Raw genomic sequence first — 72,089 nt, forward strand, 5'->3', positions numbered from 1 at the left:
ACTTTCTGAACAGAGCGAGGATAGGAAAGGTAACTTTGCGGTCAACAAAAAACCCTACAAAAACCACGCAAAGGGGGCAAAAAGACCCTCCGTACCGAACTAACGGCACGGAGGTACACCCTCTGCATCCCAGAGCTTCCAGCAAGCAGGAACAAACAAATAGACAAGCTGGACAGAAAAAAACAGCAAACAAAATAGCAAAGCGGAACTTAGCTATGCAGAGCAGCAGGCCACAGGAACGATCCAGGAGGAAACAGGTCCAATACTAGAACATTGACTGGAGGCCAGGATCAAAGCACTAGGTGGAGTTAAATAGAGCAGCACCTAACGACTTCACCACATCACCTGAGGAAGGAAACTCAGAAGCCGCAGTACCACTTTCCTCCACCAACGGAAGCTCACAGAGAGAATCAGCCGAAGTACCACTTGTGACCACAGGAGGGAGCTCTGCCACAGAATTCACAACAGGTGGGAATATAAGGGTGCCGTCATGTCTCATGAAAAAAACACATTACCAGGTATGTAATACCTGTGTTTTTCCATCATGCATGATGGCACCACGAGAGAGTTAGAGATTTGTATTCTCTTTTAGGGAGGGATCACTGCTTGTAACAATCTTCACCCAAATGTGAGATCAGAGGTAGCAGATAGGTCTAGCCTATAATGTTTAAAAAATGTAGACAGAGAGGACCAAGTGGCCTTTTACAGATTTGGTCGATGGTAGCAGCTGCTCTCTCTGTCCACGTCACCATGGCCCTCGTGGAGTGGGCTTTCAGACCCTGTGGAACAACCCTGCCTGCACTACTATACGCTAGAATAATGGCCTCTCTTACCCATCTAGCGATAGTGTGTTTTGAGGCTTTAAGGCCCTTCCTTGATCCCTGGAATGGAATGAACAAATAAAGCCCTGTTTCCTCCAGGATTTTGTCCTCTCTGAATACTGTAGGATACATCTGCTGACATCTGGGCAATGGAGTCTCTCTTTCTTGTTGCTAGGATTGGGACAGAAAGAGGGTAGGGTCTTGAAGTCTTTCTTCCTTTCTGTAGCTTCACCTTTCTCTAGCTCCCTCTCCCTGGGAGCTCCTTTCTGCATGTCTCACTCCATCTACTTCCTCTCACTGATTCTCTAACTCACCCTCCAGCTGACACTACTCTTCTTGCCTGAGTGAGATCCCGCCCATTTCTCTAGGGTCTGCCCATCTTTCCAGGCTAAAGTGATATGATGTTGGATGCAAGCCGCCTCACCGCCAGAGCCGCCGCCTCACCCCTACCTTCTGTCTCTTCCCCACTATCCCATAGAATGTAAGTCCGCAAGGACAGGGTCCTCTCCCCTCTTTACCAGTCTGTCACTATAAACCTGTTTACTGTAAACGATATCTATAACCCTGTATGTAACCCCTTTCTCATGTACAGCACCATGGAATTAATGGTGCTATATAAATAAATAATAATAATAAATAATATCCTGAGCCCTATGGAATCTCGATACCACTTTGGGGAGATATGCCAGATCTAATTTTAATACAACTCTATTGTCCATAATTTGCGTGTAAGGGGGGTCAGCTGACAACGCGTGTAAATCCCCAACCCTACGGGCCGATGTAAGTGCCACTAACAAAGCTGTTTTTAATGTTAGTACTTTATCTGATGTTGTATTTAACGGCTCAGAGGCTTTCTGTCAAAGCTGTCAATACTAAATTTAGATCCCATGGTGGAGGAGTAGGGGATGGAACAGTCAGCTCTACTACAGGCTTGGATAAACCTCACCACCCACCTATTGCTTGCCAGGTCACAGTTGAATAAGGCTGCTAAAGCTGAAATGTGTACTTTGAGGGTACTAACAGCTAATCCTAGATCTAAGCCCTTTTGCAAGAACTCCAGTATTGCCACTATGGGGACCTCCCCTTCCCATATTGACCCTGAGCTGGACAAGAATTTCTTCCATATTCTCCCATAAATCTTGGTCGTTACTGGTTTTCTGCTACTCTAAGCAAAGTGGGTATTAAACCAGCTGTGAACCCTTCTATCTCTAACAACGACCGTTCAAATGCCAGGCTGTCAAATGTAGCCCGGAATTCTGCGGGTGGTTGAAGGGACCCTGTGTTAGAAGGTCCTCGTCTTCCGGGAGTACCCACGGGTCCGTCGCTGACATCACTCTCAGCCAGTAAAACCATGGTCTTTTCAGCCAAAAGGGAGTTATTACAATTACCCTGGCATTGTCCTCCCTGATCTTCAGAACTGCTGGGATTAGACATATCGGTGGGAAGGCATACAAGAGTCCTGACGTTCATTCTATGCTGAAGGCATCTACTGCCAACGGCCTGTCTGCTGGCTTCAGGGAGCAGAACTTCTGAACTTTTTTGATGGCTATTGAGGCAAAGAGGTCTACACTGGGTCTTCCACATGTGTATTATCCAATGCAAAATGGACTTTTTTTAGGGACCATTCCCCTTGCCTTAAGTGGTTTCTGCTTAAAAAGTCTGCCTTTATATTGTCCACACCTCAAATACGCAGGGGCCATAATGAGAGGAAATGCCTTTCGGCTAGTCATGAGTCTATTGGTTATGTGCATCAATGACTGAGAACGGGTGCCTCCCTGTTGGTTTATGTATGCAACCGCTGTTCGGTTATCTGATAGGACTCTCACATGATGCCCTGTTAAGTGTGGAAGTAACCTCCTTAGCACTTTTCAACTGCTAGGAGTTCCCACTCGTTTGAGGATAGATATTTTTCCTCCTGAGTCCAGGGGTCTTGGACCCATAGTGTGTCTGAGTGAGCTCCCCACCCCCATGGACTGGCGTCTGTTGTGATTATTTTGGAAGCGGTGTATGTCCAGGGAACTCCTCTCGGAGATTACTCTATCTGTAACCACCATGTGAGTGACTGGAGTACAGAGAGCGGGAGAATGAGCTTCTGCTCTAGCTGCCCCTGAAGTTCCAGATCGTTCTGCAGCACACACCATTGCAGGTCTCTTGCATGGAACTGGGCCCATTTTTACTGCCGGTATGCAGGAGGTTAGGGACCCCAACACCGACATGGCTCTTCTTAAAGTCATCTGTTTTTTTTTTTTAATGTCGTCAATCATTTGTTTGATTTTTTTTTCCTCTTTTTCCTCTGGGAGGCGACACTCCTGTGTCACGGAGTCTACTGTGATCCCTAGGAAATTCTGGACCATTGCTGGCTCTAGTTTGGGTTTTTTGAGGTTCAGTTGCCATCCTAGTGTCTGTAGAGTGTCCATCACTATTCTGACCTGCTCCTTACAGTGAGAAAAGTTTTTCCCCACTATCAGGAAGTCGTCTAAGTAGGGTATTATCAGAGTGTCTTTTTCTCTGAGATGTGCTGTGACCTCTGCAATCAGTTTTGTAAATACCCGTTGGTCTGTTGCTATCCCAAAAGGCAGAGCCCTGTACTGAAAGTGACGCAACTGGGACCCCATCTGAACTGCCACTCTGAGAAACTGACGATCTTGTTGTCTGATTGGGACGTGATAGTAAGTGTCCTTTAGGTCTAGGACTGACATGTAACACTGAGGATATAGACGTTTCACCGCTGATTTTATTGTTTCCATTTTAAAAGATGGAATTATTAGATATTTGTTGAGGCCTTCTAAATTTATTATTGTCCTCCAAGAATTGTTAGTTTTTTTTTTATGAGAAAAGGGGAGAATAAAATCCTTCCATCCTTTCCTCTATAGGAACTTCTTCCAAGACGTGCTTGTCTAGGAGTGATACTTCCCCTTCCAGACTGTCTTGTTTATCTTGGGAGGACTGTACCGGGGTCTGCATGTATCTTCTTGGAGGCCAGTGGTGGAATTTTAATTTTAGGCCTGATCCTATAATCTGACGGATCCATACGCTGGAGGAGATCCTCTCCCAGGCTGGAAGTGAGAGCCTCCCTCCCACCTGAGAAGGACCGTCACTGGGAGGGTTTCTTGGTGTCCCTGGGGGACTTGCCAAAATAGAAACCTTTTCCTCCCCTGGATCGCTTGTCCAAGTTGCTCCTGTCTCGGTCTCTAAACTGCTGCCTTCGGAATTTTCTGCCTCTCTGAAAGGAGCGCCGAAAGGGCTGAAATGGCTGCGTAGGAAAATTTTTCTTTTTGTCACCGGCTTTTTACAACACCTCGTCTAATGCCGGACCAAACAAGAAGTTCCCCTCACAAGTTTCATCTTTGCCTGTGTATCTCCAGGCCAGCATTTAAGCCATACTGCACGCCGTCCTGTGTTGGCTAAAGCTCCTGCCTTTGCTGCCAGTCTAGCAGAGTCTGCTGATGCTTCAGCTAGAAACACTGCCGCTGCTCTCATGGTTGGTATTGCCTCTAGGATAGTTTCTCTGGGAACTTTTTGTTCTACCTGTTCCTCCAGGTTGTCTATCCAGATTTTTAGGGATCTAGCTACACAAGTGGCCGCGATAGCTGGCCTTAGTGCCCCTGCTGAGGCTTCCCATGCTGTTTTCAGGAAACCGTCCACTTTTCTATCCAGAGGTTCTTTTAGAGAACCTAAATCCTCGAATGGCAGGGAGGATTTTCTGGCAACTTTTGAAATTGCCACATCAATTTTTGGGGCTCTATCCCAAGATGAGGATGCCTCCTCTTCAAAAGAATATCTTCTCTTTAGGGAGTTGGTTATTTGGGACCTTTTTTCCGTTTTTTGCCATTCCCTTTTAATTAGTTCTTGTAGTTGTTCATTAATAGGGAATGACCTCCGTTTTTTCTTTTGTAGACCACTGAACATAAGTTCTTGGGCTGTCTTTTTTGCCTTCTCGTCTACCAGCCCCATGGTAGAGCGAACAGCTTTTATAAGCTTATCTGTAGCCTCTGCTGGAAATGTATCCTCCTCCTCTGAGCTACTATCTGAGCAGCGAGCTGTGTCTGAGTCCTCCTCTGACTCCAAGGAATCCCTCTTGGGATGCTATAGAGGGGCTGGATCTGACCCTAGATCTGGTATCTGTGTCAGCTGTAATACTTTTACAGACCTAGAGACCTCTGACTGGATCAGTGATCTTAGGCTCTCCGTAAAGGAGGGTGTTTCTTCCGCCACTGTCTTGTTGATACACTCCTGACAGTCTTTTACTCCAGGTTGTTTTTAAAGGCTTTTTACACGAGGGACATTCCTTATTTTTAATTTTTGCCTTGTACTTTTTGGGGACCTCCTACACCCCCCAATGTATATAAGAGGGAAGAGACGGAGATAAGAGAAGAGACATTAGTGTGCTGGACTTTCTTGAAGTTCACTCACCACTCGGACGCTTTGAAAGTACGGGTACCGAATCCGGAGGTTGGCTGGTTTTCTCAGTGTCTCCCAATGAGACCAGGGACCGCTCCTTGGTATGGCGATCCGTCCGTACGCTGTCCGAGCGGCTTCTGCCATGGCAGATATGGCTTTTTTCACTTGAGCAAGACCGCCTCTCCTGCACCTCTTGCTGTGGCAATAAATGTTCTGGCGAAAAGCTCTCGATCTTACACACTACCACGTAACAAGAGCAGTCACAATCAACCTGGCCTGGTTTAGTGACACAGGGCAGCACTTCTGGTTCGTTTAAATAGACTCACTTCCTCTCTTTTTTTTTATTTTTTATAATGCATCACCTGGTTGATCCTGCCTTTACTGGCTGATCAGCACCCTGGTGTGTGCTATCATTCATTTTTTATAGCGCCATTTATTCCATGGTGCTTTACATGTGAATGGGGCAGATATAGACAAGTACCATAAACATGAGTAAAACAAGGCCCACACAAGTACAGGAGGAGAGAGGACCCTGCCCGCGAGGGCTCACAGTCTACAGGGTAACCAGATGTATGTCTTAATCCTATAATTACCTGGCTGATCTTGCCTGCACCACTCTTCCGGTGCATGTAAATGCAATCAATCACCTGGTTGATCCTGCATCTGCTGTCGCTAGCGCAACGCCTTCGCTGTATAATGATATCTAAGTGCGTCTCCGGCGACCACTTCTGGGGTGCGCTACTTAATTAACCATTCACCTGGTTGATCCAGCCTCTGCTCCGAGTGCCACCGCTGGGTCTTGCACACACACCCGGCACTTCCTTCCGATGCGCGCTGCTCTGCAGTCTTCCAGCACCCATGTGCACTCTACTTCCAGGTGCGCACCCAGCACCTGCCCAAATCCACCCAACCCAGGCATCCTCTTCTGTCTTCATCTTGAGGGTTCCCCGTCAAGGACAGGTAACCAACTGAAGTGGAGAGAGGAGCTGCCCTTTTATCTTGAAGGTTTCCTGTCCTTGATGGGCGGATCCCCTCTCTCGTGGTGCCATCATGTATGAAGGAAAAATAGATTTTTATGTACTCACCCGTAAAATCCTTTTCCCTGACCCACTCATTGGGTCACCTGTTGGCCTGACAGCTTGAGTATGTTCTTCGGTTTGACGTTTTATACCTTTGTATGATGTTCATGTTGTCCTACTGCTTTATCACAGAACTGGTTTGGCTGGGGCCAGTGTGTGGGTATACTGCAGAGGAGATAATTTTTTTTGCATCTACTTAGTGTCAGCAGCATAACACCCATGGTCATGTTTCCCCCAATGAGTGGTTCGGAGAAAAGGATTTTAATGAGAGTAAACAAAAATCCGTTTTTATTCTTGCACCAATTATCTATAGCTTGTGCAGCATAAAAGAAAAGCTACAAGATATTTACCCAATGGTATCGTTGCCCTACAACTCTTCATGCCATTTTCCTCTCTGTTTAAGAGGCTGGCATTGTGGTGGAGAAAGAGGTACCAGGTTACATTCTGAGGGGTTGCAACAATCCACTGACAAGTGTAACATTTTGGGTGAAGAATCATAGAGGGCCGTAGAGCAGGTTTATTAACACAGTTTAAACAACAGATCACTTGAATGCTTTATGTAGCTGAAAGTTGCGGCACTTTACTTATTCTTGTGCGCAAAAAAAAAAAAGCGAATACTAACAAGAAATAAAATATTTTAATAGAAAAAACAAACAATATCTACATATACAAATAGCCATTAATCTTCAGCCTCAGTCACATCTTCCAGCTTTTCAGTGGAGGGCTCATTCTGAGATATAGAAACTTCTTCTCCAAATACAGGGCTGCGTGAAGGCTCGTCTGACTGGGATCTGATCTCAACTGCTTTCTCTACCTCCTCCAACAAATCTGCATCGAAATCCTCAGGAATATCATCTGGATCAATGCATTGCGACTGAGATACATCTTGAGAAGAAGCCATAGCTAAAAGAAATCGAAAAAAGAAGGATAAAACAAATATTTCTTATCACGCACATTTACTGCAGAATTCCAAAGCAAATTTGCGGGCAACAGAAGCCAAGATCTGATTGCCTACGATGAAGTCTTTGTACAGACCACTAAAGGGGATGCAGTAAAAAAAGAAATTGTCCATGGTGGCATTAACCAATCTGACAGTAATTCAACATTGTGATTAAAATATAAATTCCCAATACTGCAAGTTATAACATCAATATAGGTGATAACTTGCTGATCAATGGAGGTCAAGAAGTTGGGACTTTCATTAATCCCAAAAATGGACCTTAGAAAGCCATGATGGAATTCAGCGGTGACCAGAAAACCAAAGTTTATACGGTTATTGTAACCATTTATACTTCCTTTTTCCATAGCCCAGGCCCCTCGAGGCTGATAACACTGTACAGTCACTTATTGCTATCAACCAACATAAATTTCATATAATAAAGTAATATATGTGCACGAGTCGTACCTTGACTGTCTGCTTGGGCTTGAATTTTCTGCATTCTCTTCTCCATAGCCAAGCGCCTGTTCCTTTCTATCCTCTGAAGAGTCTCTTCACTCAGTTCAACTACACTGGATTGAGAAAGTGATGGTGGAGATGGCTGTGGCAGGGCAGAAAATACTTCAGAGGCAAAGTCCGGGCCATCCTCCTCCTTCTGTATAACAACTAAAGCAAATGGTAATTAGAGGTGTCCTTAGCCAGAAACTTTGTCACTACCAAACTAAATATACCCTTAGGGTATGTGTACACGTTGCGGATTCGCAGCGTTTTTTGAGGTGCAGAAATGCTGCAGATCCGCAGTTGATTTACAGTACAATGTAAATCAATGAGAAAAAAAAATGCTGTGCACATGGTGCAGAAAATCTGCTGCGGAAACGCTGCGGTTTAAAAGTAGCAGCATGTCACTTTTTTGTGAATCTGCAGCGTTTTTGTACCCATTCCATTATAGAGAACCGCACAAAAAAGTGACAAATCCGCAGGTGCGTTTTCTGCCAGGAGAGGCAAAATCCGCACCATAAATTCCTAAGCCTAATCCACAATTTGTGCACATAGCCTTAATTAAAAAAAATTTTAAAAAAATGTACGCAGCTGTAATGCAACGCCTTTAGCACTCTACACGTCCATATTATAATGTATGTATGAGACAAAGCTGGGTGACACACTTTTCTTTGCAGATCCCATCAATAACCACAACTCCCAAAAAGTTTGGACGCTGTGTAAAATGTAAAGGAAAAAAAAAAAAAGAATGCAATGATTTGGAAACCTTTCATAGCCATATTTTAAACTTCAACTACTGCGGTGAATAGACATTTTTCCATTTCATTTGAAAAAATTAAATCCTTTAGGCTGTGTGCACATGATGCAGAATTTTCTGCATAAAATCTGCACTAAATCTGCATCTCCTGGCAGAATCCGCAGGTGCCTTTTTTGTGCACAAATCTGCACAAAAAAACGCACCAAAAACGCACAAAGTGGATTTCTATTATGGAGGGGTGCAGAAACGCTGCAGAACTGCACAAAAGAAGTGACATGCACTTCTTTGAAATCTGCAGCGTTTCTGCGCAGATTTTTCTGCACCATGTGCACAGCTTTTTTTTTTCACATTGATTTACATTGTACTGTAAATCACAGTGCAGTTCTGCAGCGTTTCTGCTGCAGAAAAATCTGCTGCAGTTCTGCACTAAATCTGCATCATGTGCACATACCCTTAGAAATTGACAGCAGCAACACATCTCAAAAGAGTTGGGACATGGTTAACAGACGCCTGGAAAAGTGTGACACTAAAGAAAAACAGCTGGAGGGTCATATTCCAACAAACTACTTGTATTAGAAAGGTAACTTCAAGTCTCAGAGAGACAGAAGGGTTTGGGAGTAGGGTTGAGCGAAACGGGTCGTTCATTTTCAAAAGTCGCCGACTTTTGGCAAAGTCGGGTTTCATGAAACCCGACCCGACCCCTGTGCGGGGTCGGCCATGCGGTACGCGACTTTCGCGCCAAAGTCGCGTTTCAATGACGCGAAAAGCGCCATTTCTCAGCCAATGAAGGTAAACGCAGAGTGTGGGCAGCGTGATGACATAGGTCCTGGTCCCCACCATCTTAGAGAAGGGCATTGCAGTGATTGGCTTGCTGTCTGCGGCGTCACAGGGGCTATAAAGGGGCATGACCGCCATCTTACTGCTGCTGATCTGAGCTTAGGGAGAGGTTGCTGCCGCTTCGTCAGAAGCAGGGATAGCGTTAGGCAGGGTCCATTAACCCCCAAACCGCTTGTGCTGTAGCGATTTGCACTGTCCAACACCACCTTCGGCGTGCAGGGATAGTGGAAGCTACATTTTTTTTTTTTTTTCTCAGCGCTGTAGCTCATTGGGCTGCCCTAGAAGGCTCCCTGATAGCTGCATTGCTGTGTGTACGCCGCTGTGCAAACCAACTGCTTTTTTCAAAGCACAAATCCTGTTGTTCCTTCCTTTCTGCACAGCTATCTTGTTTGTTTGTCCACACTTTTTATTTAATTTGTGCATCAGTCCACTCCTTATTGCTGCCTGCCATACCTGGCTGAGATTACTGCAGGGAGATAGTAATTGTAGGACAGTCCCTGTTTTTTTTTTTTTGTGGGAGATTAAGATTGGCATTTCTGCTAGAGTGCCATCCCTGTGTGTGCCATCTCTCACTCAGTGGGCCATAGAAAGCCTATTTTTTTGGTTGATTTGGGTTCTAAATTCTACCTGAAAAAAAATCAATAAATCAATCAGTGGGAGATAAATATTGGCCTCTGGGCTTGTGTGCCACTCCTGACTCCTGTGTGTGCCATCTCTCACTCAGTGGGCCATAAAAAGCCTATTTTTTTTTTATTTTGTTTCTAAAGTCTCCCTGAAAAAAAAAAAAAAAATGGGAGATTAATATTGACATTTGTGCTTGAGTGACAGTCCTGCTTGTGTGGCATCTCTGTGATTTGGTGCCACAGAAAACAGAGTGTGTAACATTGTGCCTGATTTTCCTTGCGGTCTCACCAACCTGTAAAGGGATATCGAAATCATACTGAAGTTATAGCTCACCGTGTAAGTTGTTTGACAGCAACAAATAAAGTTACTTTGGTTAAGTTTTTAAAACAATGAGGAAGTCTGGTGCAAGAGGTCGTGGCCGTGGGCGTTCATTGTCAGCTGGTAATGATGGTAGTGGTAGTGGAGCATCAGGTGGTCGTGGGAAAAAAAATATTCCACCTAAGTCTGGAGCTGTGGAGCCAGGTTCGTCGTCTGGCTACACAAGGCCTCGAACGCTCTCTTTTCTGGGAGTAGGAAAACCGCTTTTAAAGCCGGAGCAGCAACAGCAAGTTTTGGCTTACCTTGCTGACTCAGCCTCTAGCTCTTTTGCCTCCTCTTCTGAAACTGGTAAATGTAAAAGCAGCGCGTCGTTTGTGGATGTTCACGGTCAGGGACAAGTCGCTTCCTTGTCCTCTTCAGCAAAAACAACAACAAGAGAGAAGGATGCAGCAGGCGACACAACGGGTTACTCCATGGAGCTCTTTACACATACCGTCCCTGGCTTAGAAAGTGAAACAGTTAACAGGCCATGCCCATTACAAGTAGATTCTGACATGGAGTGCACTGATGCACAGCCACAGCCAGACTACTATGCTGGTCCTTTGACTCAGACCACAACATAGTCTCATCAGGGTCTGATTGTGGATCAGTACCCTGAGAGGGCAATGTTGCCCCGTCACAAACGCTATACCACCGACCGACACGGTGACACAGACGAAGTTGCACACGAGCTAGAAGAGGAGGTTATAGATGACCCAGTTGTTGACCCCGATTGTCAGCCATTGGGGGAACAGGGTGCAGGCGGCAGTAGTTCTGAAGCGGAGGTGGAGGAGGGGCCGCAGCAGGCATCAACATCGCAACAGGTTCCATCTGCCGGGCCCGTATCTGGCCCAAAACGCGTGGCAAAGCCAAAACCTGTTGGAGGACAGCGTGGCCATCGGGTTAAAGCTCAGTCTGCAATTCCTGAAAAGGGATCCGATGCTAGGAAGAGTGCAGTCTGGCATTTTTTTTAAACATCCAATTGATCAGCGCAAAGTCATCTGTCAAAAATGTGCAACTAGCTTAAGCAGAGGTCAGAATCTGAAAAGTCTCAATACAAGTTGCATGCATAGACATTTAACCACCATGCATTTGCAAGCCTGGACTAACTACCAAACGTCCCTTAAGGTTGTAGCACCCTCGGCCAATGAAGCTAGTCAGCAACGCAACATCCCTTCCGTCACTGTAAGGCCACCATTTTCCGCACCACCGGCAGTATCTGTGCAGGTTTATTTGCCAGCCCAAAGCAGTCAGGGTCAGGGAATCACCAGTTTTGTAGGAGGAAATACTGCATCTAGGGCACCGGCGGAAACAATACCGTCTCCAACCGTCTCTCAGTCTGCCATGTCCACCGGCACACCCGCTAGTTCCACGATCTCCAGTCCAGCTCACCCTACATGAGAGACTGGTTAGAAAAAGGAAGTACTTATCCTCGCATCCGCGTACACAGGGTTTTAACGCCCACATAGCTAGACTAATCTCGTTAGAGATGATGCCCTACCAGTTAGTTGAAAGCGAAGCTTTCAAAGCCCTGATGGAGTACGCTGAACCACGCTACGAGCTACCCAGTCGACACTTTTTTTTCAGAAAAGCCATCCCAGCCCTGCACCAGCATGTTAAACAGCGCATCGTCCATGCACTCAGGCAATCTGTGAGTACAAAGGTGCACCTGACTACAGATGCATGGACCAGTAGGCATGGCCAGGGACATTACGTGTCCATCACGGCACACTGGGTGAATGTGGTGGATGCAGGGTCCACAGGGGACATCAATTTCGGGACAGTTGTGCCTAGCCCACGGTCTAGGAAACAGTTGGCTGTAGGCGTTCGCACCCCCTCCTCCTCATCCTCCTGCAGAAGCGAGAGCTCTTCCACAGACCGCAGTCGCCCAACCACTCCATCGGCAGCTGAGACTGTTGCACACCAGTTGTCCCATTATAGGCCAGCTACTGGCAAGCGTCAGCAGGCTGTATTGGCTATGAAGTGTTTGGGCGACAACAGACACCGTGGAAGTTCTGTCCGAGTTCTTGCAGCAAGAAACGCAGTCGTGGCTGGGCACAGTAGATCTTGAGGCAGGCAAGGTAGTGAGTGATAACGGAAGGAATTTCATGGCTGCCATCTCCCTTTCCCAACTAAAACAAATTCCTTGCCTGGCTCACACCTTAAACCTGGTGGTGCAGTGCTTATTGAAAACTTACCCTGGGTTCTCCGACCTGCTCCTCAAAGTGCGTGGACTTTGCTCACATATCCGCCGTTCGCCTGTACACTCCAGCCGTATGCAGACCTATCAGCGGTCTTTGAACCTTCCCCAGCATCGCCTAATCATAGACGTTGCAACAAGGTGGAACTCAACACTGCACATGCTTCAGAGACTGTGCCAACAGAGGCGGGCTGTTATGTTTTTGTGGGAGGATACACATACACGGGCAGGCAGTAGGATGGCAGACATGGAGTTGTCAGGTGTGCAGTGGTCGAAGATTCAAGACATGTGTCAAGTCCTTCAGTGTTTTGAGGAATGCACACGGCTGGTTAGTGCAGACAACGCCATAATAAGCATGAGCATCCCCCTAATGTGTCTGCTGATGCAAAGTTTGACGCACATAAAGGATCAGGCGTCTGCACCAGAGGAAGAGGAAAGCCTTGATGACAGTCAGCCATTGTCTGGTCAGGGCAGTGTACAGGACGAGTTAGCGGGCGAAGAGGAGGTGGAGGACGAGGCGGATGATGGGGATGAGTATATTTTTAATGAGGAAGCTTTCCCGGGGGCACTGGAAATTGGTTGCGTGGCAAGGCCGGGTTCTGTTTTTTTGAGGGACACAAGTGACGTACATTTGCCTGAAACTGCCCCTCAACCAATCACAACCGCAGATTTGACAACTGGAACTTTGGCCCACATGGCGGATTATGCCTTACGTATCCTCAAAAGGGACACACGCATTACTAAAATGATGAACGATGACGATTACTGGTTGGCCTGCCTCCTTGATCCTCGCTATAAAGGCAAAATGCAAAATATTATGCCGCATGAGAACTTGGAACTAATATTAGCAACCAAACAATCAACTCTTGTTGACCGTTTGCTTCAGGCATTCCCAGCACACAGCGCCCGTGATCGTTCTCACACGAGCTCCAGGGGCCAGCAGACCAGGAGTGTTAGGGGTGCACACATCAGAAGTGGCGTTGGACAGAGGGGTTTTCTGACCAGGTTGTGGAGTGATTTTGCTATGACCGCAGACAGGACAGGTACTGCTGCATCAATTGAATGTGACAGGAGACAACATTTGTCCAGTATGGTTACAAACTATTTTTCATCCCTTATCGATGTTCTCCCTCAACCGTCATTCCCATTTGATTACTGGGCATCCAAATTAGACACCTGGCCAGAATTGGCAGAATATGCATTGCAGGAGCTTGCTTGCCCGGCAGCTAGTGTCCTATCAGAAAGAGTATTCAGTGCTGCAGGTTCAATATTAACCGAAAAAAAGGACTCGTCTGGCTACCCAAAATGTTGATGATCTAATATTCATTAAAATGAACCACAACTGGATTTCGAATTCTTTTGCCCCACCTTGCCCGGCCGACACCTAGCTTTCCTATGAAAAGCTCTTGCCTGTGGACTACTGTGAATTACTTTTCAAATGTCTTAATTTGCTGCAGCTGATTGTCCAGCATACGACATGTTTACACCTCCCTAAATGGCCAAACTCCCCACACGGGGCCGTGGTATCGCGACTTGGCGCAAGCACCCGTGAGAGTGCTGTTTGTCTGAAGAGGTGGGTGTGCCCGCTTTTGGTCGACAGCACTGCCACTGGGTCCCTCATAGTACAATAGTGTCTCTGGCGGTGGTGGTGCGCACCCAACGTCAGACACACTGTTGTAACATGAGGGGCCCTGGGCCTGTACCGCCGGCCACAAGAGAGTTCACCCACCCCCAGGTCAAACATTGCTCTACCACTTCCACAGTTATCTCTCACACTTCCACCAATGTTTAGTCTATGCACTGACATCCTTCCATTCCTGCCACTGACAATACCATTGTGTTGACATGTATGATGGTACTTAACATAGTCAGGGGCAGTGTCCTCTATTTACCACAGTAAATACTTTGCGCTAAATTAGTAGGTCTGAAACTACGCAGAGGATCCCACCCCTGTACCTAATGATTGCACCCTTTAGTGTTTTCGTTTTGTTTTAATGCGAGACATTCACATTTATTTATTGTTTTGGACTACTAACTGGCAGACACTCATTACAATCGGCCTCCGCTGACCAGACCACTGCTGCCCGTGTACCCCTGGAACCAATTTTAAATTGCCTACAGCCAGCCCAATTTTATTATGTTAGGCCTTCGAAGCCTGTCTGCGGTCCCTCCTTCCACTAGGTCTCCACTGACCTGTCTACTGCTGCCCCTGTACCCCTGGAACCAATTATAAAGTGCCTACAGCCTGTCCAATTTTATTATGTTAGGCCTTCGAAGCCTGTCTGCGGTCTCTCCTTCCACTAGGCCTCCACTGACCAGACCACTGCTGCCCGTGTACCCCTGGAACCAATTTTAAATTGGCTACAGCCAGCCCAATTTATTATGTTAGGCCTTCGAAGCCTGTCTGCTGCCCGTTCTTTCTACTACTCCTACACTGACCAGTCTACTGCTGCCCGTGTACCCCTGGAACCAATGTTAAAGTGCCTACAGCCCAATATTTTTTTATGTTAGGCCTTCGAAGCCTGTCTGCGGCCCGTTCTTTCTACTACTCCTACACTGACCAGACCACTGCTGCCTGTGTACCCCTGGAACCTATTTAAAAGTGCCTACAGCCCAATATTTTTTTATGTTAGGCCTTCGAAGCCTGTCTGCGGCCCGTTCTTTCTACTACTCCTACACTGACCAGACCACTGCTGCCCGTGGACCCCTGGAACCTATTTTTAATTGCATAGAGCATCCTTTTTTTAATAGTAGGCGTACAAAGTCTGTCTGCGGTCCACTATTGAAATTGTCCTCCACTGCCCAGAGCAATGCTGCCTGTGTACCCCTGTAACCTTTTTTAAGCTGCAGTGAGCCACATTTTTGGTTTAAGGCCTACTACCTGTGTCTGTCTGCGCCATTCAATACAGCTGTGTTCCTTTGAAAAAAGCTGAGCGTCAATAGTCTTGTTTTCAGCCTCTAGGAATTTTAAAACTGCATTGGGGCTACAACTTTGGTAGGGCCTACTAACGGTGTCTGCCGCCCCAAGTTGTGCCCCAGGTTTCGTCCACATTGCTTCGATCTTCCTACTCTCGTTTAGTAGTTGTTGCAAACTACACTGCATTAGGCCTACAAATTTGGTATGGGGTGTAGAGAGACGGTGTGTTCCACTCCAAGGTGTTCCCCAGGTTTCCTCGCCATTGCTTCGGTCTTCAGACTCTCGTTTAGTAGTTGTTGGAAACTACACTGCATTAGGCCTACAAATTGGGTATGGGGTGTAGAGACGGTGTCTTCCACTCCAAGGTGTTCTCCAGGTTGCCTTTCCTGAGCTTCTATCTTCAGGCTCTTGTTAAATAGTGGTTAAATGGAACAACTACATTTGGCGTACTAGTTGGTTTGGGGCCTACTAACAGTGTCTGCCGCTCCTTGCTGTTCTCCTGGTTTCCTGTCCTGAAATTCCATTTTCAGGCTCTCGTTAAGTAGTTGTTAATGTTAGACTGCATTTGGCCTACTAGTTGGGTTGGGGCCTACTATCGGTGTCTGCCACTCCTTGCTGTTCTCCTCCACTGAACAAAGCTGTGCCGCCTGTTTACTACGGTTGCCAATTTTGAACTGCATTTCGACTACTTACTGATTTGGGCCTACTCTCTGTGTCAGCCTCTCATTCCAGTTGTCCTCCACTGCAATGCCCCCTGGGTAGTCCTGTGTTACCAATTTTGAACTGCATTTAGCCAACTTTATTCTTTGGGCCTATATCTGTGTTTCCTCCTCATCCTGCCCATTGCCCAGCCAGTGATAGATGAGTCTGCTGGTACATTGACCCATAACGCAACATTCCCCGTGCACGCTACACAGCAAGATTGTGACCCTGCTGAAAGTCAGGTTCCTCTTCCCGCATACCATACCACCTTACACGGGGACAAAGAGGAAGGTGCAGATGAAAGTGCAGGTTCCTTCATCAGGTGGGGGAAGGAATACTAGTTGGCGACGTCACTGGCACAGGGCCTCTCATAGTACGCAAAAGTGTTGCTGCCGGTGGGAGGCGCCCCCGCCGTGCAAACACACCGCTGTACTTTGAGGGGCCCTGTGCCAGTGCCAATGCCAACGAGTGGGCCCCCCTGCTTGCTCAGGATCACAGCACTTGCAAAGTTGAAATACTTACCTCTCCCTGCTCCACTGCCGTGACATGGTCCAGATTTCCTGGGCCCACTAATTACTTGAACCAGCCCTACCCCCCACAACTTTAGCCAAATGACCCCCAATTTCAAATGCCTTCCAATTATTCTAAGGTAAATTACGATTGACAAGCTTCTGTAACAAGAATGGATGTTTTTGCCATTAAAATGGGCAGTGTAGGTGTTTTCCTGGCCTCCACTCACTGCCGACTATGCTCCCCCATTGACTTGCATTGGGTTTCGTGTTTCGGTTGATACCCGACTTTTCGCGATAATCGGCCGATTCCACTCGACTCGACTTCTAAGATAGTCGGGTTTCGCGAAACATGGCTCGACTCTAAAAAGGTCAAGGTCGCTCAACCCTATTTGGGAGTATAAACTTATGGCAACCTTTGACACGCTCAGAAATGAATGTATCACATGGATCTGTGTCTTTCTACAGCAACTAAAAATATTTAGAATTGAGAGTCCTCAGAGGTTGATACCCTTTAATGGCTAACTGAAAAGATGGTAAATTTCAAGCTTTCGAGACTACTTGGGTCCCTTCATCAGGCATAGAAGTAGTCTTGAAAGCTTGCAATTTGTTACCATCTTTTCAATTAGCCATTAAAAGGTATCAACCACTGAGGACTCTCAATTCTAAATATTTTTTTATCTACTGGCTAACACGGTACCAAGATAGATATCCATCTATCTATCTTTCCTGTACATCAACTAAGGAATGGGCTCCTCAGACCATTTGGGGGCATCAGGACCATGGACCAGACCCCAATCATGGGACAATAAAACTTTCATACTCCTTATCTATGAACAGATCCAATATTTACAGCCACAACTGCTTCTCCCTCTCCCATAGTGATAGTTCTGCTTCACGACACTTGTCTTATCTATTGGATTATTCTTGTGTCATGCTGTGTATAAATGTGATTGTTCATCAGGCACAGAATAATACAAAATCTGAAGAGACCGGAGTAGTCTGGAAAGCTTACAATTTGTTCCCATCTTTTCAGTTAGTCATGAAAAAGGTATCAACCACTGAGGACTCTCAAATCCAAGTATTTAACAAAGTCACGTGACTTTCAAAAGAGCATGCTAAAGAAGCAGAGTCTCTTGGAAAACATGGTCAGAGGTTACTACAGAGTCTAAAAACTGTGGAACAACTTCAAAAATCTGTTCGACATAAAATTTCAAAGACTGAATTTCCAGACAGAATAGCAAAAAATTCAGAGATTCTTAAGAAATCCATCTGAACAAGGCGGATGGTCAATACTGAAGGTTTGTGATTGAATGGTCGTCATGCGGCACTGCATTTAAAGAAGCACTCCTCCCATCAAAGTTTTTATCCTCTTCATATACTGTAATCCTAATTATATAGAACTGTGTACTTACAATTGTTCATTTTGCCTTTCTACCCAGTCAATTTCTTCTCCATGTAGAAGCAGGAAGTCTCTTGTCCCTGCATTTATCATCCCCCTCTTCAACTCATGACCCAGGTGCTCCCACTCCCTTGCTAGGGACTTTTGCAGTGATGACTCATGAGTCATGCAGGGAAAATTAACCTCCTGTTTCTACACAGAGCTCAGAAGGATTCAGCTGGTCAGTTTTTAATCACATGATGTCATAGACCTAATGTAAAACAGAAGCATTAACTGGGTAGAATGGCAAAATGAGCAATTGTAAGTACTCACTACTATATAATATGATCACTGCAATGTATTAAGAGGATAAAAATGTTGATGGGAGTGTTTTTTAAGTGGTAGTTACCAAGACTAAGCTAATGAGAACAAACAAACCTGTAATTAAAAGGGCCACCGTCACCCCCTCCAGCCGTTATAAACTAAGTAATGCTGCATTCTAACAAGGTGGCTCTTTTAGTTTTTGGTGCATTTATTCCCAAAATAAAGCATTTTATAACTTCTCCAAAATACCCGTCTTTAGACAGGGAGGCAGGTCTTAACCCCCCTGCTTGAACCGCCACACTGCCGTCACTCAAATCTTCAGGGGCGCCGCCCCCTCCACGCTGTTTTCCCATGAAATCCGGCGCCTGCGCTGTTTAGTACTGGCTGGCGCAGGCGCAGTCTGCAAGACTGGATGTGACGTCAGACGGCCAGAGCTCACTGCGCCTGCACCATCCAGTAATAGACAGTGCAGGCGCCGGATCTTATGGGAAAACAGCGCGGAGGGGGCGGCGCCCGGCGCCCCTGAAGATTTGAGTGACGGCAGTGTGGCGTTTCAAGCAGGGGGGTTAAGACCTGCCTCCCTGTCTAAAGACAGGTATTTTGGAGAAGTTATAAAATGCTTTATTTTGGGAATAAATGCACCAAAAACTAAAAGAGCCACCTTGTTAGAATGCAGCATTACTGCTGCACAAGGTGGCTCTTTTAGTTTATAACGGCTGGAGGGGGTGGCAGAGGCCCTTTAAGAGATTAATAAATTAAAGAGACCAGAACTAGAGTGTATGGAGCCATCGCACAGGAAGCCTCACATCTATCCAGGTCCTGTCGGCAGGAACCATTTTATTCTATGTGGCAGCCTGAAGTCACATTAAACTCCTTTTTAATGCAACACTGGGGCATCTGCCACAATCATTTTCACACTTCACCAATTATAGAACTTAGCCATTATGGCACCTATTGTGTGTGCATTTCTATGTGCAATTTGTACACTGAGGTTGGAAAATACCTTCTTCACTAACAAAGTCTTCATGCACAATAGGGAGATCCATGCGTATTCTTTTTAAGCAAGTCTAGAGAGGGAGGAGGGAAAAAAAATAAAAAATTAGGAACAAATGTACTATAAAGATGAACATTACCAGACCGGCTTAGATCATTCATAATGTAGATTCTGCATTCACAAAGAATGGAAGACACATGACCTGACCCATGTTGGATCTCTAAAATCTCAATTGCAAATTTAAATAGGTTCTTTATGGGCACCTGCATCATAATTTAATAGGATATTCATTTAGTATAAGGCCGGAGTCACACTACAGCGAGATACGGCCGAGTCTCGCAGGTTAAAAACAAGCTCTGGCACCGGCACTCCGGAGCGGAGTATGCAGCTCCATGTACGTGCAGCTCCATGTATTGCTATGCAGCCGCACGCTCCGCTCTGGAGTGCCGGAGCTTGGTTTTACCCTGCGAGACTCGGCCGTATCTCGCTGTGTGTGATCCTGCCCTAACACTCACTGTGGGCTTGATGTTCGTACTTGTGACTTTATTTGGTTCTCTTTATCAACTTTTAGCACTTGTGTATAAATTTGCCTCAAGTACATCAGATTTACAGATTCCTGTAGTCTCATGCATAGGTTGGTTATTTTTTCCTTGCAGATTTGAATCTGCAGCATGTCAATTCATTCAGTGTTTTTTTTTTTTTTTACTGCAGATTTCAACCAAACTAAAGAATGGGAAAAACACATTAAAACAAAAACCTGTATTTTATGCTGTTTCTTGCCAACACATCAGTATTTACAGCAGATTTGAATTTTTTTCTGCTGCAAATACCACGGTCAGACTGACTCAATAGGTGAAATGAAAACAATTTATAAGAGACATTGCCGAACATTCTTCTCCATTCTCGCTCTTTGGTTCACAAAATAAAATTTTATTTTATTTTTATTAAAAGAAACAGGAAAAAAAACAAAAAAAAAAAAACACTAGAAAAGTCGATGGTTGTTGAAACTAGTCTTAACAGTTTTCAAAACGACCCCAAAGGCAGCCTGCTCTCTCCCTCGTCAGCAGATACTAACCAATCTGTACAAGCAGTATTTTTCAATCTACAGCCATTGTTCACCAATCTTCTACTATCCTAGCTTTCTGTGAACCAATTTGCTTATTCTACACACTAATTATACAAAAATAATCTCCGCCTTCGCTCACCTGCACTTCCTTCTTGTTTCCTAGAGTCTCCAGTCGATTGAGAAAGTCCTCAAACTGCAGCTTAGGAAAAAGTCTGTGTGCCCAATTCTCCATCTGCCTAATAAGCACTTTCAAATCCTCGGCCTGCAAAAAGAGGGAACAGCAAACAGATCCCCAACTGAAGTCCCATCCAGCACACACACCCTAACATACTTAGGTGCTATGTTTAAAGTACTCTCTATGGCACAAATGCTGAATACACAAACAAAAAAAAAAATGCACTGATAACATGAAGGTTATGGCCTTGGATCAGAATTCTGGCATAAATTTGAAACGTAGCTAAATTTTTGGACAACATGAAGTTCCACTAAAATTTTGCAGGAGTGTCTGACTCCACCAAGTCCCTTCAAAACTCATGAGAAAAACTGCTGGTCTTGATGAATCAGAGCCTGCATGTTAGGAAAAAATATCTATTTTGTAAATTACCATTATATTATTATGAATGGGGCTCCGCCCGCGGATGTTAACCTGCTAAATCCTGCTGTCAATAACGTTACCGCCGGGCGCTTATGGATCATCAAGACAGCAGGGGGGGGGGGGGGGGGGGGGGGGGCGGTCTGCAGAAGACCCCCCATGTCTATCATTGTAAATCTCCTGTGGATGCTGGCTTGTGATCTTTGCTCTACATAACAGATTCAGCTCCACTATGTGTAGCACAGGTGATCAGATGATCACAGCTTCAAGTCTCCCCAAGAGGTTTATTGTATTCATTAACCCCTTCATGACCTTGGGATTTTCCGTTTTTTCCGTGTTCGTTTTTCGCTCCTCTTCTTCCCAGAGCCATAACGTTTATTTTTCCGAGTTGTACTTTTGAACAACATCATTGGTTTTACCATGTCGTGTACTAGAAGATGGGGGAAAAAAATTCCAAGTTCGGTGAAATTGCAAAAAAAAGTGCAATCCCATGCGTGGTTTTTGTTTAGCTTTTTTGCTAGGTTCACTAAATGCTAAAACTGACCTGCCATTATGATTCTCCAGGTCATTACAAGTTCATAGACACTAAACATGTTTAGGTTATTTTTTTTATCTAAGGGGTGAAAAAAAAATCCCAAACTTTGCCAAAAAAAAAAAAAATTGCGTCATTTTCCGATACCCGTAGCGTCTCTATTTTTTGTGATCTGGGGTTGGGTGAGAGCTTATTTTTTGCGTGCCGAGCTGACGTTTTTAATTATACCATTTTGGTGCAAATACGTTCTTTTGATCGCCCGTTATTGCATTTTAATGCAATGTCACGGCGACCCGAAAAAAATGTAATTTTAGCGTTTTGAATTTTTTTCTCACTACGCCGTTTAGCGATCAGGTTAATCCTTAATTTATTGATAGATCGGGCAATTCGGAATAGGGTGAAAGGGGGGTGATTTTAACTTTTTTTTTTTTTTTTTACTTTTGCCATGTTTCAATAGCCTCTGTGGGAGAGGCTATTGAAAATCAGATCGCTCCTATGTAGCTTAATTAACGGCTTGATATGAGTGCTGACCACAGGGTGGCGCTGACAGCAAGCCGGCATCAGCAACCATAGAGGTCTCAAGGAGACATCTGGTTACTATGCCGACGCATCGCTGACCCAGATTATGTGTCGGCGATGAGCGCATTTCCGGCCGCGCGGCCGAAAGTGGTAGATGAATGCCGCTGTCAGCGTTTCACAGCGGCATTTAACTAGTTAATAGCGGCGGGTGGATCGCGACTCCACTCGCTGCTATTGCGCGCACATGTCAGCTGTTCAAAACAGCTGACATGTCGCGGCTTTGATGTAGGCTCACCACCGGAGCCCACATCAAAGGGGGAGATCTGACCTTGGACGTACTATCCTGTCTGAGGTCAGAAAGGGGTTAAAAATTGTGAAAAAACAAAATAAAAAAATACATGTTTGGTATCTGCGTACTCGTATTGACCTGGGGAGTCATATTGCCAGATCAGTTTTAGCATATAATGAACAAGTTTAAAAAAAAACAAAAAACTTTTTTTTGCAATTTCTCCACAACTGGAATTTTTTTTCCTGTTTTCCAGTACACTATAGGCAAAACCAAAGGTGTCATTCAAAAGTACAACTTATCTCGCAAAAAAACAAGCCCTTATACGGCTATATTGATGGAGAAATAAAGTTATGGGTTTTGGAAGAAGGGAAGGAAAAAACAAAGGAAACAAAAACACAAAATCGAAAGGTCATGATGGAGTTAAAAAGCAGCTTCTGCTGTAAAGAACACTTTTTTGCTAATACAGGAGAATGCCGAGTGTTAAGAGCACAAGTGCCACAGTCACCAAACCACCGCTTACCTCATGTCCCTTGCCTTTGAATTTTGTGCCATCAAACAGATGCCTTAAAGCAGGCAAGCCACGCTGTGAAGTGAGCCTAGAGGGAGATACGTAATGTCCCCAATATTATAGAAGGCAGTATTTTTGCTGTATTTTCCAGTATTTCTAAAGCAGCTGTATTACAAAAAATTAACAGTTATAAAGAGAAGTCATCGGAGGGCACGTAGCTTCCTCCTTCCTAGCGTCAACGCAGTCACTGACTGAATGGAGTGCAGGGAAGCAGAGTGCCACTTATTGGGAGGGTGGGAAGATGCCAGTGAAAGGTTACCAAGTGCAGCAGGCATCAAGCTGCATGTAAAGAGCGCTCAGCCTGCATCAACAGGACCCGAGTGTAGTACCCAAGAACAGCCACTAGACAGCACTCAGAGCTGCGGTGTTCCGGCTCCATGCACTGCACTCCTGACTGGTAACAGCTGACCGATGCAGGTGCACATGGCAAACCACCAATCTGACAGCCATGACCCATCCTAAGAGTACAGCAATATTATAACCCTGGACAACTCAAGCTGTAGCACAGTCTGACACTTACTTTTCAGGAAGGACTCATCTTTTGCACAAAAAAACAATTAGGCCTATTCACATAACATTTTGAGCCACAGGTCTGAAGTATATTCAGTGGGTATGGAAAGTATTCAAGCCCCTTTAAATTATTCTCTTGTTGCTTCATTGCAGCCATTTGGTAAATTCAAAAAAGTTCATTTTTTTCCTCATTAATGTACACTCTGCACCTCATCTTGACTAAAAAAACAAAAACAGAATGTAGTAATTTTTGCAAATTTATTAGAAAAGAAAAACTGAAATATCACATGGGCATAAGTATTCAGCCCCTTTGCTCACTATTTATTGAGTAGAAGCACCTTTTGAGCTAGTACAGCCATGGGTCTTCTTGGGAATGATGCAGCAAGTTTTTCACACCTGGATTTGGGGATCCTTTGCCATTCTTCCTTGCAGATCCTCTCCAGTTCCGTTAGTTTGGATGGTAAACATTGCTGGACAGCCATTTTCAGGTCTCTCCAGAGATGCTCAATTTGGTTTAGGTCGGGGCTCTGGCTGGGCCAGTCAAGAATGGTCACAGAGCTGTTCTGAAGCCACTTTGTTATTTTAGCTGTGAGCTTAGGGTCATTGTCTTGTTGGAAGGTGAACCTTAGGCCAAGTCTGAGATCCAGAGCACTCTGGAAGAGGTTTTCATCCAGGATATCTCTGTACTTGGCCGCATTCATGTTTCTTTCAATGGCAACCAGTCGTCCTGTCCCAGCAGCTGGAAAAACACCCCCGTAGCATGATGCTGCCACCACCATGTTTCACTTTTGGGATTGTATTGGGCAGGTGATGAGCAGTGCCTGGTTTTCTCCACACATACCGCTTAGAATTATCACCAAAAAGTAAAGACCGTAAAGACATGCAGTGGGATATGTTGCCTGTACCACTCCTCACAGCAGTCTACTCGGCTTCATCCTATTAAATTTCTGGGCTGTGAGAAAATAAAAGAGAACAAAGCTCATCACAGAGTCGCAGAGCTAGAGGTCAGTGGTATGGTTACCCAGAGCGTGCAGGTACAGGGACACTACACTCTGCACTGACATCCCAAACACAGAGAGTCACACTGATCAAACTACAGCAAGAAACCAACCACAGGCCCCAATCTCAGTAACCCCTCAGTGTTGCCTCATTACTGAATGACAAAGGACCTTTTTCGGTGCAGTCGCAAATTTCTGTGTTCCAAATCTGCCACGTGTTTATATTAAGTGATACAACATACCGCTGAGCATCCAGCTTAGGCTGGGGTCTCTTTACTGCCCGCCTGGCAGGCTTCGGTGCTTCTTCTGGTTGTGTTTGTCCCATGCCTTTAGTCCAGTCATCTAGAAGAACATTAATAAAAAAAAATGTTTTTATATCCATGGTAAAAAAACAAAACAAAAAAACAGAAGAGGGAATAGGCCACCGATCTGAGACAGACAGATTTTAAGCCCCTCAACATTCCAGCAGATCTCTTTTATTTCCCAATCCGGTGGAATGAATGAATGAATGAATTCAAACATCCAGTAGTCGCTGTTTTCCGCCAGTTCCAGAGCTGCTCTAGTCCTCTCCCAAATCAGTTGTGACCAGTCGGTGGCTTACACAGCATTTCTCAATGAAAGTCAGGGACTCAGAAGAAGGCTCTCATGGCCTTGCATTAAGAGGAACTAACAGTTCAAGGAGAGAGTGGGCAAGAAAGCGCTGCCGTCACATGGTGCAAGGGGAGGGACTGGATTAGCATTGGAAACGGTAGAAGAAAGTCACTGGCATTTTAATGCCTTTATCAGACATAGAATGCATCACTTTATATGGCCGAGAACCGATCCCTGCCATTAACCCCTTTAATGCCACTGTCAATCTCTGACCCGGTGGCATGTGCAATTCTGGCCTGGTTGCTATGGCAGCTGATGACCAACATGACTACTATGATAATACTTCTGTAAAGCCCAGCCAGATAGGACATCGTCATTTTATTCATTTATTACAACAGACTTGCAATACAATACACTGAACAAATAATCAGATAAAGACAGATTCAAAACCCTTCCGCCATATATTAAAAAAAAAAAAAAAAAAAAAAAAAAAAAAAAACACATGCCACCAGGTTATTTTTCTCCTGAAGAATAAATCAGAATAGAGGTTTTTTTTTATCATTTCATTGCAGTTGGAATTTCCCTGGTTTTCAGTATATTATATGGTAACATCTATGGTGTTGTTCAAAAATTAAAAATCTTGCAAAAAAAAAAAAAACCCCAATCTTAACCTAGCCACAGTGATTATGTAGCTAGACTGGATACAGAAAATAGACTGCCCTGCACTAGCACTCAATTGTCTTTTCTAGAAAATCAGATGGCAACCCATTCCAGGAAGATAGCATTCAATGGTGTAAACCTGACACCCGCCTTAATGTACAGTACAATACAATATGTTTCCACCAGCTACCTCCATTATCCAGATCCTCATTGTCTCCTGCCCCAGGAGAATGTGGTGGGGGTAATGGAGGGAAACTTTCATCTTCTGTGTGTTCATAATCGGGCAGGTCAAAAAGGTCATTTTCCAATTCATCCATCATTTTTGCATCAATTTCTACAAAATAAGAAATATGTAGCTTAACAGAAATGACGAGCATGACATGATTAATGATACTTCTAAGTAACAGTATGGGAAACATTTCAGAATACATTTGAAGTTAAGCATCATTCCTAACAATCTATACAACATGCCAGAAGTTGTACGAATTACACCTCTGTTCACATCAGAAGTGAGTCATGGAGAGAGACCATTACAAGAAATGCTACAGTAAAAGTATTCATAAGAACATATTACAAATAGAGACCTGTTCAAAAGTATTAGGCTATGTGCACACGTTGCAGATTTGCCTGTGTATAATTCTGCACTGATTCTGTCTCTCTTGGCAGAAAACGCAGTTGAAATTCCATGCGGATTTGATGCGGATTTGTAAGCTAAATATATATTAAAAAAATAAATTAAATTAATATTAAATATAAACACAGTCACCAGCCCATGTAGAAGCATTAACATAATTAACCTAGATATGCTGTAACAAAAAAGCAACTGTTATTAGGCTACGTCCCCATTGTCAGTAACTGGCAGCGCTTTGGACGCTGCACATGTCCGCTGTGTCCAAAGGGCTGCCGGTTTTTGAACGCAAGTGTTCATTGAACCATGTGAAATCACCACACCTTATACATTGGATGGGTAATATTTATCTTGTGGAGACTGAAGTTCTCTGCAAGTTAAATAGACATGCTGCGGTCTGGAAAGATGCGCCACATGTCCATCTCCGCAGGAAAGCCACAGGCGCTGGTACACACATAGTGGGCATGGGATTTCCTCCCGACTCTCAGCGGTGCACGCGGTGGCTTCCGTTCCCAGGGATGCATTGCGCGAATCACCTGAGATGACATCGCAGTCACGCGACCGTGACGTCACAAAGGTCCTTCCCGCAAAGCTGCGTGGCCACTGTTACATACTGCGTGGCCTGTATTAACGCATTGGGTATTCTACAGTATGTATGTGTGTATATATATCATCCACATAGTATATAGCACAGGGCACATAGTATATAGTAAATAATACGTGGCCTGTGCTATATACTATGTGGCTGCTATATACATACATATTATAGAATACCCGATACGTTAGAATTGGGCCACCATCTAGTTTAAAATAATAGAATTATTCTTACCGTTAATTCGGTTTCTAGGAACCTTCCACGACAGCCACTTCGGAGGTTGTCTTCCCCGCCCTAATAGGGGACAGGAACACAAGAGGTTAAATACCCCTCCCCTTCCTGCACCGCCAGTGTTTTCCTGGACACAGTAGCATGTATAGTTACCACAAAAGTGCAGGAATCATCCAATAAGAATATCAGGTAGGGAGGGAAATTAGTGCTGTCGTGGAAGGTTCCTAGAAACCGAATTAACGGTAAGAATAATTCTATTTTCTCTAGTCACCTTCCACGACAGCCACTTCGGAGTAGTACCAACAGCTAATTTCTCTAGGGAGGGACTACAGCCTGCAGAACACGTCTGCCAAACGTTAAATCCCTATTGAAATTTAGCCGGTAATGTCTGGTGAACGTATGGATGGACGACCAGGTGGCGGCTCTGCATATCTGCTCTGCTGAGGCATTCCCCCTCTCTGCCCACGATGTTGCCATTGCTCGGGTAGAGTGTGCCTTCAGAGAGGCAGGTGGATCTAGTCCCTGCGATGAATAAGCCAAGCAAATAGACTGTTTGATCCAGTTTGCGATGGTGTTTTTTGCCGCCTTCTTTCCCTTATTTCGTCCGGAGAACTGAATGAATAAATTTTGATCAATTCGCCAGGCTTCAGTTTGTTGTAAGTAAAATAGAACCACCCTGCGAACATCCAAGGTGTGGAAGGCCTGTTCTTTAGGGTTGGAGGGGTTTGGGCAAAAAGAAGGAAGTAGAATGTCCTGATCTCTGTGGAAATTTGAGACCTCCTTGGGTAAAAAGGATCGGTCTAGTTTTAGTACAATGCTATCCGCAGTGACCGTTAAATAGGGTTCCTGTATTGACAGGGCCTGTAATTCACCAATACGTCTAGCCGTAGTGATTGCGACTAGAAAGATTGTTTTCAAAGTTAAGTTTTTTATGGATATAGCATCCAGGGGTTCGAATGGATCCTGGGTTAGTGCGTTAAGTACAGTATTGAGGTCCCAGGAGGGTACCCTAGTACGGAGTGTAGGACGAATTCTGGATGCGGCTGTCATAAATCGCTTGATCCAGCGGCGATTGGCTAAATTTGAGTCAAAAAAGCTACTAAGGGCCGATACTTGTACTTTGAGTGTGCTAGGGGTAAGGCCTATATCCAAGCCCTTCTGTAAAAATTGTAAGATCCTTGCTATATCAGGATTGAAGGGGTCTGGAACTTCTGGGAAGCACCAGGACGTAAATTTTTTCCAGACCTTAGTGTAGATGGCATTGGTTACTGCCTTTCTGCTTTTTTGAAGGGTCTGGATTACGTCATCTGAGAGTCCTTTAGCTTTTAAGATTGTGGCTTCAGTAGCCATGCAGCCAAGTTCAGTCTGTTTAGGTCCGGATGTAGTAGAGGACCCTGGTGTAGGAGATCGGTCTTTTGAGGTAGAAGGCAGGGACCTTCCAGGGCCATATCTAATAGGGCGCCGTACCAACTCCTCCCGGGCCACAATGGGGCAACCAAGATTGTGGTCACTTCGTCTGTCCTGATTTTTTGCAGGGTTTTCGCCAGCATGGGAATGGGAGGAAAGGCATATGCAAGGTTGAATTTCCACTGGTGTGAAAAGGCATCTATTCCCTGTGCCTTGTCTTTGTAATGAAGGGAGAAAAATGTTTCCACCTTCGCATTTTGCCTGTTGGCGAATAAATCCACCTCTGGAGTACCCCATTTTTCGGCTAGGGACTGAAATACTGCTTGGTTTAGGGACCACTCTCCCGGATGAACGTCTTTCCTGCTGAGGAAATCCGCCTGAGTGTTGTCCAATCCCCTCAGATGTACTGCTGTGACCGATAGAAGGTTCCTCTCTGCCCAGAAGAATATTCTTGCGGCCACTTCTTTTAGAGAGGCATACTTTGTCCCCCCCTGATGTCGTAGATAGGCCACTGTGGTCATATTGTCCGAGTAAATACGAACGTGATGATTTTTGATCAGTGCTGATTGATGCCTTTAGTGCCTCCTCCACAGCTTTCAATTCTCTTAGATTCGAGGAGCTGCTGCTGATGTCCGATGTCCATTGTCCCTGAAAGTGGAAACCCTCTACCACCGCACCCCAGCCTCTTTTGCTGGCATCTGAGCGGAGTGTTTTTAGGGGAAGGTGGTCCCAGCTGACCCCTCTCTGGAGATTTTGATAATCTAGCCACCATTTTAGCGCCGATTTCACATGGCCAGGGAGAAGAATCTTCTGATTCAATGGAGTCTGTCGTCTCCTGGAATGTAGGAGAACATAAGTCTGGAGAGTTCGTGTGTGAGCCTGGGCCCAGGAAACCGATTGTATACATGCGGTCAGGGACCCTAGTACAGACATCGATTCTCTGAGGGTCGGTGCACGCTGGCCTCTGAATTGGTTACCTTGCGGACAAGGTTGATTTGATGATCTTTGGGTAGAAAAGATGTTCTTACATCCGAGTCCAGTAGCACCCCCAGGAATTTTCTTCTTGTGGAGGGATGGACCTCCGATTTCTCCAGATTTGGGATCCAACCCAGGGTTTGTAATATCTCTAGGGACTTTGATACGTCTGTTTCCAGATGGGAGGCAGATGGAGCCATGATAAGCAGGTCGTCTAGATACGGGACTATGCATATTCCCTGCTGACGGATGAAGATTATCGCTTCCGCCATAATCTTTGTGAAGACCCGAGGGGCCGAAGAGATGCCGAAGGGGAGAACATTGAACTGAAAATGTTTGATTTGGTGACCCTTGGAGACTGCGAACCTGAGGAATTTCCTGTGCTCTGGATGGATTGGCACATGGTAGTACGCATCCCTCAGGTCCACAGTCGCCATCATCCAACCCTGACCGATGAGGGGAATCACGGATTTGACTGTCTCCATTTTGAATCTCCTGTATCGGACAGAATCGTTTAAGGGTTTCAAATTTATGATAATTCTGTTCTTCCCCGACGGCTTGGTTATTAGAAAAAGGCGTGAATAATGACCACGTCCTTCCTCTAACTTCGGCACCTGAGAAATCACATTTGATTGTATTAATTTTTGTAGATCTTGTAACAAGGAGTTTTGGAGATCTGGGTTTTGAAGGGAGGTTATCTTTACGCAATGTGGGGGTGGTCTCACGAATTCTATTTTTAATCCTTCTTGAATGGTACGAAGGACCCACTGATTTGCGGAGATGTTTTGCCACTCGGTGAAAAATCGTGAGAGTCGACCCCCGACCGGAGTACAGTCATTGTTTATCTGGGGTTTGCTGGGCCTGAGGGGCCAGGATATTTTTTCCCCTGCCTCCCTTAGGATAACTCCATCTTCCCGTTTTGCCTTTTCCTCTCTGTGAGGTTTGATCACGGGAGGGACGAAAAAAGCGTTTTTTTGGGGTCTTTTGCTCAGGGAGAGATTTCTTTTTATCTGCCGCCTTATCCAAAATATCGTCCAGGACGGGTCCAAATACATTATGACCCTGAAAGGGTATGCTACATAATTTGGACTTGGAGACAAAATCGCCTCCCCAGGATTTTATCCAGAGTGCTCTCCTGGACGAGTTAGAGAGAACGGCAGCTTTCGCGGCTACTCGAACCGATTCAGCAGATGCATCGGCTAGGAACCCTGTAGCTTTCTGTAGTAAGGGTAGGGAGTCTAAAATCTCCTCTCTTGGGGTGCCTTGAGTCAAGTGATCCTCAAGTTTGCGTAACCAGATAAATAGAGATCTGGCCACGCAAGTAGAGGCTATATTAGATTTTAGCAGATTTGTGGAGGTGTCCCAGGACTTTTTTAATAAACTCTCTATTTTACGATCCATCGGATCCTTGAGTTGCGAAGAGTCCTCAAAGGGGAGGGCAGTTTTTTTAGTTACCCTAGACACCTGAACATCTACTTTCGGGGTCTCCCATAAGGAGTTATCCCCATCTAATGGGTACCGGTTTTTCAGTTCCGATGGTATAGTCAGACCTTTTTCAGGGAGGTCCCATTCATGCAGAATTAGATCTCGTAAGTTGTTATGCACCGGGAACCCTTTTTGGTCTTTGGGTTTCAGACCCTCAAACATCTCATCATGTACTGTGAGTGTAACTTCTTCATCCTCTACCCCCATGGTGCTTCTTACTAAACCGATTAGTTCACTCATGTCCTCAGAACTAAAATAATATTTTTTGTTTTCTGATCTACAGGTGGGGGTAGAAGTGGAGCCTTCGTTTTCCCAGTTATCCTCTGAACCTGAGGACTGGATTTCTCCCGAGTCCGGGTCGGATTCTACTGGGGCTTTTTTCCTCTTTTTTGGAGGGGGTGGCTGAGGCACCGACATCTGAGAGAAGGTAGCCATAGAAGAATGGACCTCATCTTTAATGAGGGATCTAATGCTATCCAACAGCGAGGGTTGTTCGGCGCGCAGGACCTCATCCGTACAGGATTGGCAGAGCTTTTTCCCGTATGTTGATGGGAGTTTGGCCGTACACACTTTGCATTTGCGGCTTGACTTTTTAGGGTCGGAAACCTTTTCTCCCTAAGAGAGAGGGTTTGCTAAGCCACTTAGAGGAATATCTATATATACATATATACATAAAAGCACATATGTATATAGGGGATAGCTGGGCCCAACACCTGCTACTTACTTTGGTAGGAGGGGGAACGCTGGCATCTGCAGATGCAGAGCAAGGGGGTCTGTCACTGTCCATGTCCGTCAGGTTGCTAACAGTCAGACAGCTTACCTTGCTACCCGGATCTTTTTATAAGGATCGGTGGTCCAGCGTGCAGTGCTCCTCCCCCCACGTGTGGCCCGATTGGGGTAGGTCCAAGAACGCCCCCGACGCTGTTTGTATGGCGTGCTTCTGCTGCTGGACGCCATTGCCGGCCGGCGTGCGCTCCATGGCACGCTTCCTGGTTGAACCGGAAGTGGCGCGCTTTAACCCGGAAGTCATCAGGCTCTCCGGCCCCAGCCCGGGACGCGCGCCACCTCCAGCGCTGCAGCTGTGGAGGAGGGAACCGGGGGGGCTGCAGGAGGCCCCCGGCAAGCACATCACCGCCCCGCATTGCCCCCAAAGGGAGCGCCGGAGGGGCGGGAGGGTCCCGAGTCGCTCCGAAGAGAGGAGACGGGAGCGGCATTATCAAGGAGGGAAACCCGACCTTCATGCCGCCCGGCTTCTGGGTAAGTGGAGCTCCGTCGCCGGCCACGGCAGCCCCTTCAGAAACTCTTCATGCCCCATAGGGGACAGGAAAACACTGGCGGTGCAGGAAGGGGAGGGGTATTTAACCTCTTGTGTTCCTGTCCCCTATTAGGGCGGGGAAGACAACCTCCGAAGTGGCTGTCGTGGAAGGTGACTAGAGAAAAAAAAGTAACTAACTCTGGCTGTATTATGTCTCCTCTCCCAAAAGCTGTGCTTACATGCCTCATTGTTTGTTTGTTTTATTATTTATTTATTTTTAAACGTGGTAAAAATTGTTCCATTTCATAAAGGAGAAAACAAAAACAAAACATGTGAACATCTTGTGTAAATAAGACCTAAGATTCCTTTAATTTTATTTATAGTTTATTTTTAACAAGATTTAGCCCTTTTACAAATGCAGATTGGGTTTCTGCTGCGGATTTGAGAGCGGCTTCCTTACAGGACATGTCACTTAGTGATATTTGCAGCAGGAAGCCAAACACGGATTTGCCCACTGCAGGGGACCACCAGCAATTATAAACTGAAAATTTGAGACAACAATATCAAGGTCAGATTCATATTCCTGCAGCAGATTCTCTGTCTAATCAGCATCTGATATTTCAAACGTCCGCGTGAACATAGGTTTAAAATGCATTTTAACCATCCGGTAATAAAGCATGATTAGTGACTATCGGAATCCGCGTTCATTATACTATCTGGCAGGCTCTGAACATCTCAGACCCAGGATCGCATTACCCATATGTCACATAAGAAATTCAGCAACGAGCCGATGAAAAGCGTTCTGAGCACCGCAGTACATGATGTTACCAAGAGTGGTGTAATAGAAGGAGGATTACACAGCTCTTAGCCAAAACAGGATTATTCACCATGGATGATGGCCACTATACATACAGTGCACAGAGTAACACGAGACGACATGTTGCCCTGTTCTTACCGTGTGCTGTGAATTACACGTGAGCCGACACTGCCCCAACCACGACCACCGTCATAAATGGACGCAGTCACTGCATTACTGCCTGCCCCACCTCGGCACTGTGCGGCCTCTTAGGGTATGTGCACACGGAGAAAGCTCCTCTGCGGATTTTTCCGCAGCGGATTTGATAAATCCGCAGGGGAAAACCGCTGCGGTTTTTCCTGCGGATTTATCGCGGTTTCTATTGCGGATTCCGCTACAGTTTTATATCTGAAGTTTTCTATTGGAGCAGGTGTAAAAACGCTGCGGATTCCGCACAAAGAATTGACATGCTGCGGAAAATAAAACACTGCGTTTCCGCGCATTTTTTTCCGCAGCATGTGCACTGCGGATTTTGCTTCCCATAGGTTTACATTGTACTGTAAACTCATGGGAAACTGCTGCGGATCCGCAGCAAAATCCGCATCGTGTGCACATACCTTACTGCAGGGTGAACACGCTGCACATTTTCCATCCAAATTTCCAGGTGGAAAATCTATACAGTACTGCAATGTGGACAAGCTTGTATTTATTAAAATACTGCAAAATGGAAAGAAAAAAAACAAAACCGCTATACAATTTGTTGTAGCCTGCACCCACTGTCCCCGATCCAGACGACAGTTTCTTGCAGAATTCTGATGTAATATGGATTGAAATGTGTCCGTTTCGAAACTTATAGTGTGAATTTTCACCTTTTTATGCCAGAATTGGCCTGCTACACCAACTTTATATAAAGTGGACAGAGCTGGATGATGAATGAATGAATCATAACCTACACCACTAAAGTGTCAGAAAGCAATCGCAACACTCAATTCCAATCATTTCAACTAACACGATCAGCTGATTTTTCATACGGCCCAATATCGACCAATAAAAAAAAATAAAAAAAAAAATTCATCTTTACTTACTCCACTGCTGCTCAAGCACTGCCGACATCATGGGAGAAAAAGACCAATCTATGGTCGAAACGTCGCTGTTTTACTATGGCTGAATAAAGATTCTTTATTGGATTATTACACCCGGTTGGAGCGCTGTTCTTCTGTGTTGGAGTATATGTGTTACCCAGGAGGGTTCCCTGGATATGGAACGAGCGCCCCGATAAGCGAGTGCTGTCAGCCATCTTTATATTTTACATCATGGGAGAAGAGTCATTCAAGACCGATCAGCACAAAGAGCCACAGGTGAACACATTCCGTAGGGATCCATGTGGGATCAAAAAGAGAAAGAGCAGTCATTTTGGTTAACGGAGTCATATGATCCTGGTCACCAAAGAGAGCCGGTCTGCCCATCATTAGAGCATGGGACTGTTGTAGCCAATCACTGGGCTCAGCAATGAGGTAGATGGCCACAGTGAATACAGCGATTGGCTGCAGCGCTAAAGTGCAGAAGTCTTAGACTACATTCCCACAATGAGTTTTTGATGCTGCAGATTTTCTGCATCTACTATTAATAGTGATGAGCGAGTGTACTCGTTGCTCAGGTGATCTCCGAGTATTTGTGAGTACTCGGAGATTTAGGGTATGTGTCCACGTTCAGGCTTGCTTCAGGATTTGGTCAGGATTTTATGCAGGTAAAATCCTGACCAAATCTGCTCCTGAGGTCACTGGCAGGTCACCTGCGGTGTTCTTGCGTGTTTTGCTGATTGTAACAACATGCTGCGTTCTGAAAAAACGCGCCGCATGTGCGTTTTTGTGGCAAAAATGCATGCGCTTTTTCCTGCATAATGGAGACAGGATTTCATTAAATCCCCTACACTATGCTGTAACATCTGGACGCTGCATTTTTGACGCTAATGAAAAACACAGCGTCAAAAACGCAGCGTTTCCTGAACGTGGAAACATACCCCAACGGTAGATTTCCTTGCCGCAGCTGCTTGATTTGCGGCTACTAGACAGCTTGATTACATGTGAGGATTCCCTAGCAACTAGGCAACCCCCACATGTACTCAGGCTGGGTAGTAGCTGTAAATCATTCAGCTGCCACGATGAAAACTAAATCTCCGAGCAGTCAAATACTCAGAGACCATCCGAGCAACGAGTATACTCGCTCATCACTACCTATTAAGTACCATATACACTCGGGTATAAGCCAAGATTTGCAGCCCATTTTTTTAGGCTGAAAGTGCCCCTCTCTGCTTATACTCGAGTCATTTTCCTGGGTAGGGGAGGGGAGGGAAATCAGTGGGGGAGGGAGAGGCTGTCACATACTCACCTGCTCCTGGCGAGGTCCCTGGCAGCTTCTGATGGACTTTCCGGGCGCGGCAGCTCTTCCAGCGCTGAGCGGTCACATGGTACTGCTCATTACAGTAATGAATATGGATGCGACTCCACTCCCATAAGAGTGGAGTCGCGTCCATAATCATTACTGTAATGAGTAGCTGCTGCGCCCGGAGAGTCCATCAGAGAAGCTCCCAGGGACCGCGTCGGGAGCAGGTGAGTATAATGGGGAGGGGGAGCACAGAGATATTCACCTCTCCTCGTTCCACTGCCGGGCGCCGTCTTCCGCGTCATCTGCCTGTGACGCTCAGATCAGAGGGAGCGATGACGTGGTTAGTGCGCGCCCTCTGCCTTAGCGTCAGTGCGGAGGACGGGGGAAGACACAGCGGCGCCCGGCGGTGGAACGGGGAAAGGTGACTATAGCAAGTGCAGGGGCCTGAGAGACAAGAGGCGAGTGTCATTTTTTTCTTTTAATCGCAGCAACAGCATATGGGGCATAGTAGTCTATGGAGCATCTTATGGGGTCATAATCAGCATTTGTGCAGCATTATATGGGGCAAATATCTCTATGGAGCATCTTATGGGGCCATAATCAGCATTTGTGCAGCATTATTTGGGGCATATTTTAATATGGAGCATCTTATGGGGCCCATCATGAACTGTATGGAGCATTACATGGGGCTCCTGATTCAATATGGATATTCAAAAACACTTAACCTACTGATGTCTCAATTAATTTTACTTTTATTGGTACCTATTTTTATTTTTGACATTTATGAGTAGCTGCTGCATCTTCCACCCTAGGCTTATACTCGAGTCATTACATTTTCCCAGTTTTTTGTGGCAAAATTGTGTGTGTGTGGGGAGGGGGGTCAGCTTATACTCGAGTATCTACGGTAATTCAGAAAAGACAAAAAAAAAAAAAATGACTGGCACATCCAGACTAGTGTGAATAGGTGCATACCAGGAGCTACCTCCATATACAATATACAAAAAAAGGTTGCACTCCATCATGCTAAAGCATGTCAATTTGGAATATGTGAAATAAAATATGAGACGCTTAGCATAAAATTTGGCCAAATATTATATGCCCATCAACAATAGTCAAGGTGGTCTCAGTCTGATCGGTCCCTGACCTGTGTGAATACCTCTCATAGGCTGATGACTGAATTCCTGGGTGAATGTGGACACCTCTGTCAGCAATGACTGCATTTATGGTTTGTATATTTTTGTATATTAAGTAAATTAGGTTACATGTGCTTTTACCCTGGCTTTTGTTTCTTTCTTTTGTCATGTTTTAAATAAAGCTGCCTTGTTTATAATACTTCCTGGTCTTTGGCTTTGACATAGTCACATGCAGATTACATGCATTTACACAGCAGAAATGCATTAAAAACATGTTTGTTTTTTACCTGTAGATTTTCCACTGTTGGGCTTTCTTGCAGAAATTTCCTGACCAAAATCGGACAATTTCTGCAAGAAATCCTCATGCGTTTTTTTCGTGATTTTCTCATGAGCTTCCCAATGCATGAAATAGTGGCAAAAATGCAAAAAAATCCACAAAATTAATGAACATGCTGTGTTTTTTTGCAGAGAAAAACACATCATGTGCACAAAAATTGCAGAATGCATTAAAAATGATGGGATGCTTATGTACGCGTTTAAGCTTTTTTTTTCCACGGAAAACGGACGAAAAAAAACGTGTGATCATAGCCTTAATGCAATACTATGGGAAAAATCTGCCAAGAAAACTCAGTGGATCTGCAAGAAGCAGAAATGTAGATTCGAAACAAGCACCGCAGGTCAGTTTATGCAGAGAAAAGAAAAAAGCAAAATATTGGACATGAGCGCTCTATGAATCCCATCCATTTTGCTGAAACTGTAAGATCCTGTATTTTTTTTTTTTTTGACCCAGCAGCAAAACCCCATAGTCTAAGGCTATGTGCACACGTTGCGGATTTTGCTGCGGATCAGCAGGGTTTCCGCAGCTGCGAATCCGCAGCAGTTTCTTATGAGTTTACAGTACAATGTAAACTTATGGGAAACCAGAAACGCTGTGCACATGCTGCGGAAAAAGCCGCGTGGAAACGCAGCGGTTTATTTTCCGCAGCATATCAATTCTTTGTGCGGAATCCGCAGCGGTTTTCCATCTGCTCCAATAGAAAACTGCACATGGAAAACCGCAGCAGAATGAGCATTAAAAACCGCAGCGGTTTTGCACTGAGGATTTATCAAATCCGCTGCGGAAAAATCCGCAATGGAATCCGCAGCGTGTGCACATAGCCTCAGGCCTCTTTCACATTTCCATCGGTACGGGGCCGTCGCAAACTGTCAGCCCAACGTACATTGTGCAAATAGTGCACAACGTGAGCAGCGGATGCAGTTTTCAGACACATCTGCTGCCCATTATGAGTTTCGGGGAGGAAAGGGGCAGAGTTTCGGCCGTGCATGCACGGTCGGAAACGGCGGTTCCGACGGACGAAAAAACGTTACATTGAACGTTTTTTCGTCACAATGGGACGCAAAATTACGACGCATCCATTGCACGTCGGATGCGATGTCTTGCCATATGTCGCAAAGCGTCGCTAATGCAAGTCTATGGAGAAAAAAAAACGCATCCTGTGGACAACTTTGCAGGATGCGTTTTTTTCTCCAAAACGACGCATTGCGACGTTGGCCAAACGACGGAAGTGTGAAAGAGGCCTAAGGCTTAGGTCACACCAGTATATAAGTGTATATTCTCTCATCCAAGAGAATAGTTATGCTAATCATACTCGGATCCGAGTTTGCTCCAATTCTCGGATGAGGAAAACAAACAAAAAAAACTAAAAAAAAAAAAAAAACAACATTTCTCTATAGCGTCAGTCGCTGAAAATGGGACTGCATTCAGATGAGCATCCGAGTGCCGTTTAAAGATTTCCACAAACTTAGGAGAGTGTTTTACTGCTTCAGAGTGAAACTGCAGTATGCGTTTATTTTTTGGGGGTCAGAGTGCAATTTGGTAAACAACATTCGGAACACGGATCGCGTTTGGATTTAACAGCACAAACCTGCAGAACAAAAAAAATAAAAAGTGGAAAATCTCTAATGTCCAGCCTGATCTGCCCAAACATAGGTTCATACGTTTCGGTTGTGTAACAGCTATAAGCAGTAGTGATGATCGAATATACTCGTTACTCGAGATTTCCTGAGCACGCTCGGGTATTTTTTTAGTGCTCGGAGATTTAGTTTTCCGCAGCTGAATGATTTACATCTGTGAATGATTTACATCTGTTAGCCAGCTTGATTACATGTGGGGATTCCCTAGCAACCAGGTAACCCCCACATGTACTTATGCTGGCTAACAGATGTAAATCATTCAGCTGCGGCAAGAAAAACTAAATCTCCGAGCACTAAAAAATACTCGGAAGGACCCCGAGTGTGCTCAGGAAATCTCGAGTAACGAGTATATTCGCTCATCTACTATATAATTGTCTAAGGGTCACTTCCGTCTTTCTGTCCTTCTGTCTGTCACGGATATTCATTGGTCGCGGCCTCTGTCTGTCATGGAATCCAAGTCGCTGATTGGTCTCGCCAGCTACCTGTCATGGCTGCCATGACCAATCAGCGACGGCCACAGTCCGATTAGTCCCTCCCTACTCCCCTGCAGTCGGCGCCTGCTCCATACTCCCCGCAGTCACCGCTCACACAGGGTTAATGCCAGCGGTAACAGACCGCGTCAATAGTAAAAACATCTAATGCTAAAAATAATTTAAAAAAAATAAAATTATTATATACTCGCCTTTCACGACGCTCCGGTGACCCCCGGCAGGTTGCGTTGCCAAGAATAGTATGGGAGAAGGTCCTGCCATGACGTCACAGTCATGTGACCGCGACGTCATCACAGTGCCTGCGCGAGAACGACCTGCCGTGACATCACGGTCATGTGACCGAACTACAAGGGGCCCTCGGAAGGTATGTTTATTTTTTAACCTGTGACACACGTAGCTGGGCAATATACTACGTGGAAAGGCACGTTCTAGAATACTCTATACGTTAGAATCGGGCCTCCATCTAGTCACTAATAAGCGATTAGTCATTGGGCTACGAAGATCATATCTGTGTCGTTTATTTGACACGAAAAAGTAGATTGTACACAGATTATTATGCTAAAATGACGCCATATTCTTTTCTAGGCGATTTCCCCTCTAATGCAGTGTGCTCTAGCTGTGGATCCAGTCTAGGAGCTTTCCCATCGGCTCCTTCATAGGAAAGTGACAGTATGTAAGTGTACAGAGAAAGAAGCCAGAGCATTCCGCTATATCCCGCTGTGTGAGGTGCACGGCTGCGTCTACACAGAGCGTTTTCTGCAGATTTTCCATAGATCATACAAACTGGCTGAGAGTTTTCCAAGGGTCATTCACACCTTATTTTGGGCTCGGATCTCGCCGAGTCCACAAGGGCTCCTCTGCCAGAGAACGTGCGGGCCAATGAGCCGACCCTGTGATCAGAGGCCGTGTGTGGCTGTCACATGGGGAAGAATGCCGCTACAGCATGTGCTGGAGAATCAGTGGCAAATCCGCACTGTGTGAACGTATCCCGCCACACATTGTCAGCAGCACATCACCAGCATAAACAAGAGCTGTGCTGCCGAGAACATGCAACCTGTACAGGGAGCGGACGGCCATAGCCATCCCTCGCCCACATAGTCTGCATCAGCCCATGACGTAAGAGGCCACTATACACAGCAATCAGCTCCAGAACTGTGTACTGTGGGTGACTGCTGCATGCTGGGATCTGTAGTTCCACACTGCAGGTGGCTAGTGCTGCAGAACCTGTAACTCACAAACTCCCGTACAAAGCAAGAGCTTCTAGGATGACACCAGACCTGCCACAGAAGAGTCAGCTATGCACCCCGCCATGGTCAGCTATGCACAGCCGCACCGTCCTGCACAGGCATGCAGCCCATACCGGCCGCACGGCCCCCGTGCTTATACCTGTAATGGACGCGCCCAGCTCTCAAGCCTCCCGGTCACCTCCAGCACCCGCGCCTTCCGGGTATGTGACGTCACGGCAAGGAGGAGGAGCTACCGCTGACTGCCTTGTTTCTAGGAAACAGCTTCGTGACCCTCATCCGAAAAGAGCGGGAGATGTAAATGAAAAAAAAAAAACTTTATTGTTCACAAACAAATGATTTATCCTTCTACAACTCAGGCCCTCAGTGTTGCTATTTGCACACCTTGCTGATTTTGGCTACTTTCACACTAGCGTTGTTTGGCCTCCGTCGCAATGCATCGTTTTGGAGAAAAAACGCATCCTGCAAAGTTGCGCGCAGGATGCGTTTTTTTCTCCATAGACTTTCATTAGCGACGCATTGCGACTGATTGCGACACGTCGCATCCGGATACGTCGTGTTTTGGCGGACCGTCGGCACAAAAAAAGTTACATGTAACGTTTTTTTGTGCGTCGTGTCCATCATTTCAGACCGCGCATGCGTGGCCGGAACTCCGCCCCCTCCTCCCCGGACCTTACAATGGGGCAGCGGATGCGTTGAAAAACTGCATCCGCTGCCCCCGTTGTGCTTTTACTTCACAGCATGCGTCGGCCCGACGCACTGCGACGGGCCCGCACTGACGCTAGTGTGAAAGTAGCCTTTGATGCAGAGCCGCAGAGGAATGGCCGCTACTGATTCACAGCAGTTTTCCATGCGTTGTACAGTACCATGTAAACCTATGGAAAACAAAATCCGCAGTGCACATGCTGCGGAAAAAAACGCCTGGAAACGCTGCGTTGTTTATTCTGCAGCATGTCAATTCTTTGTGCTCCATAATAGGAATCCGCAGGTGTAAAACCGCAGGTAAAATCCGCAAAAAAAACGTGGTAAATCCACAGTGCGGAAATCAGTCCGGAAAAATCTGCAGAGTAATCCGCGGCATGTGCACATAACCCCGGCTGCGTCGCTCTCCTGTCACTATATTAACCCCTTCCCAGCAGAGGCAATGTTCTGTTTTTGGGCTTTTGGGTTTTTTTTTGTTCCTGGAGAGAAGGAGATCTTGGGAGGATCGGAGATTATATGAGGGAAGATATTGAGAGATTAGTTTGGAAATATACGGATGAGAAAGGTTATGGATGGCTTTGTAGGTCAGTGTTAGTAGTTTAAACTGGATACGCTGGGAAATTGGGAGCCAGTGAAGGGATTTGCAAAGAGGGGAAGCAGGAGTGTAGTGAGGAGAGAGATTAATTAGTCAGGCAGCAGAGTTATGGACGGACTGGAGGGGTGCAAGAGTGTTAGAAGGTAGGCCACAGAGGAGCATGTTGCAGTAGTCGAGGCGGGAGATGATTAGAGCATGCACAAGCATTTTGGTAGAGTGAGGGTTGAGGAAAGGACGGATTCTGAAAATATTTTTGAGCTGGAGGCGACAGGAGGTGGCGAGAGCTTGGATGTGCGGTTTGAAGGACAGCGCAGAGTCCAGGGTTACTCCGAGGCAGCGGATTTTGGGGAAAGTGTGATTTCATTTATTTTGATAGATCAGGTAGGGAAGATATGCGAGATGGAGGAAAGATAATTAGTTCAGATTTGTCCACATTGAGCTTGAGGAAGCGAGAGGAGAAGAAGGAGGATATGGCTGATAGACACTTTGGGATTCTGGAGAGCATAGAGGTGACATCTGGGCCAGAGAGGTAGATCTGAGTGTCATCAGCATATAGATGGTACTCGAAGCCATATGACCTTATGAGTTGTCCCAGGCCGAGTGTATAGATTGAGAAGAGTAAGGACCCAAGGACAGAGCCTTGAGGGACACCAACAGAGAGGGGGCGAGATGAAGAGGTAGTATAGGAGTTGGAAACCCTAAGGGTATGTGTCCAAGTTCAGGATTGCATCAGGATTTTGTCAGGATTTTTCATCAGTATTTGTAAGCCAAAACCAGGAGTGGGTGATAAATGCAAAAGTGGAGCATATGTTTCTATTATACTTTTCTTCTAATTGTTCCACTCCTGGTTTTGGCTTACAAATACTGATGAAAAATCCTGACCAAATCCTGATGCAATCCTGAACGTGGACACATACCCTAAATGTGCAGTTGGTAAGGTATGAGGAGATCCAAGATAGGGCGAGGTCTTTGACCCCAAAGGAAGAGAGGATCTGTAGTAGGAGGCAGTGGTCAACTGTGTCGAAGGCAGAGGACAGGTCTAGAAGGAGGAGTATAGAGCATTGTCTGCTAGGTTTGGCTGTAAGTAAGTCGTTAGTAATTTTGGTCAGGGCAGTCTCAGTGGAATGGTGGGGACGGAAGCCAGATTGTAGGTTGTCGAAGAGAGAGATGCAAAGTGAGAGGAAAGTTCAGCATGGACGTGCTGCTCAAGGAGTTTGGATGCAAATGGGAGCAAAGATATGGGGTGATAGCTGGATATAGTGCTTGGGTCAAGGGATGGCTTTTTGAGGATAGGTGTGATTGTGGCATGTTTGAAAGCAGTGGGGAAGGTACCAGAAGTTAGTGATAGGTTGAAGAGATGGGTTAGGGATGGGATTAGTGTGGTGGTGAGGTTGGGGAGGAGGTGGGATGGGGTCCAGTGCACAAGTGGTGAGGTGTGATTTGGAGAGAAGATGAGCAAACATCATGTATACGCCTACTCAAAAGTGTATATAACTGCATGTAACCAGTAAACGTTATGGCTTCTGAAACAGATTCACGTCTGTCTCTGTCGATCATTTCTCCAGAGAACTCACACATTTGGCAGCCATCCAATATCCCTGAGGGTCTGACTTGCAGACCACCCTAACACCTTCAATGATTTTGGAGAGAAAAGTTAAGGGGTTTGGGCATTGGTCTGGTATACAAAGGGGTTGTGGTGGTTTGACGACAAAGATTTGCCTTGTTTGGTCGATCTTATTTTTAAAGTGCGTGGCAAAGTCCTCGGCAACGATTAGGAAACTTGGAGGGGGCAGTGGTGGGCGGAGGAGGGAGTTAAAAGTGTTGAACAACTGTTTGGGGTTGTGGGATAAGGAAGATACCAGGGTTGTGAAGTATGCCTGTTTAGTAGAGGTTAGAGCTGATTTGAATGCGAGTGTTGCTTGTTTGAGTGCAGTGAAATCATCTGGCGAATGTGTTTTCTTCCAACGCCGTTCTGCAATTCTGGATGCTCGCCGAAGCTTTTTAGTGATGTTATTGTGCCAGGGTTGTCTATTGGTTCGTCGCACTCTGCTATGCATGACAGGGGCGACCATGTCAATAGCTGATGCAAGAGTGGCATTGTAGAAAACATTGTCAGTGTCTGTGTCGTGGAGTGAGGATGTGGATGCTAGTGGTAGGATAGAGTCAGAGAGTGTGTGGGTGTCTAGGTGTGTGAGGTTCCTGCATGGGTGCGCATGTTGCTGGACATGGGTGACAGGTGAGGAGGACAGGGATGACAAAGTGAGTAGATGGTGGTCAGATAGAGGGAGAGGGGAGGTTGTGAAGTTAGATAGGGAGCAGAAACGGGTGATTACAAGGTCTAATGTGTGTCCATCTGTGTGGGTGGCTGAGGAGGACCATTGAGTAAGTCCAAAGGATGAAGTAAGGGACAGGAGTTTGGAGGCTGCTGACTGGTGGGTGTCAATGGGGATGTTGAAATCACCCATGATGATGGTGAGAATGTCAGCAGAGAGAAAGTGAAGGAGCCATGTGGAGAATTAGTCAATAAAGTCAGAGATCGGGCCCGGAGGTCAGAATATGACGCCCATTTGGAGGTTGTAGGGGGAGTAGATGCGGACAGTGTGGACTTCAAAAGAAGGGAGGATAAGGGAGGGTAGTGGTGGGATTGCGTTAAAGGTCCAGTAGGAAGAAAGGAAAAGGCCCACTCCTCCACCATGTGTATTGCCAGGGCGAGGAGTGTGGGTGAAGTGGAGACCACCGTAAAATAGTGCAGCAGGGGAGGCTGTGTCAGAGGGTGTCAGCCATGTTTCAGTGATGACCAGAAAGAAAAGATTACGAGAGGTAAAGAAGTAGTGAATCACATGAAGTTTATTGCAGACGGAGCGGGCATTCCATAGTGATCCAGGGAGAGGGTGCAGGGGAGTGGGCGTCATGAGCACGGATTTGAGGTGGGCAAGATTTCGGGTGTTTATAGGGGTTGGGAGCAATAGGAGGGGGTAGTAATGGGAGGTATGCATTGTCCTTTCCATATTGTTCACAAAATGAGGCTTGAGAAGTGCCACACAAATGGGAAGTGTGTGCTCTGACCTGCCCGGTACAATGGGAGCATAGGTGAAATAGGAAAGCTCTGTTGTTAGGGTGGTTTCACACTTGCGTTTTTGTCTGCAGCGTTTTTTGCACAAAAAAACGCATGCGCTTTTTTCCCTATATTTAACATTGAAAACGCATGCGTTTTTTTTGTGTACGCGTTTGGTCGCGTTTTCAATCGCATGCGTTTTTTTACTGCATGCGTTCATTTTCAAAAATGCAACTTGTAGTATTTTTGAGAGGCGTTTTTTGGACACAAAAAAACGCATGCGTTTTCATGCGTTTTTTTGGGTCAAAAACACATTGGAGTCAATGGGAACGCATGCGTTTTTTGTGCATGCGTTTAAAACGCATGCGTTTAAAAAAACAACAACATGAAAACACACTGATAAACCACCCCACACCATAAAATTGATAAAGGGATCCTACCCCTAACCCTACCCCTATCCCTAACCCTACCCCTAACCCTACCCCTAACCCTAATCCCTTTAAGGGTAGGGTTAGGGGTAGGGTTAGGGTTAGGGTTAGGATCCCTTTAGGGTTAGGATCCCTACTGCTAACCCTACCCCTAACCCTAACCCTAGCTCTTTCTGTTTATAGTGGTTTTTTTACTTTATTTTGATGATTGGCAGCTGTCACACATTTATCTGCATGCGTTTAAAAAACGCAAACGCATGAAAAAACGCATGTAAACGCGTCAAAACGCCGCATTTTTTTCACCACATGCAAAAACGCATGCGTAAAAACGCAGCGTTTGCACGCGTTTACATGCGTTTTTTCACCATGCGTTTTTTTTTAAAAACGCATGCGTTTTGAAACGCAAGTCTGAAACCAGCCTTACAGAAGAAGGTGGTGTGTCTACACTTTGAAGTTAGGCTATGTTCCCACTATGCACTTTTATCTTTTTTTATGCTGTGTTTCCCCTGTGTCAAAAACACAGCATCTGGATGGGATTTCGGTAATTCTCATGCCCAATGTGCTTGTCGTACAAACATGGTTCTTATTTTCACTGTGTAAACTGACCTGCTGCGCAGTTTCCAAAACCACAACATGTCGATTTCTCTTGTGGGTACGTGAAGTTTTCTGTGCAGATTTTCCCCATAAACTTACATTAGATGCAGAAAATCCAAGGTAAAAAATGCACATACGCTTTTAGTAAGTTGCCATGGTAGAAACCCATCAAAAACGCATGTAATCCACCCCGAAGTATATCAAAGTTCAGTGAAATCCAAACACCAGAAAGCTTAAAAAAATAAGCCATCTTTATTTAAAGCAGGGGTGCGGAATCTTTTTTTTGCGAAGGGCCCTTTGGATATTTATACCAACCTTCGGGGGCCGTACAAACTTCGCCCACAAAGTACATCCTGACTCTGGCACTGGTGTTAGGACGTAATCTTTCATTGCATGCCCTTCAATGTTCAGTAGTGAACAGTGTGTGCGTGTGTGTGTGCTAACAGAGAAAGAAGAAATTAATGAGCTGGTTGTAATCAAGTACAGCTCCCTGCCCAAGAATGCTGTCCATGAGAATCTGCTCGGGGGGGGGGGGGGGGGGGGGGATCTGGGGGGCTTTCTGATGAAAGGTCATCAAGGGCCGCAAATGGCGTGGGGGCCTGAGGTTCCCCACCCCTGATTTAAAGTATGATAAACCAATTAGAAACAAAAATCATGTTAAAAGAACAAAAGTAACCTAATGTAAATAGGTGCAGAAATTCTGCAACATCAAAAACGCATCAAAAGCTCATTGTGGGAACATAGCTTAAGAGTATGTGCATACATTGCGGATTCCATTGCGGATTTTTCTGCGCGGATTCTGCAGAATCCGCAGGTAAAATGACCTGCGTTTTACCTGCGTTTTTCCTGCGGATTCTCTGCGGATTTTGTGCAGATTTTGTGCGGATTTCACCTGCCGTTTTACACCTGCGGATTCCTATAAAGGAATAGGTGTAAAACGCTGCGGAATCCGCACAAAGAATTGACATGCTGCATTTCTGCGCAGAATTTTCTGCAGCATGTGCACAGCGGATTTGGTTTTACATATATTTATATGGTACTGTACACTGGATGGAAAACTGCTGTGGATCCGCAGGGCCAAATCCACAACGTGTGCACATAGCCTAAGGGTATGTTCACATGTTGTGGATTCTCTGCGGATCCGCAGCGTTTTTTGCGGTGCAGAAACGCTGCAGATCCGCAAGTGATTTACAGTACAATGTAAATCAATGTGAAAAAAACGCTGTGCTGACGGTGTGGAAAATTCCGTGCGGAAACGCTGCGGATTAAAAGAAGTAGCATGTCACTTCTTTTTTGCGGATCTGCAGCGTTTTTGTACCCATTCCATTATAGAAATCTGCGGGGGTAAAAAACGCTGAAAATCCACACAAAAAAAACGCACAAAAAACGTGACAAATCCGCAGCTGTGTTTTCTGCCAAGACATGCAGAATCCGCACCAGAAATTCCTAAGCCTAATCCGCAACGTGTGCACATAGCCTAAGACATTCTCACATTTGGAAGTTGTCCTTTACCCTTTCACATATTTATGCTACCTTACCACCCCCCTCTCAAACCCCCATGGGAATTCACTCTGGTAGGCAATAGCAGGAAAGCAGTAAAGAAGCACACGCAGGTTTTCAGTGGAAGCTCAGTGTTTTATTCACATTGGCTGCAGAAAAATAAAACAGTCTTACATCAGACAAAGCAAAGGTCCAGCTTGTTTCCACAACATAGGTTAGGGCCCGTCTGATGCTGCCACTAAACACCCCTCAGCTCTTTCCTTCCCACTGAGGAGTTCTGTCTATTCATGCTGTCCTAATGCTAGTTTCACATTTGCGTTTATGCCGCAACCTGAATTTCACGATAAACCGCATGCAAACGCAGCGTTTTTTAGACTCATAAGCTAACGCATTTGGTAAAAAAAACTCAACGTTTACATGCTTTTTCATGCGTTTTGCCTGCGTTTGCGTTTTCGGTACGCATGGTGGAATATTTTACAGGAGAAAAATCTAGATAAACAGACACCGCCAATGGGACTACAGTGGGTGTTTTATGGGATATCTTTATATAGACCCTTGGACTGCTGAAATCTTCACAGTTTGCTCCTGTATCCTGTGTCATGATGGATCTTCACATGGAGAGCTTTTATTTCAACCTGGATTTAAGTATAAGGCCGGGGTCACACTAGACCGTAATACGGCCGAGTGCAATGTTAGCATATGGTGCCGCTCCCAGTAGCCGACTTTTTGTCGGCCGTTTTCCTCGGTCCGAGACACTTGCAGCATGCTGCGATTGTCACGGACCGAGGAAAACTCTCGGCTCACTCGCACCCATATAAGCCTATGGGTGCGAGTGAGACAGCGCACACCACTCGGATAACATCCGAGTGATGTGCGCTATAAGCGGACCCCAGCAATGGAGGAGATGGAGAAAATCATTTCTCCGCCTCCTCCACAGCTGTGCTCCGATCCTCCCTGTGCGAGAGAATCGGAGCACAGACGCATGACACTCGGCTCCTGCTCTGCTGCAAGCAGGAGCCGAGTGTCATTAGCATATTGCATCCGATGCTCTCGCATCAGATGCAATACGCCAATGTGACCCCGGCCTAAAGCTGTTTCTTGCCTGTGCGTTTGTTTGGGAGCAACAAAGAAATCGAGAAAGACAGAGAAGAATACGGCGTCGGTGTTATTGGAGACACCCCATTATTGAAGTCTGGGAGAGCCGTGGAGCCTACCACACCCTATACAGCGAGCTCAATGCCAACCCAGACAAATTCCCGGAATATACCAGGATGTCTCAAGAGACCTTTCAGGATTTGCTTGGTCGTGTCCAAGGAGCCATCCGGAGACAGGACACCCAGCTACGTAGAGCGATTCCTGCAGAGGAATGTCTCCTGGTCACAATAAGGTACGTAATAATTCTAAACAAATGGCTGTCATAATTATTATTGCTCTGCCATGTATTATTTGTATTTTCTTTTATGTGTTTAGAAAAACCCTACCATAAATACAATTGTTCGTAATTTTTTTTTTTTTTCTTTCAGATTCTTGGCTACCGGAGAGAGCTTATAATCGCTCCACTTTCAGTACCGGCTTGGAATTTCCACCGTCTGGAATAGTTGCGGAAACCAGCCGGGCTTTGTGGAATGTACTCCGGGATGAATTTATCCCTCTACCCACCGAGGAATTTATCCCCCTACCCACCGAGGACATGTGGATGGAAATTGCTGACAAATTCTGGAGAGTGCGTAATTTCCCCAACTGTTTGGCAGCAGTGGATGGAAAGCACATCCGCATTACCAAACCCGCCAGATCTGGATCCGAGTACTTTACCTACAAGAAATTTTTTTCTATAGTGCTGATTGCACATGCAGATGCGGACAGACGCTTCATCGCCGTGGACATTGGAGCTTTTGGTCGTGGCCAGGGTTGGATTAAGGGTAGCCAGGGCCCCGGGCTGTTCAGACTCTGTGGGCTCCCCGGTTATGTGACGGAGTCATGCGACGGGGTCATCATATACCTGAACCAGACTATTCCAGAAAAATAGTTGCTGAGTGAAACTCCACTTTTCACCTATCACACATTAACAGTTCCCATCACCAGATCACACATATAACTGGTAGCTTTTGTTTTGGGCAAAAAATTTTCAGGTCGCCACCATAACACGGTAGACACTTTTGGCCAGGCCTTACTCTATTGTAACCTATTAAATATTTGTTAAAATATGCAATACAATTTAGGTATATTATTTATTTTTAAATGTTTTAAATGACCAATAATATCACACACAAGGAACAAATACAACACCATAACCAGACCACATATTACCACCAGTGACCGAATAATATCACATACAAAGAACAAATACCACCGCACCATGACCAGACCACATATTACCACCACAAAGTGACCAAATGGCACATACAAGGGACAAATACCGCAACACCATGACCAGACCACATATTACCACCACATAGTGACTGAATACTACAATACTTATCAGTAATAAAAAAAAAAACACAATACTATCACTAGGGTTGAGCGAAACGGATCGGACAAATTCAAAAATCGCCGACTTTCGGCAAAGTCGGGTCCATGAAACCTGACCCGATCCTAGTGTGGGATCAGCCATGAGGTCGTCGATCTGCGCGCAAAAGTCACGTTTCGTATGACGCTTTCAGCGCCATTTTTCAGCCAATGAAGGAGGACGCAGAGTGTGGGCAGCGTGATGACATAGGTCTCGGTCCCCACCATCTTAGAGAAGGGCATGACAGTGATTGGCTTGCTTTCTGCGGCGTCACAGAGGCTATAAAGGGGCGTGCACGCCGACCGCTATCTTACCTCTGCCGATCTTAGCATAGGGAGAGGTTGCTGCAGCTTCATCAGAAGAAGGGATATAGTTAGGGAGGGAAGATTAACCCCCAAACTGCTTGTGCTGTAGCGATTTCCACTGTCCAACACCACCATTTTTTTGCAGGGACAGTGGAGGCTATATTTTTGTGCATCAGCTCTGTAGCTTATTAGGCTGCCTTATAAGGCTCCCTGATAGCTGCATTGCTGTTTGCAAAAATCCTGCTGCTCCTTCCTGCACAGTTATTTTGTTTATTTGTAGACACTTTTGTGAGCAGCAGTCCTTTTTATTGCTGCCATACTTGTCCTGAGATAATTGTAGGGAGATTGAAATTGCACTACAGTCCTTGTATTTTTTCATATATCTTCCAGCCACTTTCTGCCACTTACATTGTGTTGTTTTATGCACAGGGCCTGAGTTTTGGTTCAGTCTCCCCCCAAAAAAGTGAGATTCAAATTCTCACAAAGTGGATATACTTCAGTACTGTTAGTTTGTCGTATATCAGCCAGCCACTTTCTGCCACTTACATTGTGTTGTTTTATGCACAGGGCCTGAGTTTTGGTTCAGTCTCCCCCCAAAAAAGTGAGATTCAAATTCTCACAAAGTGGATATACTTCAGTCCTGTTAGTTTGCCGTATATCAGCCAGCCACTTTCTGCCACTTACATTGTGTTGTTTTATGCACTGGGCCTGAGTTTTGGTTCAGTCTACACCCAAAAAAAGGGAGATTCAAATTCTCACAAAGTGGATTTACTTCAGTCCTGTTAGTTTGTCGTATGTCAGCCAGCCACTTTCTGCCACTTAGATTGCGTTGTTATATACACTGGGCCTGAGTTTTGGTTCAGTCTCCCAAAAAAAAGGGAGATTCGAATTCTCACAAAGTGTATATACTTCAGTCCTGTTAGTTTGTCGTATATCAGCCAGCCACTTTCTGCCACTTACATTGTGTTGTTTTATGCACAGGGCCTGAGTTTTGGTTCAGTCTCCCCCCCCCCCAAAAAAAAAGGGAGATTTAAATTCTCAACAAGTTTATATACACCTTCTACCTTGTTTTACAGTACCATATAACGGTTGTTATTTTGGTTAGATTTTCTTAAAAAGCCATCCCTGGACCAGAACTGCACGGCTAACTACAGACCTGTCTCTAACCTTTCCTTCATCTCTAAACTCCTGGAACGCTTGGTCCACTCCTGTCTAATCCGCTATCTCTCGGATAACTCTCTTCTTGACCCCTTACAATCTGGTTTCCGCTCTTTACACTCTACTGAAACTGCCCTCACTAAAGTCTCTAATGATCTAATAACAGCTAAATCCAAAGGTCATTGCTCCCTGCTGATTGTCCTGGATCTCTCTGCCGCATTTGACACTGTGGATCACCAGCTCCTTCTCACCATGCTCCACTCCATAGGCCTCAAGGACACAGCCCTCTCCTGGTTCTCCTACTACCTCTCTGACCGCTCCTTCACTGTATCTTTTGCCGGCTCCTCTTCCTCTCCTCGTCCCCTTACTATCCGGGTTCCGCAGGGCTCAGTCCTGGGCCCCCTCCTCTTCTCTCTATACACTGCCCCTATTGGACAAACAATCAGCAGATTTGGGTTCCAGTACCATCTCTATGCTGACGACACCCAATTATACACTTCTTCCCCCGACATCACCCCTACCCTAATTCAAAATACCAAGGATTGTCTGTCTGCTGTCTCTAACATCATGTCCTCCCTCTATCTGTAACTAAATCTCTGCAAAACTGAACTACTTGTGTTTCTCCCTTCTACTAACCTCACTCTACCCAACATCGAAATTACCCTGGAGGGTTCAACTATAACTCCCAAGCAGCATGCACGCTGTCTTGGGGTGATATTCGACACTGAACTTTCCTTTACTCCCTATATCCGATCACTCACTCGCTCCTGTCACCTGCATCTTAAAAACATCTCCAGAATCCGACCTTTTCTCACCTTTGAAACTGCTAAGACTCTTACTGTCGCTCTTATTCATTCTCGTCTGGACTACTGCAACTCTCTTCTGATCGGTCTCCCTCTTTCCAAACTTTCTCCTCTCCAATCCATCTTAAATGCGGCAGCCAGGGTCATATTTCTGTCCAACCGCTTCACTGATGCCTCCATCTTGTGCCAGTCATTACACTGGCTACCCATTCGCTATAGGGTCCAGTATAAACTCATCTCTCTCACCCACAAAGCTCTCCACAGTTCTGCACCGCCTTATATCTCCTCTCTCATCTCCGTCTATCGCCCTACACGTGCCCTCCGTTCTACAAATGACCTGAGACTAACATCCCCCGTAATCCGAACCTCACACCTCAGTCTCCAAGACTTCTCTCGTGCTGCGCCAGCTCTCTGGAATGCACTTCCCCAGACGATCAGACTGATACCTAGCCCCGACCTATTCAAGCGCGCTTTAAAAACCCATCTCTTCAAACAAGCCTACCACATCAACTACTCAGTAAACTAACTTTGTCCTGTTCCCTCCTTCCAAATATTATCTGCATGTGAATCTGCACCCTACTACTCATCTGTCTCCACACCCTCCATGCACATGATAACTGCACTTGATACTTGACTATTGCACTTAAACACACGGGCTGATGACCGGATCATGCAGCTTTATATGAAAATCCCTATTTATTATAATTGCCAGACCTGAAATAACAAGCACTTTTCACCTATTGTGTCCCCCCATTTCCTTGTAGATTGTAAGCTTGCGAGCAGGGACCTCACCCCTAATGTCACTGTTGAAATTGTCTTAACTTGTACTGAATTTATTGTCCGTACATATCCCCGCTTATTGTAAAGTGCGGCGGAATTTGTTGGCGCTATATAAATAACAATTATTATTATTATTATTTTCCAAAAAATGAGGAAGTCTGGTGGAAGAGCCCGTGGGCGGTGGTTGCCAGCTGGTACTCATTGTGGTGGAGGTGGTGCATCTGGTGGTAGTGGCAAAAGCACAATAGCACCTAAGGCTGGAGGTGTTGAGCCAGCGTCATCGTCTGGCTACACAAGGCCTCGAAGGCTCCCTTATCTGGGAGTAGGAAACAGCTTTTAAAGCCGGAGCAGCAGGAAAAAGTTTTGGCTTTCCTTGCTGACTCAGCCTCTAGCTCTTTCGCCTCCTCTTCAGAAAGTTCCAAATATAAAAGCAGCGAGTCGTCAGTGGATGCTCCCGGTCGGGAACAAGACATTTCCTTGTGTCCTTCACCCAAACCAAAAGTGAAGGATGCGTCAGGCGACACTACAGGTTACTCCATGGAGCTCTTTACATATACCGTGCCTGGGTTAGAAAGGGAAATTGTTAACTGCCCATTACAAGATGAATCGGACATGGAGTGCACTGATACACAGCCACAGCTATATTATTATGCTGTTCCATTGACTCAGATCACTACATTGCTCTCGCAGTGTACTGAGACAGAATCTGACCCTGATGAGACTATGGTGCCCCGTCCCGAAAGCTATAGCACCTTACACGGTGACACAGAGGAAGGTGCACATGACATTGAAGAGGAGGTGATAGATGACCGAGTTGTTGACCCAGATTGGCAGCCATTGGCGGAAGAGGGTGCCGCTGCCAGTAGCTCAGAAACGGAGGAGGATAATCCGCAGCAGCCATCTACATCGCAACAGCTGTCATCTGGCAGGCCTGTATCAGGCCAAAAACGTTTGTCAAAAGCAAAAACAGTTTTAGGACAGCGTGGCCATCCGGTGAAAGTAGCACAGCGTGCAATGCCTGAAAAGGTATTCCATAGTAGGAATAGTGTAGTGTGGCAATTTTTTAACCAAGATCCGAATGATCAGTCAAAAGTTATCTGTAAGAAATGCTCAAAGACCTTTAGCAGAGGGAAGAATCTTCAAAATTTAAATACAACGTGCATGCTTAGACATTTAACCAGCATGCACTTGCAAGCCTGGACTAACTACCAAACGTCCCATACCATTGGTGCACCTGCTCAGAATGAAGGTAGTCAGCAACGCTACATTGTGTTGTGAGTTCTGTTTTTGGGCTCCCTCTGGTGGTTACTGATGGTACTGGGTGACTTGTGTTCTGCTGTCTCTGGTGTCCACCTGTTCTATTAGGATTTGGGAGTTTCCTATTTAACCGGGCTTTCTTGTCATTTCCCCGCCGGCTATCAAGGTTATCAGAGTGTTTTGTTACCTCAGCTTCTGGCTTCAGTTATCTTCAGGACAAGCTAAGTTTTTGATTTTCTTGTTTCACGTTTAGCTTTATTTTTGTCTTGTCCAGCTTGCATGTAATTGTTTCTTTGCTGCTGGTTGCTCTAGTGGGCTGTAATTGCTCCTCATGTTCCATGAGTTGGAACATGAGTTCAAGTAATTACAGGATGGTTTTTTGAAGGGTTTTTTGCTGACCGCGCAGTTTACTTTTGTATCCTCTGCTATCTAGTTTTAGCGGGCCTCATTTTGCTGAATCTGTTTTCATACTGTGTATGTGCCTTCCTCTCATTTCACCGTCATTATATGTGGGGGGCTGCTATTTCTGTGGGGTATTTCTCTGGAGGCAAGAGAAGTCTGTGTTTCTTCTAATAGGGGAAGTTAGATCTTCGGCTGGTGCGAGACGTCTAGGATCAACGTAGGCACGTTCCCCGGCTATTGTTATTTGTGTGTTCAGGTTTAGGGTCGCGGTCAGCTCAGGTTCCATCACCCTAGAGCTCGTTGGTGCTTGTCCTTTTGTGATTCCCTGCCATTGGAATCATGACAGTATAGCCGGCCAAAATGTTTGGGCTGAAGTAGGAGGAAAAGAAGTCTGAGGAAGTTTTTTTTTTTTTTTCTCTCTCCTCTGAGGTTGCTGCCTAGCCTTAATTGAAGCCTGGCTGATTTTTTTTTTTCCTCCTCTTAATCCTTGAATGGCTCTGACCTTAGCTGTTTATCATGGACGTCCAGAGTTTAGCTTCCAACTTGAATAATCTTGCTGCTAAGGTTCAAAATATACAAGATTTTGTTGTACATGCTCCTATGTCTGAACCTAGAATTCCTATTCCAGAGTTCTTTGCTGGAGATAGATCTAGTTTTCTGAATTTTAGGAACAATTGCAAGCTGTTCCTTTCTTTGAAATCTCGCTCTTCTGGAGACCCTGCTCAGCAGGTTAAGATTATTATATCTTTCCTGCGGGGTGACCCTCAAAATTGGGCATTTGCATTGGCACCAGGGGATCCTGCGTTGCTTAACGTGGATGCGTTTTTTCTGGCATTGGGTTTGCTCTATGAGGAACCTAACCAGGAGATTCAGGCTGAAAAAGCTTTATTAGCTCTCTCTCAGGGGCAAGATGAAGCAGAAATATATTGTCAAAAATTTCGGAAATGGTCAGTGCTTACTCAGTGGAATGAGTGCGCCCTGGCTGCAAAGTTCAGAGATGGCCTTTCTGAGGCCATTAAAGATGTTATGGTGGGGTTCCCTGCGCCTACGGGTCTGAATGAGTCTATGACTATGGCTATTCAGATTGATCGGCGTTTACGGGAGCGCAAACCTGTGCACCATTTGGCGGTGTCTTCTGAACAGGCACTTGAGACAATGCAATGTGATAGAGTTCAGTCTAGAAGTGAACGGCAAAACTATAGGCGGAAAAATGGGTTGTGCTTTTATTGTGGTGATTCAGCTCATGTTATATCAGCATGCTCTAAACGCACAAAAAAGGTTGATAAGTCTGTTGCCATTAGTACATTACAGTCTAAGTTCATTCTGTCTGTGACTCTGATTTGCTCATTATCATCCATTTCCGTCGATGCCTATGTAGATTCAGGCGCTGCCCTGAGTCTTATGGATTGGTCATTTGCCAACCGCTGTGGGTTTAGTCTTGAGCCTCTGGAAGTCCCTATTCCTTTGAAGGGAATTGACTCTACACCTTTAGCTATGAATAAACCTCAGTACTGGACACAAGTGACCATGCGTATGACTCCCGTTCATCAGGAGGTGATTCGCTTCCTGGTATTGTATAATTTACATGATGTTCTAGTACTTGGTCTGCCATGGTTACAAACTCATAATCCAGTCCTTGACTGGAAAACAATGTCTGTGTTAAGCTGGGGATGTCAGGGGGTTCATGATGATGCACCTCCGATTTCTATCGCTTCATCTACTCCTTCTGAGGTTCCTGTATTTTTGTCTGATTATCGGGATGTTTTTGAGGAGCCTAAGCTCAGTTCGCTTCCTCCTCACAGGGATTGCGATTGTGCTATAGATTTAATTCCTGGTAGTAAATTTCCTAAAGGTCGTTTGTTCAATCTGTCAGTGCCAGAGCATACTGCTATGCGGGATTATGTTAAGGAGTCCTTGGAAAAGGGACATATCCGTCCATCTTCGTCCCCTTTGGGAGCAGTTTTTTTTTTCGTGGCCAAAAAAGATGGGTCCTTGAGGCCTTGTATAGATTATCGTCTTTTGAATAAGATTACCGTAAAATATCAGTATCCTTTGCCTTTGTTGACTGATTTGTTTGCTCGCATTAAGGGGGCTAAATGGTTCACTAAGATTGATCTTCGGGGTGCGTATAATCTTATACGAATAAAGCAAGGTGATGAGTGGAAAACCGCATTTAATACGCCTGAGGGCCATTTTGAGTATTTGGTAATGCCTTTCGGACTTTCTAATGCTCCTTCAGTCTTCCAGTCCTTTATGCACGATATTTTCCGTGAATGTCTGGATAAATTTATGATTGTGTATTTGGATGATATTTTGTTTTTTTCTGATGACTGGGAGTCTCATGTTCAGCAGGTCAGGAAGGCGTTTCAGGTCCTGCGGGCTAATTCCTTGTTTGTAAAGGGCTCAAAGTGTCTCTTTGGAGTCCAGAAGATTTCTTTCTTGGGGTATATTTTTTCCCCTTCTACTATTGAGATGGATCCCGTCAAGGTTCGGGCTATTTGTGACTGGACGCAGCCTGCATCTCTTAAGAGTCTGCAGAAGTTCTTGGGCTTTGCTAATTTCTATCGTCGTTTTATAACTAATTTTTCTAGTGTTGTTAAGCCTTTGATGGATTTGACTAAGAAGGGTGCTGATGTTGCTGATTGGTCTCCTGCGGCTGTGGAGGCCTTTCAGGAACTTAAACGCCGGTTTTCTTCTGCTCCTGTGTTGCGTCAGCCTGATGTTTCGCTTCCTTTCCAAGTTGAGGTTGATGCTTCCGAGATTGGAGCGGGGGCGGTTTTGTCACAGAGAAGCTCCGATTGCTCGGTGATGAAGCCATGTGCGTTCTTTTCTAGAAAATTTTCGCCCGCTGAGCGGAATTATGATGTGGGTAATCGGGAACTTTTGGCCATGAAGTGGGCATTTGAGGAGTGGCGTCATTGGCTGGAGGGTGCTAGACATCGTGTGGTGGTCTTGACTGATCACAAAAATCTGATTTACCTTGAGTCTGCCAGGCGTCTGAATCCTAGACAGGCTCGTTGGTCACTGTTTTTCTCTCGTTTCAATTTTGTGGTTTCATACCTGCCAGGTTCAAAGAATGTGAAGGCGGATGCTCTTTCTAGGAGTTTTGTGCCTGACTCCCCTGGAAATTCTGAGCCCACTGGTATCCTTAGGGATGGGGTGATTTTGTCGGCCGTCTTCCCAGACTTGCGACGTGCTTTGCAGGAGTTTCAGGCGGGTAAACCTGATCGTTGTCCGCCTGAGAGACTGTTTGTTCCGGATAGTTGGACCAGTAGATTCATCTCCGAGGTCCATTCTTCTGCGTTGGCAGGTCATCCTGGAATATTTGGTACTAGAGACTTGGTGGCCAGGTCTTTTTGGTGGCCTTCCTTGTCGAGGGATGTGCGTTCTTTTGTGCAGTCTTGTGAGGTTTGTGCTCGGGCTAAGCCTTGCTGTTCTCGAGCCAGTGGATTGTTGTCACCTTTGCCTATCCCGAAGAGGCCTTGGACGCACATTTCCATGGACTTTATTTCGGATCTCCCTGTCTCTCAAAAAATGTCCGTCATCTGGGTTGTGTGTGACCGCTTTTCTAAAATGGTTCATCTTGTACCCTTGCCTAAGTTGCCTTCCTCCTCTGAGTTGGTCCCTCTGTTTTTCCAGAACGTGGTTCGTTTGCATGGGATTCCGGAGAACATCGTTTCTGACAGGGGATCCCAGTTTGTGTCTAGATTTTGGCGGATGTTCTGTGCTAAGATGGGCATTGATTTGTCCTTTTCGTCTGCATTCCACCCTCAGACGAATGGCCAGACGGAGCGAACTAATCAGACCTTGGAAACTTATTTGAGGTGTTTTATTTCTGCTGATCAGGATGACTGGGTTACCTTTTTGCCGCTGGCCGAGTTTGCCCTTAATAATCGGGCTAGTTCTGCTACCTTGGTTTCTCCTTTCTTTTGTAATTCGGGGTTTCATCCTCGTTTTTCCTCTGGTCAGGTGGAGCCTTCTGATTGTCCTGGAGTGGACATGGTGGTGGATGGGTTGCATCGGATTTGGAGTCATGTGGTGGACAATTTGAAGTTGTCCCAGGAGAAGGCTCAGCAGTTTGCTAATCGCCGTCGCCGCGTGGGTCCTCGACTTCGTGTTGGGGACTTGGTGTGGTTGTCTTCTCGTTTTGTTCCTATGAAGGTCTCTTCTCCTAAGTTCAAGCCTCGGTTCATCGGTCCCTATAGGATCTTGGAAATTCTTAACCCTGTGTCGTTTCGTTTGGATCTCCCGGCATCGTTTGCTATTCATAATGTGTTCCATCGGTCGTTGTTGCGGAGGTATGAGGTACCTGTTGTTCCTTCGCTTGAGCCTCCTGCTCCGGTGCTGGTGGAGGGAGAATTGGAGTATGTTGTGGAGAAGATCTTGGATTCTCGTGTTTCCAGACGGAAACTCCAATATTTGGTCAAGTGGAAGGGTTATGGTCAGGAGGATAATTCTTGGGTGGTTGCCTCTGATGTTCATGCTGATGATTTGGTCCGCGCTTTTCATAGGGCTCATCCTGGTCGCCCTGGTGGTTCTCGTGAGGGTTCGGTGACCCCTCCTCAAGGGGGGGGTACTGTTGTGAGTTCTGTTTTTGGGCTCCCTCTGGTGGTTACTGATGGTACTGGGTGACTTGTGTTCTGCTGTCTCTGGTGTCCACCTGTTCTATTAGGATTTGGGAGTTTCCTATTTAACCGGGCTTTCTTGTCATTTCCCCGCCGGCTATCAAGGTTATCAGAGTGTTTTGTTACCTCAGCTTCTGGCTTCAGTTATCTTCAGGACAAGCTAAGTTTTTGATTTTCTTGTTTCACGTTTAGCTTTATTTTTGTCTTGTCCAGCTTGCATGTAATTGTTTCTTTGCTGCTGGTTGCTCTAGTGGGCTGTAATTGCTCCTCATGTTCCATGAGTTGGAACATGAGTTCAAGTAATTACAGGATGGTTTTTTGAAGGGTTTTTTGCTGACCGCGCAGTTTACTTTTGTATCCTCTGCTATCTAGTTTTAGCGGGCCTCATTTTGCTGAATCTGTTTTCATACTGTGTATGTGCCTTCCTCTCATTTCACCGTCATTATATGTGGGGGGCTGCTATTTCTGTGGGGTATTTCTCTGGAGGCAAGAGAGGTCTGTGTTTCTTCTAATAGGCTGGTGCGAGACGTCTAGGATCAACGTAGGCACGTTCCCCGGCTATTGTTATTTGTGTCTTGTGTGTTCAGGTTTAGGGTCGCGGTCAGCTCAGGTTCCATCACCCTAGAGCTCGTTGGTGCTTGTCCTTTTGTGATTCCCTGCCATTGGAATCATGACAACATTGCTTCCCTCACTGTAAACCCACCGGTTAGGACACCACCAGCAGCAAATGTGGAGGTATCGTCGCAAGGCCAAAGCAGTCAGGGAATCACAAGGTTATTGGTAGGAAACACTGTATGTAGGCCAACATCAAGAATACCATCACCAACCCTCTCTCAATCCGCCATGTTCACCACCACTACCGCTAGTTCCACCATATGCAGCTCTCCAGTCCAGGTCACCCTACAAGAGACTCTCGTTAGGAAAAGAAAGTACTCATCCGCGTACGCAGGGTTTGAACGCCCACATTGCTATACTAATCTCGTTAGAGATGATGCCCTACCGGTTGGTTGAAAGCGAAGCTTTCAAAGACCTGATGGCCTACGCAGTACCACGCTATGACCTACCCAGTCGGCACTTCTTTGCAAGAAAAGCCATCCCAGCCCTCCACCAGCATGTCAAAGACCGCATTGTCCATGCACTGAGGCAATCAGTCAGTGGAAAGGTGCACCTCACAACAGATGCATGGACCAGTAGGCATGGCCAGGGATGTTACGTGTCCATCACGGCGCACTGGGTTAATGTGGTGGATGCAGGGTTCACAGGGGACAGCCATAGTGGTACAGTTCTGCCTAGCTCACGGTCTAGGAAACAGTTAGCTGTAGGCGTTCGCCACCCCTCCTCCTCCTCCTCCAGAAGCAAAAGCTCATCCACAGAGCACAGTCGCACGACCATTCCATCCGCAGCTGCCAGTGTTGCACACGAGGTGTCCCATTATCGAACAGCTAGTGGTAAGCGTCAGCAGGCTGTGTTAGAAATGAAGTGTTTGGGCAACAACAGACACACCGCGGAAATACTGGCCGAGTACTTGCAGCAACAAACTCAGTCATGACTGGGCAGTGTACATCTTGAGGCAGGCAAGGTAGTCAGTGATAACGGAAGGAATTTTATGGCTGCCATAGCCCTTTCCGAACTTAAACACATACCTTGCCTGGCGCACACCTTGAACCTGGTGGTGCAGTGCTTCCTCAAAAGTTATCCGGAGTTACCAGCCCTGCTCCTGAAGGTGCGAAGACTTTGCTCGCACATCCGCCGGTCGCCCGTACACTCCAGCTGTATGCTGAACCATCAGCGATTGCTGAATTTTCCCCAGCACCGCCTCATAATCGACATTGCAACAAGGTGGAACTCCACACTGCACATGGCTCAGAGACTGTGTGAACAGAGGCGTGCTGTAATTAATTTGTGGGAGGATACACATATACAGTCAGGCACTTGGATGACAGACATGCATTGTCTGGTGTGAAGTGTTCAAAGCTACAAGACCTCTGTCAAGTCCTTCAGTGTTTTGAGGAATGCACACGGCTGGTAAGTGCAGACGATGCCATCATAAGCATGAGCATCCCTCTAATGCATCTGCTGATGCAAAGTTTGACGCACATTAAGGATCTGGCATCTGCAGCCGAGGAGGAGGGAAGCCTTGATGACAGTCAGCCATTGTCTGCTCAGGGAACTCTCCTGGACGAGGTGGCGGACGAAGAGGAGGAGGAGGATGGGGATGAATATTTATGGGAGGAGGATGCTTCTCAGGGGGCAATAGAAACTTGTGGCGTTGCAAGGGCAGGTACAGGGTTTTTGCGGGACACAAGTGATGTTGATTTGCAAGAAAGTGCTCCTCAACCCAGCACAAGCAGTGAATTGACACCTGGAACATTGGCCCACATGGCTGAGTATGCCTTGCGTATCCTAAAAAGGGACCCCCGCATTATCAAAATGATGACCGATGATGATTACTGGTTGGCCTGCCTCCTGGATCCACGATATAAAGGAAAATTACAAAATATCATGCCACATGAGAACCTTGAACAACTATTGGCTACCAAACAAGCAACTCTTGTAGACCGTTTGGTTCAGGCATTACCAGCACACAGCGGCGGTGATGGTTCTCACAGGAGCCGTAGGGGGCAACATGGCAGAGGTGTCAGAGGTGCACAAATCCGAAGTGGCGTTGGACAGAGGGGTTTTATGACCAGGTTGTGGAGTGATTTCGCAATGACCGCAGACACCACAGGTACTGCTGCATCAATTCAAAGTGACAGGAGACAGCATTTGTCCAGTATGGTTACGAACTACTTTTCCTCCCTTATCGATGTTCTCCCTCACAGGTCATTCCCCTTTGATTACGGGGTATCTAAAATAGACACCTGGCCTGAATTGGCAGAATATGCATTACAGGAGCTCGCTTGCCCTGCTGCTAGTGTGCTATCAGAAAGAGACTTCCGTGCTGCTGGTTCAATACTGACTGAAAAAAGGACACGTCTGGCTACCCAGAATGTTGATGATCTAACCTTCATTAAAATGAACCAATTATGGATTTCAAATTATTTTACCCCACCTTCTCCTGCTGATGCATAGCTTGCCTGAAAAATGTCTTGCTTTTGGCCTCCTTTTACTTACTTCTCCAATTCCTCCATTTGCAGCTGCTGAATGTCCACCATAGGCCATTTTTATACCTCCCTAAATGGGCTGACTCCCCCTACAGGGCCGTGGTCACCACCTGGCGCAAGCACCCATGCGAGTGCCATTAGCCTGGACAGGTGGGTGGGCCCACTCTTGGGCGACGGCACTGGCACAGGGTCCCTCATAGTACAATTAAGTGTCTCTGATGGTGGTGGTGCACAACCAACGTCAGACACACCGTCGTAATATGAGGGGCCCTGTGCCAGTACCGCCGCCCACGAGAGAGTGTTCCCGCTCAGCTCGAACAGTGCTCTACCACTTGCAATACTTGGTTCTCCCTGCTCCACCACTGTGTAGTCTGCGCTGTTAAATCCTTCAATGGCACTGCCAATGCAAATTTGTTGAAATGATAGATGATAGTTAAAATATACAGGGGCCCTGGCCTCCATTTAGACCAGTTAATACTTTGCGCCTACTACCACTGTCTGCTACTCAGCAGAGAAGCCCACCCCTGTACCTAGCTATGCCACCTGTTTATTTATGAACAATTTTTTTGGCAGACATTTAGCCCACTTTATTATTTGGGCTTACTAACTTAGTCTGCTACTCATTACAATTTTCCGACACTGAGCAAAGCAATGTCGTCTGTTTATTTATGAACAATTTTTTTGGCAGACATTTAGCCCACTTTATTATTTGGGCCTACTAACTGTGTCTGCCACTCATTGCAGTTTTCATCCACTGAACAAAGCAATACCGCCTGTTTAGTCCTGTTACCAATTTTGAACTGCACTTAGCCTACTCTATTATTTGGGCCTACTAACTGTGTCTGCCACTCACTACAGTTTTCCTCCACTGAACAAAGCAATGCTGCCTGTTTAGTCCTGTTACCAATTTTGAACTGCATTTAGCCTACTTTATTATTTGGGCCTACTAACTGTGTCTGCCACTCATTACAGTTTTCCTCCACTGAATAAAGCAATGCCACCTGTTTAGTCTTGTTACCAATTTTGAACTGCATTTAGCCTACTTTATTATTTGGGCCTACTAACTGTGTCTGCCACTCATTACAGTTTTCCTCCACTGAACAAAGCAATGCAGCCTGTTTAGTCCTGTTACCAATTTTGAACTGCATTTAGCCTACTTTATTATTTGGGCCTACTAACTGTATCTGCCACTCATTACAGTTTTCGTCCACTGAACAAAGCAATGCCGCCTGTTTAGTCCTGTTACCAATTTTGATCTGCATTTAGCCTATTTTATTATTTGGGCCTACTTTGTCTGCCATTCATTACAGTTTTCCTCCACTGAACAAAGCAATGCCACCTGTTTAGTCTTGTTACCAATTTTGAACTGCATTTAGCCTACTTTATTATTTGGGCCTACTAACTGTGTCTGCCACTCATTACAGTTTTCCTCCACTGAACAAAGCAATGCCGCCTGTTTAGTCCTGTTACCAATTTTGAACTGCATTTAGCCTACTTTATTATTTGGGCCTACTAACAGTGTCTGCCACTCATTACAGTTTTCCTCCACTGAACAAAGCAATACCGCCCGTTTAGTCCTGTTACCAATTTTGAACTGCATTTAGCCTACTTTATTAATTGGGCCTATATCTGTGTTTCCTCCTCATCCTGCCCATTGCCCAGCCACTTCTAGATGAGTCTGTTGGTACATTGACCCAGACCACTACATTCCCCTTGCATTCTACACAGCCAGAATCTGACTCTGCTGAAAGTCAGGTTCCCCTTCCCGCATACTATACCACCTTACACGGGGGCAAAGAGCAAGGTGCAGATGAAAGTGCAGGTTCCTTCATCAGGTGGGGGGGCATACTCGATGGCGACGTCACTGGCACAGGGCCGCTCATAGTACGCAAAAGTGTCTCTGCCAGTGGGAGGCGCCACCCGCCGTGAAACACACCACCGTACTATGAGGGGCCCTGTGCCAGTGCCAACGAGTGGGCCCCCCCTGCTTGCTCAGGATCACAGCACTTGCAAAGTTGAAATACTTACCTCTCCCTGCTCCACCGCCGTGACGTATTCCGCGTTTCCTGGGCCCACGAAAATCTTGAGCCAGCCCTACCCCCCCCCCACAACTTTAGCCAAATGACCCCCCAGTTTTCAATGTCTAACTATTATTATAAAGTAAATTAAGATTGACAAGCTTAAGTAATAAGAATTGATGTTTTTGGCATTAAAATGGGCACTGTAGACGTTTTCCTGTCCTCCACTCACTGCCAACTTTGATTCCCCATTGACTTGCATTGGGTTTCGTGTTTCGGTCGGCCCCCGACTTTTCGCAATAATCGTCCGATTTCACCCGACCCGACTTTTGACGAAGTCGGGTTTCGCAAACCCGACTTGATCCGAAAATAGTAAAAGTCGCTCAACTCTAACCATCACCATAAGTGCCATTATACACAGGAGATCTGTACTTAGTATGCAGTGTCTGTGTAGAGGTAATACAGTGATAACTGGTGACATTATACACAGGACCTCTGTATATAGTATACAGTGTATAGTGTCACTGTATAGGTAACACACTGACTCACCAGTGACGTCTCTAGGTGAAGTCCTTCATCTTTCATCTAGCGCATAGCGCCATCACTTCATCCAGCCAGGACTCGTCTCTGCAGGAAATAACACAGTTATCTTGAGCTCCGCTTGCAGAACACATTACTTAATATTTCCCAACTTCTACATTACAAAAAAAGGCAACATAGTGTCACTCTGCACAGTAAAAGGACCGCCCCCCCCCCTCATTTAAAACAGTATACTCAAAAAATAAAATATATACAACACTGCAGTAATAATATCCCTTAATTAGCCCCTATGGTGATAATAATATCCCCTGTTGTGAATTCTGTTGTCGGGCTCCCTCCTGTGGTCATGAATGGTACTTCGGCTGGTTCTGTCCATGGACTTCCTCTGGTGGGTGTTTCTGAGTTTCCTTTCACAGGTGACGAGGTTAATTCGTTAGCTGCTGCTCTATTTAACTCCACTTAGATCTTTGCTCCAGGCCACCTGTCAATGTTCCAGTATTGGTCTAGTTCACTCCTGGATCGTTCTTGTGACCTGTCTTCCCTGCAGAAGCTAAGTTCCAACTTGTATTTCTTTGGTTTGCTATTTTTCTGTCCAGCTTGCTATTTTTTGTTGTCTTGCTTGCTGGAAGCTCTGGGACGCAGAGCGAGTCGGTGCGGAGGGTCTTTTTGCGCCCTCTGCGTGGTCTTTTTGTAGGTTTTTGTGCTGACCGCAAAGTAACCTTTCCTATCCTCGGTCTGTTCAGTTAGTCGGGCCTCATTTTGCTTAATCTATTTCATCTCTGTGTTTGTATTTTCATCTTACTCACAGTCATTATATGTGGGGGGCTGCCTTTTCCTTTGGGGAATTTCTCTGAGGCAAGGTAGGCTTTATTTTCCTTTCTTCAGGGCTAGCTAGTTCCTTAGGCTGTGCCGAGTTGCATAGGGAGCGTTAGGCGCAATCCACGGCTATTTCTAGTGTGTTTGATAGGATTAGGGATAGCGGTTAGCAGAGTTCCCACGTCCCAGAGCTCGTCCTTAATTATCAGTAACTATCAGGTCATTCCGTGTGCTCTTAACCACCAGGTCCATTATTGTCCTGACCACCAGGTCGTAACAGTACAGGTGGCCCAAAGTACTAATGCATCTCAATAGAGGGATAAGAGAAGTTCTGAGACCATTTTTTTTTATTTGCAGTGTGTTTTGTCTCAATTTTCCCCTTTACCTCTGGGTGGTTCAGGACACTGGTGTAAACATGGACATTCAAGGTCTGTCCTCTTGGATGGATAATCTCACTACAAGGATACAAAACATTCAAGATTTTGTGGTTCAGAATCCGATGTCAGAGCCTAGGATTCCTATTCTTGATTTGTTTTTTGGTGATAGATCTAAGTTCTTGAATTTCAAAAATAATTGTAAATTGTTTCTTGCCTTGAAACCTCGCTCCTCAGGTGACCCTGTTCAACAAGTAAAGATCATTATTTCTTTGTTACGTGGTGACCCTCAAGACTGGGCATTTTCCCTTGCGCCAGGAGATCCGGCATTGCGTGATGTTGATGCGTTTTTCCTGGCGCTTGGATTGCTTTATGACGAACCTAATTCAGTGGATCAGGCAGAGAAAATCTTGCTGGCTCTGTGTCAGGGTCAGGATGAAGCGGAGATATATTGTCAGAAGTTTAGAAAGTGGTCTGTGCTCACTCAGTGGAATGAATGTGCCCTGGCAGCAATCTTCAGAAAGGGTCTCTCTGAAGCCCTTAAGGATGTCATGGTGGGGTTTCCCATGCCTGCTGGTCTGAATGAGTCTATGTCCTTGGCCATTCAGATCGATCGACGCTTGCGTGAGCGTAAAGCTGTGCACCATTTGGCGGTACTATCTGAGCATGGGCCTGAGCCTATGCAATGTGATAGGACTTTGACCAGAGCTGAACGGCAAGAACACAGACGTCAGAACGGGCTGTGTTTTTACTGTGGTGAATCCACTCATGCTATCTCCGATTGTCATAAGCGCACTAAGCGGTTTGCTAGGTCTGCCACCATTGGTACGGTACAGTCTAAATTTCTATTGTCTGTTACTCTGATTTGCTCTTTGTCATCCTATTCTGTTATGGCATTTGTGGATTCAGGCGCTGCCCTGAATTTGATGGACTTGGAGTATGCTAGGCGCTGTGGTTTTTTCTTGGAGCCCTTGCAGCATCCTCTTCCATTGAGAGGAATTGATGCTACGCCTTTGGTCAAGAATAAGCCTCAGTATTGGACCCAATTGACCATGTGCATGGCTCCTGCACATCAGGAGGATATCCGCTTTCTGGTGTTGCATAATCTGCATGATGTGGTCGTTTTGGGGTTGCCATGGCTACAGGTTCATAATCCAGTATTGGACTGGAAATCTATGTCTGTGTCCAGCTGGGGTTGCCAGGGGGTACATGGTGATGTTCCATTTTTGTCTATTTCGTCTTCCACTCCTTCTGAAGTTCCAGAGTTTTTGTCGGATTATCGGGATGTATTTGATGAGCCCAAAGCCAGTGCCCTACCTCCTCATAGGGATTGCGATTGTGCAACTAATTTGATTCCTGGTAGTAAGTTTCCTAAGGGCCGATTGTTCAATTTATCTGTGCCAGAACACGCCGCTATGCGGAGTTATATAAAGGAATCCTTGGAGAAAGGCCATATTCGCCCGTCGTCATCACCGTTAGGAGCAGGGTTCTTTTTTGTGGCCAAGAAGGATGGTTCTTTGAGACCTTGTATTGATTACCGCCTTCTTAATAAAATTACAGTCAAATTTCAGTATCCTTTGCCGTTACTGTCTGATTTATTTGCTCGTATTAACGGGGCTAGTTGGTTCACCAAGATAGATCTTCGAGGGGCGTATAATCTTGTGCGTATTAAACAAGGCGATGAATGGAAAACAGCATTTAATACGCCCGAGGGCCATTTTGAGTACCTGGTTATGCCATTCGGGCTTTCCAATGCTCCATCAGTATTTCAGTCCTTTATGCATGACATCTTCCGAGAGTACCTGGATAAATTCCTGATTGTGTATTTGGATGATATTTTGGTCTTTTCAGATGATTGGGAGTCTCATGTGAAGCAGGTCAGAATGGTGTTCCAGGTCCTTCGTGCGAATTCCTTGTTTGTAAAGGGGTCAAAGTGTCTCTTTGGAGTTCAGAAGGTTTCATTTTTGGGGTTCATTTTTTCCCCTTCTACTATCGAGATGGACCCTGTTAAAGTCCAGGCCATTTACGATTGGACTCAGCCGACATCTGTGAAGAGCCTGCAAAAGTTCCTGGGCTTTGCTAATTTTTATCGGTGCTTCATCGCTAATTTTTCTAGTGTTGCTAAACCGTTGACTGATTTGACCAAGAAGGGTGCTGATGTGGTCAATTGGTCTTCTGTGGCTGTAGAGGCTTTTCAGGAGTTGAAGCGTCGTTTTTCTTCTGCCCCTGTGTTGTGCCAGCCAGATGTTTCGCTTCCGTTTCAGGTTGAGGTTGATGCTTCTGAGATTGGAGCAGGGGCTGTTTTGTCGCAAAGAAGTTCTGATGGCTCGGTGATGAAGCCATGTGCTTTCTTTTCTAGAAAGTTTTCACCTGCTGAGCGTAACTATGATGTTTGTAATCGTGAATTGTTGGCCGTGAAGTGGGCATTCGAGGAGTGGCGTCATTGGCTGGAAGGAGCCAAGCATCGCGTGGTGGTCTTGACAGATCACAAGAATTTGACTTATCTTGAGTCTGCCAAACGGTTGAATCCGAGACAGGCTCGATGGTCGTTATTTTTCTCCCATTTTGATTTTGTGGTTTAGTACCTTCCGGGCTCTAAGAATGTGAAGGCTGATGCCCTGTCAAGGAGTTTTGTGCCTGACTCTCCGGGTGTTCCTGAGCCGGCGGGTATTCTCAAAGATCTCTGCCACCAATGTGTCCAGCATCTCTGCCCCCAGTGTCCAGCATCTCTGCCTCCAATGTTTCCAGCATCTCTGCCCCCAATGTGTCCAGCATCTCTGCCCCAATGTGTCCTGTATCTCTGCCCCCAATGTGTCCAGCGTCTCTGCCCCAATGTGTCCAGCGTCTCTGCCCCCAATATGTCCAGCGTCTCTGCCCCCAATGTCCAGCATATCTGCCCTCAGTGTCCAGCATATCTGCCCCCAATGTGCCCAGCATCTCTGCCCCCAATGTGTCCTGCATCTCTGCCCCCAGTGTCCAGCATCTCTGCCCCCAATGTGTCCAGCATCTCTGCCCCCAATGTGTCCAGCATCTTTCCCCCAATGTGTCCAGCATCCTGCCCCCAATGTGTCCAGCATCTCTGCCCCCAATGTCCAGCATCTCTGCCCCCAATTTCCAGCATTCTGGCCCGGGTCCCCCGGATTGCCGCTCTCAATAAAGAAAAAAACAACAAGTTCTTCTCACCTGACCGCGCTCCTTCTACGAAGCTCCCTCCTCGCAGCTGAAGCACGCACTCGCCGGCGACTGACAATGACATCAGTTGCCGGCGACATTCGCGCTGCAGCTGACGTCAGCTGCCAGCCTCCTATTGGGTGGCGGCTGTTAACTATTGATGTGCGGGCGCGGGCCAGCATGTCAATAGCGTTAAACTGCCGCTGCACCGGCAGGGGCTCGGTGAGCAGATGAGACGGGGCCTGATGCGGGCCCCTCTGTCCATCGGGCCAATACGCCAGTCAGGGCAGTAATGCTCTGATGGCGGCGGTCAATCTGAGCGATAGCCCAGGGCTTCCCAACACCACTGGGCCCTGGGATACCATCCAGATTGACCTCATTATAATCCACCCCTGGTCGTGGCAATGACTCCCAGACTTTCAAGAACTTGGATATGGGCCGACGTTTGTATGGCAAAAAATTTAATTTTCCCCAGCCACGACCTCTCCCCAACACTCAAGGCCCACCGATGCCATTCGTTATGGTTGGGGAAAGGATTTATAACTACAGACTGACCCGGGCCCGAAGAACAGTTGAATGTACTTTTGGGATTCTTGTCTCAAAATGGCAAATTCTTGGGACAGCCAACAATCTAAAAATGGAGACAGTTGATGAGGTTGTCAAAGCCTGTGTGGTTCTCCACAATTACATAATGGCTAAGTAAGGAGCAACCCAACATTAAACTGGATGAACCAGTTGCAAACCCATTGCCAGATTACCAGAATCACCCTCTGAGGTTAACTGTTGAAGTTGCCCACATGCGGAACCAATTTGCTGCCTATTTTGTTTCTGACATCGGACGTGTGGCATGGCAAGATAATCTTGTGTAAAATGTGCTGTTGGGTTTGGGTCTGTACCAGTTATGTTTTAAATGTTATTAATATTTGTTGTTAATAAACAACGTGTTTTGATACCTGTACCGAGTCTCCTATGTCTTTCCTCTAAAAACCACATATGATGTCAGTGGTAAGGTAGTTGACGTCATGACATCCTGCATCTCTTCTGCATTTTATCTATTGAACACAGACTGAGGAGAAGATGGAGGTATAATACAAAGCATATCTATCCTCACCAGATCATGTGTCAGAAATAATGACTTCATGATGCACAAAACCTAGCCTCATGAATTCACTATTTCTGAACCTGTCCAGGTGAGTATAGATATGCCTTGTATGACCTCCATTGTCTCTTCAGTTTGTGTTAAATAAATTACGTAGACTGAAGAGAAAATGGAGGTTATACAAGGGAGTATACTCACCAGGTCAGGTGTCATAAATAATGAGTTCAAGATGCTGGCTTTTGTGCATCATGGACTCACTATTTCTGACACATGACCTGTTGAGTATAGATCTGCTTTGTATTACCGCCATTGTCTCTTCAGTCTGCGTCACATACATTAGGCATACTGAAGAGATTGTTGAGAAAATACAAGTAATGTTAGTTTTTGACAACTCATATCTCCATACCAAACACATGAAGCAAAGCTGCAGTGTTCGACTTGTCTAACTCCTGGAACTATGTTGTGAATTCTGCTCTTGGGCTCCCTCCGGTGGTTGTTGATGGTAATGCAGTTATTCCTGAGCAGCAGTCTTGGACAGGTGTTTCTGCTAATTGCAATTCTGACTGGGGTATTTAGCTGTGCAGGACTCATTAGTCCTTGCCAGTAGTCAATGTTCCTTTGGAAGTGTTGGCCCTCTGCCTGGCCTCTCCTGTTTGCTGCCAATTAAGCTATGATAAGTGTTTGCTTCTTTTTTTTAGACACACTGCTGTGTGTTTCTTTTGTGTGCTTATCTTGTTTCTATTTTGTTCCTGCTAGACTGTGCCTGATGTTTTTCTCAGTCTAGTTGGACTCGCTGGAGTCGCAGATATACTCTCCACATCTTTAGTTAGGTGGTGGAGTTTTTGTATTTTTCTGCTGTGGATATTTTGTAGTGTTTTATGCTGACCGCATAGTATCCTGTACTATCCTTTCCTATCTAGGTAGAAGTGGCCTCCTTTGCTTATCCCTGTTTTCTGTCTGCGTGTGTCTTTTCCTCTCCTACTCACAGTCATTATTTGTGGGGGGCTACCTATCCTTTGGGGATCTACTCTGAGGCAAGAGAGTTTTCCTATTTCCATCTTTAGGGGTATTTAGTCCTTAGGCTGTGTCGAGGTGTCTAGGTCTGGTTAGGCACACCCCACGGCTACTTCTAGTTGCGGTGATAGGATCAGGGTTTGCGGTCAGTAAAGTTACCACTGCTCCAGCGAAGGTCATTTCATGCTGCTCCAAGGCCACCTGATCATAACAGTACTACTGGCCAACAATGAGTTAATTGCATCTCAGAAGAAGGGAGGAAAGATCTTGAGCCATTTTTTTTTCTCCAGTCTGTTTTGTCTTCTCCTCCCTCTTTATCTCTGGGTGGCTGAAGAGCCTTGTGCTAGCATGAATGTTCAGGAATTAGTTTCTCGTGTAGACCAGCTTGCTGCTAGAGTACAGGGTATTTATGATTACATTGTTCAGACTCCTGCTTTAGAACCGAAGATACCTACTCCTGATTTGTTTTTTGGTGACAGGTCCAAATTTTTGCGTTTTAAAAACAACTGTAAACTGTTTTTTTGCATTGAAACCTCGATCCTCCGGTGATTCCATTCAACAAGTTAAAATCATCATTTCCCTGCTGCGTGGTGATCCACAGGATTGGGCATTTTCCCTGGAATCTGGGGATCCTGCTTTGCTTAATGTAGACTCCTTCTTTCAGGCGTTAGGATTACTGTATGATTAACCTAATTCGGTGGATCAAGCTGAGAAGACCTTGTTGGCCCTGTTTCAGGGTCAAGAGGCGGCAGAATTGTATTGTCAGAAATTCAGAAAATGGTCTGTATTGACTAAATAGAATAATGATGCTTTGGCGGCAATTTTCAGAAAGGGTCTTTCTGAATCCGTTAAAGATGTTATGGTGGGGTTTCCCACACCCTCCAATCTGAGTGATTCTATGTCTCTGGCCATTCAGATTGATCGGCGCTTGCGGGAGCGGGCGCTATGGCGTTATCCTCAGAGCAAATTCCTGAGCCAATG

At 45.8% G+C, this 72,089-nt stretch overlaps 1 protein-coding gene and 1 non-coding gene across 2 annotated transcripts; both read right to left on the minus strand.

The window, feature by feature from the left end:
- Positions 1-6,919: 6,919 nt before the first annotated feature.
- On the minus strand, positions 6,920-40,488 carry TIPIN (TIMELESS interacting protein). Its single transcript, XM_069766393.1, has 8 exons — positions 40,405-40,488; positions 25,854-25,997; positions 24,655-24,754; positions 22,857-22,932; positions 20,544-20,666; positions 19,348-19,411; positions 7,707-7,904; positions 6,920-7,204 (listed from the first exon to the last, which is right to left on the minus strand). Exons 2-8 carry the CDS (start codon positions 25,981-25,983, stop codon positions 6,981-6,983), a joined length of 915 nt encoding a protein of 304 aa, XP_069622494.1. The 5' UTR covers positions 25,984-25,997; positions 40,405-40,488; the 3' UTR covers positions 6,920-6,980.
- On the minus strand, positions 19,119-19,248 carry LOC138677752 (small Cajal body-specific RNA 14). The gene has a single exon (XR_011321145.1). It is a non-coding gene; the product is annotated as a small Cajal body-specific RNA 14 (non-coding RNA).
- Positions 40,489-72,089: the final 31,601 nt, after the last annotated feature.

This window comes from Ranitomeya imitator, chromosome 4, assembly GCF_032444005.1.
Source record: "Ranitomeya imitator isolate aRanImi1 chromosome 4, aRanImi1.pri, whole genome shotgun sequence".
Classification (NCBI taxonomy): domain Eukaryota; kingdom Metazoa; phylum Chordata; class Amphibia; order Anura; family Dendrobatidae; genus Ranitomeya; species Ranitomeya imitator.

Bases quoted from the DNA above. Each gene is read 5' to 3' on its own strand.
- TIPIN (XM_069766393.1), bottom strand. From the start codon at position 25,983: ATGATGGATGAATTGGAAAATGACCTTTTTGACCTGCCCGATTATGAA. The intron at 20,667-22,856 runs GTAAGCGGTGGT...CTCTTTTTGCAG, and splicing joins TCAAAGGCAAGGGACATGAG to GCCGAGGATTTGAAAGTGCT. The intron at 7,205-7,706 runs GTACGACTCGTG...GATTTCTTTTAG, and splicing joins AGCCCAAGCAGACAGTCAAG to CTATGGCTTCTTCTCAAGAT.